The sequence below is a fragment of the Salvia hispanica genome, unplaced genomic scaffold, assembly GCF_023119035.1.
Source record: "Salvia hispanica cultivar TCC Black 2014 unplaced genomic scaffold, UniMelb_Shisp_WGS_1.0 HiC_scaffold_662, whole genome shotgun sequence".
In the NCBI taxonomy this organism is placed as follows: Eukaryota; Viridiplantae; Streptophyta; class Magnoliopsida; order Lamiales; family Lamiaceae; genus Salvia; species Salvia hispanica.
Genome location: NW_025952424.1, coordinates 1 through 54,651, shown reverse-complemented (window position 1 = coordinate 54,651; position 54,651 = coordinate 1). Strand labels below are relative to the sequence as shown.

General features: G+C 36.6%; 3 protein-coding genes and 1 pseudogene across 3 annotated transcripts; 2 read left to right on the top strand and 2 right to left on the bottom strand.

Annotated features, from left to right (window-relative positions):
- The first annotated feature begins 2,045 nt into the window (after positions 1 to 2,045).
- LOC125199764 lies at positions 2,046 to 3,623 on the top strand (annotated as a pseudogene).
- Positions 3,624 to 5,840: 2,217 nt separating this feature from the next.
- LOC125199763 lies at positions 5,841 to 7,981 on the bottom strand. The gene is made up of 2 exons (XM_048097665.1): positions 7,896 to 7,981; positions 5,841 to 6,671 (listed from the first exon to the last, which is right to left on the bottom strand). The coding sequence occupies exon 2, from the start codon at positions 6,648 to 6,650 to the stop codon at positions 5,841 to 5,843; it is 810 nt and encodes a 269-aa protein (XP_047953622.1). The 5' UTR covers positions 6,651 to 6,671; positions 7,896 to 7,981.
- Positions 7,982 to 27,276: 19,295 nt separating this feature from the next.
- Positions 27,277 to 51,194, top strand: LOC125199762 (mitochondrial import inner membrane translocase subunit TIM17-2-like). Its single transcript, XM_048097664.1, has 2 exons — positions 27,277 to 27,625; positions 50,517 to 51,194. Exons 1-2 carry the CDS (start codon positions 27,277 to 27,279, stop codon positions 51,191 to 51,193), a joined length of 1,026 nt encoding a protein of 341 aa, XP_047953621.1. The 3' UTR covers position 51,194.
- Positions 51,195 to 52,387: 1,193 nt separating this feature from the next.
- On the bottom strand, positions 52,388 to 53,530 carry LOC125199765 (ankyrin repeat-containing protein NPR4-like). Its single transcript, XM_048097666.1, has 2 exons — positions 53,210 to 53,530; positions 52,388 to 53,122 (listed from the first exon to the last, which is right to left on the bottom strand). Exons 1-2 carry the CDS (start codon positions 53,528 to 53,530, stop codon positions 52,388 to 52,390), a joined length of 1,056 nt encoding a protein of 351 aa, XP_047953623.1.
- Positions 53,531 to 54,651: the final 1,121 nt, after the last annotated feature.

Here is a 54,651-nt window from a genome sequence, read left to right as displayed (position 1 = left end):
ATATATTTATATAGATTATATAGATATAGATGAAGGGGCCCGGAATTTATCACTCGCTTAGTTTATTTTACCGACATGACTTATTTTTTCAATTTTTGGGGCGGTGTTGGAGGCAAATAAAGGAACGAACATGATAATTTTACGTTCGAATAAGGAAAAATTATTCACACGAGATTGCCCTCTGGATCCACCATTACGTGTACACACATCTATGAAGAGGAGGAGGGACCTTAGATCTCTATTTATTTCACTCTCGGTGCATAGATTGAGAAAGATAATAAAATAGAAAAGAGAATAAAATAAGAGAGATAATAAAGTAAATGAAGGAAAAGTGTTACTTTTCTAAATAGAGAAATGACTCTATTATTATAATTTCAAATAGAAAAATGATTCCACCACTATGGGCTGAAGGAATATATTTTTCTTTATTTTACTTTGTGAATTGTTAAAATTTATATTCAGCTCTTATTAAATTGATTATTTGTGTAAAAAATAATTATAGAAACTTGACCTAAAATGGGAGTTTGAGAGAAGAAGAGCATTAAAAATGTGTACGTTAATCTAATTATTAATAAAATTGAGTAAACGTCTTAAATAATACAACAATGACGAAATAAAATTGAAAAATTAATAATTTGCAAACTAAAAAGTAAAATTCACTCCATTATATAGAAAATTAAGGTCACATTTGAAATTTAAATTTAAATCCTTATACAACACTAGCTTGAGCAATAAGAAAGGCTCCTCGAAAAAGTATTATTTTTACATTATTTCCTTTCGAAGAATTATTATTTTTACTTTATTTCCTTTCGAAGAATTAAATGCGTATAAATCTTTTATTTCAATATTTCGGTATTCCCTAAAACAAGAAGCGGAAGACGAGACTTTTCCCCTAGCCCTGCTAGCAATTCGCATCCGCCGCCACCACCTCCTCCTCCCCAATCGCCGTCGATCTCCCTTCCGCTGCCTCATTTCTCGACACATCCTCCGGTGAGTCAGTGACCTTCTCTCAAATTTGTATGTTAGTCAAATTTTTGGATTTTCTGTAACACACAGAAAAAGGGTATGCGACAATTTCTGTCCTCGTTTTAATTTTTTGGGGATTTTCTTGTATGAATTAATTTTCTGATAAGATCTGGATACAATTTTGAATCACACAGCCTCTGATTTCGTTGTCATGTACGAATATGCAATCGTTTTTTGAACCTAAATGATTGGAGGAGTATGAGCTGAGATTATAAATCTTTGTTTTATTTTATCATATGTGTTTTGTGTTTCTGTTTCATGTCTATTTAGTCAATCATTTGATCGGTGACAAGAGAATCATAGAAATAGGGGTTGACTGAGTTGTGATTGAGGGATAATTAAGAGAGATGAAAGCTCACTGTGTGATTTTGGGATACTGATTGGAAGGAGGAGGCAGAATTTGTAATTATGAGTGCTTAGCAGAGCTCACAATCACATAGGAACCGTTTTGTTAGTCAATTCTTTAGAAAAGCTTTGTTGGAGGTTTCTTTTTAGCTAGTGAGTAGTGCATCCAGTTTTCTACCCTTCACAAGCAAATAAGTGAAATAATAATTATCGGATGGTGTTTCTAGAGTTGTTATGAACAGATATACTACTAGTATTTTGTTGTACATCATAAAATAACTTTCTGAAATTTGAATTTGGAATGTTACTTCTACTAAACCGAATTGTAATTTATTAATTGTATTGTATCTTTTTCGATTGTAACATGTCAGATTAGTGATTCTTTTTGGCAGTGCTTTCTAAATGTGGCCTTACATTTTTTGGCAGAATTTTTTTAAGAATTATATTCTCTGACAAGTTTGAATTTGTGCCCAGAATAGTGACATAGTTAACTCTGAATAAACATAACAGTTGTAATTTTAACACTACATTTTAGCATCCAAATTGATTTCAAATTCGTTTTGTTTATAGGGAGCTGATTGTGATCATTCCGAACACCTTTGAACAAGTGCGGAGAATAGTTAATTTGCCTATCTCCTACAAGATCCGTTGGGCTCACTTTACCAAATTTGACTCATGGGCCCCCCGGGAAAACATCTAGAGAACCTTGCCCAGACCTTCTTTGATGACGTAGGTGGAGCTTTTGGGATGGGTGCTGTTGGTGGTGGAGCTTTCCATTTCCTGAAAGGACTCTATAACTCCCCTAAAGGTGAGCGTTTATGGGGTACTCAAGCAGTCCGCATGAATGCCCCTCGTGTTGGTGGTAGTTTTGCCGTATGGGGTGGGCTTTTTCCACCTTCGACTGCACAATGGTCTACATGAGGCAGAAGAGGATCCTTGGAACTCGATCATAGCAGGTGCAGCAACTGGCGGCTTTCTGCAGATGCGTCAGGGAAGGGGGTGCTGCTTCACGATCTGCATTGTTTGGTGGTTTTTTACTTGCTTTGATCGAAGGAGCTGGGATAATGTTAAACAAAGTTATGAGTGCACAACAGAACTTCCCTCCGATGGAAGACCCTGTTCCGAATGTGGCTGGTATGCCTGGACACCCCATGGGGCAAATGCCTGGTCAACCTTCAGTAAATGTTGAGAGCATGGACGCAGGATCTTCTCCGTCACCATCACCTTCTTCATGGTTTGGAGGCCTTTTGGCGGAAAGGAGGAGACAACTTCTAGTGATGGAAGCAAGACAAAGGTTTTAGAGAGCTTTGATGCTCCAACTCCTCCATCATTCGAGTACAAATGAAGAGAGGACTATCTGGTTAGTGAGATATTACGTGTCATTTTACTTCAGCATCTATAATGTGGAATTGTTAATTGGTTGGTACTTGGCTTTGATCTTGCATTGTTCATTAATTATGAATTTATGATTGGCAGCTCAAATACTGAACTCATTGGACAAAGTAGTTTTTGGAAATTTAAGTTGCATAATCTGTTTTACTCTATTACATTATCATGTGGTGAAATCTTGTGCGTCTAAATGTCGTAGCAGTGTCTTATAATCATGACATCTTGATCAATTTTGAAAGTTGTAATTTTCAACTCCTCCCTTTAAATAACCCTTACCAAAGTAGATTCACTATGGCGAAATTGAGAAACTATGATGTCTTACATAATTTGTATTGTTATTGTAAGTATCAAATAAATATGATTGGCTTATTAATTTTAAAATAAGTACACTCCTGTATTTGAAACATCTCATATCACTGCAATCGTGAATCATGAGTCTCACACCCTCAAACCTTGTTACTAAATTGAAAGGGCCGAAATGATTTCAAAATGGCTGGGTTTAAAAAAGATAGCTTCAGGTGCAAAATTTGAAAAACCTTGTAACTTGGAAGATGACCTAATAGAAGAAAAAAACCCAAAAACACACATAACTTAATGTTTAGCTTAATAGCTCATTCATCATCTATACCTATGAATACTATTGTTTTTGGATCGGAACTCGTTTGAGCTGCAGTATGGTGCAGCTGAGTTCCAATTGTAATATAAGACTGTAGAACTATGAAGATGTCAATACTTTGTTCAAGTTTTTCTCGATGCACTGTTTTAAACATGGCAATCATGTACTATTCATAGTATGGTGCTATTGCGATATAGCTTGATCGTCTTGTATGATTTTGTAGGATTATCTGCTAATGGCAACCGGTTTCAACATTAGATATACTTGAGTTTAGATTGATGATAATAAAGCTCCTTCGCAGTTTTTTTTTGGTATTGACAGTCTATTGTTGCCCCTTCAGAGGCATTTATAGTTGGATTTAGAATGAGCCTTTTGTCTGAGGAACTTGACACTCTTTAATTCGTCTATTAGATTCTTGTAGTTGCATAGTTGCCTGAAAGTTTAAGACATGATTGGATCCTACTGCAGGGAAATTTAGGGCATGTTGCCCCCAAATTTTTTTCACAAAGTTTTGTTGTCTTAGTTTCCGGGTTTATTCTGCTATCTCATCCAAAAAAAAATTTGCACTTACATTTATAGTGGTATGATTTACATAAACTCAACACAATTATCACATGTTTAAAATGATTTTAACTCGAAAATGCAAAATTTATATTCGTCAAAATGTCTTGGCTCAAAGTATAATTTGATCCATGATCCTTAATCTCGCAATGAAATCAAAACCTAATAAAAAGTTAGTATCATCGATTGAAAAGAGTGCATGAAAAAGTAAATAAAAAGGAAAAGAAAAAAAAGATTGCAAAAGTAAAAAGTATTCCATATTAAGTTAAAACATGAAGGAATACTTTTATGCATGGCTACATCTTCTTCATGGTCTAACATTATCAAGTTAGATTAATTTGTTGTATTAATTAATTTAAAATGCACTAAATATATTTTTGTAAGATTTTTTGTATAATTTATTATTTTAAATATGCATATACACCTATTTGACTGTAAGAAAAATAAGTTTAATAAAACTTCTACCAACGCCTTGGCGATAGTGCTGTTCACGTCACTGAGAAGAACACCATTGCAGCCTTCTTTCACAAAATTGTATAGTCAGCTTGCATTATTATTTGTAGGAAGAAAATAAAGTAGAAATAATATTATTTATATATTAGATTACGTGTCAATTTTAGTGGGATAAATAAAAAAGGTCATGCCACTTTTAATGGGATAAATGGAGCATATAGAAGCCCAAAAGGAGTTATGCAGCATTAGAAATGAGGGCTATTATATGCCTGACATGGAACAAATAGAATACACACATTTACTGAAAAACTCGTGACCATCCAAAAAAAAAAAAAAATCCCTCCAAAGAAAACAGATAATGACCTTTTAGACTTTGCAAATATATATGGTCGCACACTCACTACCGCTCGAGGCGGATCCGAAATTTTGATTTGAGGTGCAATATTTACAAGGTTTAGAGCTTTAAAATTCACACTTTTATTAATTGTGAATATTTTATATAGATAGCTTGTGAATTGGAATATCTTATATACTCCTCCGTTTCTTCATAGTTGAATCATTTTTCCATTTCGGAAATTTCTTCATAGTTAAGTCATTTTTCCATTTCGGAAGTTTTTTCATAATTGAGTCATGGTAACTTTTTTCTTTTTCTTACTTTACTCTCTCTTACTTTATTCTCTCTACTTTATTTACTTTATACTTTATTCTCTCTATATTTTCCTTTCTCTTACTTTTTTATCTATATATTTAACACACCCAACATTCATTTCTAAAACTCGCTGAAAAGTTCTATAACTATGAAGAAATTGGGGAGTAGTTGTTAGTTGTAAATACCTAATATGAGTATAAATATAGAAATACAGAATAAATAAATTTTTTGAAAGAGAAAAAAATAATTGGACAAAATTACAATACTAGAAAAAAGAAAGAGGAAAAAATATAATGCAAAGATAAAATATTTGGAAGTGATAAATATTTAGAAGTTCTATATGAAATTAAAAGTTCTAAATTATTTGCTAAAGATTTGATTTTTAATAAATAAGCAGAAGTAACAAAAAGAAAAATAAACTTGCGTCTGCGAGATTCACACTTGAGTCTCTACCTTAAGTAAATTACCGACGACATCTGCACAACCACCACATTGATATCTTGTCTCAATATAGTAGGAGTCAATGTTTGGGTGGTACGCTGTTATAGACTTGAATCCCTTTGAGTGGATTCTAACTCCAAAGAAGAAGACGACGGAAATTTGAAGAACTTAACAATATAAATGAAATGAAAATATGCTTTTTCTTACTTGATGATAATAATGCAAAAGATGCCTACCCTATCTATAGAGAACAAAAACAGCAGTTTGCAACTAACTAGATAAATGGGAAATGTGAGCTAATGCAGATGGAAGTGGAGATAATGGAGAAGTGGCGACATGCTAATTAATCTAACAACAACACTAGATGAAGTCTTCTTTCAAGTAGTTGGGCCTTTGTAGATTACGGGCTGGGTGGAGACGTTGGGATTGAGCTTGGGCTTGGGCTGCTTCAGTATCACCCCCTTGTTCTACATTCCACTGCACTGGCTGGGACGATCGTACAATTAGCTTTTCAGTGAGGAAGATGAGTATATCCTCCAGCGTCTTTATTTGACGAAGAGTTGAATGGTTATCTCTCGTCCGGCATTCACTGATAGTATTATACACAAATATGAATCCTATGATGCTTAGTGACACAACCACCACAATGATAATAAGAACAACAAGTGATTGTGTGTCTGTATTCGGAGAGATGACCACTATGGAAGCTCCATAGCTGAGTGAAATAGATGCAAGTGATACCCACGTTGTGAATAAGGAGATGAGCATGAAAAAAATGCGTCCCGATGGCTGCCGGGTAGTGATGAGGAAGATTGTGATGATTGATGATACGAAGGCTGTGTTGTTAGCACGAATGAACTGTTTGTATAGTTTGGGATGAGTTGATGCCATCACCGCATCTCCAGCCTTGTGTGATGTCGTGTCTTCCTGCCACACCCCGCCTGGGGGGCTGACAGCAGCCTGGAACGCCATGGTTGCTATCAGGACCACCACCACCATTGTCGTGTCGATCAGGTCGGGGAAGACCTTTGATATTTTATTAATTGTTGATGGAATCTTAGGTTTTAGCATGTGTAAATCTTCATGAGTTATGGATGGATCACTCTCTGTCAAGATTTGCATCGCTGTTTTGCCCAAAGAATTCTGTGTCTGCAGCTCTATTTTATCCATCTCCACCAATTCTGCGACAAACTGAATTTTTGATAAAATTAATGCCTTCAATAGTTGATATACATCTATTCTTAGAATTAAACCATGGACGAATAAGAATATACTCCTTCCCATTCTAAGTGGAGCATTTATAATTCGACATAAGATTTTATGTAGTGTTAAGTGGAGAGTATTAAATAAGAGAGAGAGTTATGTTTCTTTATTCGAAATATGTCATTTAAAATGGAACACCCGAAAAAAAGAAAATGTGTCACTTAGAGTGGGACGGATGAAATATAATACATTTAGGCGATGATCGGTTTGTTAGACAAGATAATAGTGAGATACTCCCTCCGACCTAAGGTAGTTCGTCGTATTCCCTTTTTTGGGTTATCCCAAGGTAGTTAAGTCATTTCTTTTTTAAGCAAAAACTTTATCTATGTCTCATAGTACTTTTCTCTATCTTCATCTCTTTTACTCTAATTCACCTCTTATTTTACTCTCTTATTTCTTAAATTACGTGCTCAAAAGAAATGTCCCAACTACCTTGAGACATAGGGATTGCAATATAAGATAAATGAGTAGTGATAATTTGTAAACTGCATCTTTTTTATAAACTCAAAACGTGATCGGAACTGTTACATTTTAAGTTTTGATATAAACAGATGACAAATAACATTAACAAAATGTCAACACAAAGTCATCGAATCTTGAAATCTAACGATCCATATCATAGTTTTGAGTTTGTATGTTATATAGAGTGTCATTTGATTACATCCCTAATATAAACTAAAATGAGATTTATCTAGGATTAAACTTGGCATTATAGACACGGACCAAGATATATTACCACGGGCCAAACTACTGGAAAAAAAACTGAACAAGAGATAAAATTAGAATGCCCTTTAGTCCCAAGATAGTATAGCAGCCGAACGACCCTAAGGGATGTTCTTATCATGTGAATTATTTCTACTTAAAATTAATATATACTTCCGTTCACAAAAAAAGTCTCATTTTTTGATGGCTCATGTTTTAATGATAAATTAGTAAAGTAAGAGAGAAGGTGAGAAAAAGTAGGTAAAGTATGAGAGAGATGAGAAAAAGTAAGAAAGAGAAAGTGAAAAAGTAGATAATGTGGGAGAAAAAGTTTTTATTTTTGAAATGAGACTATTTTCGTTGACATCCCGAAATAACTAAATGAGACTAACTTTCGTAGATGGATGGAGTACTATAAAAGAAAAACAAGTACTCCATTAAGGTGGTTACCTTTAATTGTTTGCACCTAGCAGCCCGATGCAATATTGTGTCGCCATCATCATCCTTGGCACAAATAAGCTCCCCCAACCTCGTCAACAAAAGTTGAATGCTACCTCCTGGCCATGTTTAACGCACAAGTGCAGCACAGTCTGTCCGTGACGTACCCTTTCCAAAGCTGGAGAATAATCGCGCCGAAGCAGCTCTCTCAAGATTTCAACATTCCCATGGATGACTGCAATATGAACCGGGTTCATATCATGACAGTCTCGCCACCAGAGTGTCTCAGGGCCATTGATAACAATTTTGTGGCTAATGCGGCATTCCCTGCGCAGCTGCTATGTGAAGGGCTGTCGAATTTTGTGAGTCTAAATCTCGAGCTAGCTGTTCGTGGAATATCAACACCTCAACGATGCGTTCTTGCCCATGCATCGCTGCTATGTGAAGAACATTTCGTGAGTGTGCATATAAAACTTCACCAACAAGATTCGGATCTTGTTTCACCAATTCTTGCAATGTTGCTACATCTCCATTTTTTGCAGCATCATAGAGCTTGGTTTTTGTTGACCCGGGAACCATTTTTCAAACTCTATTAAGTAAATGGATTTTCACTTCTCACACATATACAAGTTTGTGAGATGTGGGCTCATATCTATGGATATTCACACAAAGCATTAATTTCTTTTAAATACAGCCAACTACTCTCTCTGGTTGTTGCCGGTCGATTTTGGTGGGCGAACTACAGTAGTATTGACCATTCTATACTGATAATTGTTAGCTTAATGGGTAGTGATAAGGGAAGAACCCTTATCAAGTGAAAAAGATAAAAAAGTCGCGGAGAAACCTTGCTCTATCGACAATCGAAAATTGTAAACGGAAAACTAAACAAAAGATAAAAGACAATAATTATGATTTCATTGATTCCTAAAGAGAATAACAATAGTCCTATTTATAATAGGGATTCTACTTAATGAGCAAGACAAAAGATATGAAAAAGATATGCAATTCCTAATAGCGTCTCCAATGGCGGACGTCGCGGTAGCGTCGCCGACGTCCGACCGGACGTCCGCCGTAGTGAAGAAGAAGGGCGCCACGCCCGTCCCCAACGCCCCGTCGGATGGGCTCGCCGTCACCCCACGTCCGATCGGACGTCCGCCATAGTGGCGAGGTGGGACGTCCGTTTTTTTTATATATATATATATATATTTTTAAAAAACTCTATAAATAGGGATCGTTGAACTTCATTTCATTCACACCTCTTGTGTTGATAAGTTTCTCTCTCTAAATCTACAAATTTCATTTCTACTACAATGGAGTACAATAGGAACTCCCCACCACAAGTGGAGGAGACACACCACGTTCCCACCGAACGGAGGAACGTTGCGGGAGATGAATCCCCAAATGGCGGGGATGAATCCCCGATGGCGAGGATGAATCCCGAATGCTGGGATGCGGGATGACTCCCCAAATGTTCTACAATATGTTCAATTGGATGAGTCGATGGGTGGGATGATGCCGAGGGCAAGGGATGGGCGGTATGCCGGCAAATATGGCGGGGGTGGGTGGGATGATGCCGGCGTCCGCCAAATATGGCGGGGTGGTGGGATGATGCCCGGGCGATGGGGATGGGCGGTACGCCACCAAATATGGCGGTGGGTGGGTCGATGCAACACGGGAGCCCGAGGACGCCTAGGGAATATGTCTATCGCCCATATATAGATTTGTTGGCCGATGATTCCCTTAGTACCGTTCCGGAGACTCAGACGTCGACATCGAGACTTTCTTTTGAGAAGCCGGGAGCGGAGTTGGGGCTATTGCCGATCCGTGAGACTCCCGATGAGGCGGAGCCCGCCAGGCGGGCGGAGCAGGCAAGGGCAAGGCCGGGGCGGGGTAGGGGCAAGGGCAAAGCCCGGAGCTCTTCCTCACACACGGGGCAGGAGGAGGAGGGTGAGGATGAACGGGAGAAGAGGATGATCCGGACCGTGTGGGAAAATGCCGCGCTTGCGAAGGCCCGGATCGATGTAGTAGAGGATCCCTATGTTGGGCCGAACCAGATGTTCGACCGATGTGGCTTCGCATTAGTGAGGCCTACCTCATATGCAAACCGTCGGGCGAAGCCTCGCACTTCCGAGCAATGCCGAAACATGGCTTCGGTTGAGGCCTAAGCTCGGCGTTTGCCGCCCTCTACCAAAACAACATGCGCATGGCAACTAGCGACATGTCTCGAGGATGATGTGAAGAAACGAGCTCTCGCACTCCCGACAAAGAATTGAAGTTCAAAGATTTTGACCAATGGGAGGCCTTTCTCGTGGTCGTGAATCGCAAAATTTTTGTGCGGGTGTCGACTGGCCGGGCGGACGAAGATCAACTCTTCGGTGAGTACAGAGGGCCGGTTCGCATGAGCTCCCGGCCGAGGAAGTGGCCCCACTACTACGATCGATCTCGCCGCGTCGTCGCCCGATAGGGCAAAGGCTGCGCGTGGATGGCGAGGGAAGCGGAGCCGGCGGGTCCTACGAGGTCGACCGGAGGCCCTCGAAGGGCGTATTAACGACCGTCTCGCCGCGCGCAGCTAACGAAGACCCGATGCGGGCATGAATAAGTGGTTTAGCATGCACGATCCCGTGTACAAAAGGATGTGCAAGGATGTGATCGATGCATGTCGGCGCGATTTAGGAATGCCACCCATTGATGATTATGGCGTCGAGATGGGGTGGGGACGCGGAGGCGGCGGCACGGCGAGGGACGAGGACGGGACGAGGACGAGGAGGAGTGAGGACGGCTGTATTTCGACTTTTTATGATTATGTAATTTTTAGGTATTATGTAATTTTATTTTTAAATTATGTAATTGTTTTTTAAATTATGTAATTTTTTTTTAATTATGTAATTTTTTTAATTATTATGTAATTTTTTTTTCGAAGAATGTAATTTTTTTAAGGAAATATTCGCTCTTCCCGTTCGTATTCTTGTCAAAATTTTAATTCCGTAAATTGAATAATTGTGAATTTAATATTATTCGAGAAGTCCTAGTTGGAAGTGCTAGTGAAACGGAAGTCCTAGTGATGACGTGACAAAAGTTTTTGTGGGAAGTCCTAGTGGAAGTCCTATTGGAAGGCGCCACCGGAGACGTTCTAAATATCTAACTAAATAGTGTAACTAAATAATAATGCAAGATATGAAAGAAAGATGAAATAATAATAATATTATGAACGTATCGGCAGTCACATGCGATCAACGTAGTGTTGACCATTCTATACTGATAATTATTAGCTTAATGGGTAATCACATACGATCTATAATAGTGTTGACCATTCTATACTAATAATTGTTAGCTTAATTAGTAAGTCACATGCGATCTACGTAGTGTTGACCATTCTATCCCTGATAATTGTTAGCTTAATAGGTAATCACATACGATCTACAATAGTGTTGACCATTCCATACTAATACTCTCTCCGTCCGTCATTAGGAGTCTCATTCCTTGGCGGCACAAGTTTTAAGAAATGTTAAGAAAAGTGGGTAAAAAACGTTAGTGGAATAGGGGTTCCACTTGTATATATTAGTTTTAAATGAAATGTAGTGAAATGAGTTAGGTGAAGGTGGGACCCTATTATCATTTATGGTAAAGGAACGGACTCCTATTCGCGACGGACTAAAATAGAAAAACGGGACTCCTATTCGCGGACGAAGGGAGTAATTGTTAGCTTAATTAGTAAGTCACATGCGATCTACAGTAGTGTTGACCATTCTATACTGATAATTGTTAGCTTAATGGTAGTCACATACGATCTACGCAGGTGTTGACAATTCTATACTAATAATTGTTAGCTTAATGGGTAAGTCACATGCGATTTACAGTAGTGTTGACCATTCTATACGATACTTCCTCCATCCATGAATAAAAGTCCCGTTTTTCCATTTTATCGTCCACGAATAAGAGTTCCGGTTCACTTTTACCACAAATGGTAATAGGTCTCACCTTCCCAAAAACATTCCACTCACATTTCATTTAAAACTAATATATACAAGTGGGATCCTATTAACTTTTTCCACCCACTTTTCTTAACATTTCTTAAACCCATTCCGCCCCTGAATGGGACTCCTAATAGCGGACGAAGGGAGTAATTGTTAACTTAATGGTTAGTCACATGCGATCTACTCCTCCGTCCACGAAAATTCGTCCCGGTTTGACCGGCACGAGTTTTAAGAAATGTAATGGAAAGTGAGTTGAAAAAGTTAGTAGATTGTGGGTCCCACTTTTATATATTAGTTTTATAATAAAATGTGAGTAGGGATGAGTTAGTGGAATATGGGGTCCACTACCAAAAATGGTAAAGTGAAATGGGACAAATTTTGGGGAGACGAAAATGAAAACCCGGGACAAATTTTCGTGGACGGAGGGAGTACAATAGTGTTGACGTTGACCATTCTATACTCATTTTTCTTAAGTCGTAGTATTCCTTTTCGGGATGTCATAACTCACTTGAGTCATTTAAAAAAATCAAAACATTTAATTACTCTTACTTTGATTTCCCCCCTAATTTACTTTGTCTATATTTCATACTCCTATTTTATTTTCTCTTACGGAGTATATTTTATTTTATATTCATTTAATCGATTTAAATTTTAACATAATTTCTTAATCTCCATGTCTAAAAGAAATTTCTAATTTAATCGAGACAGTAAAGAGTATTAAATATGTCGAGAATCCCTACAAACATGTTGGGTTCATACTATCCACTCTATTCATTGTCTTATTACAAATAATCTTTTCACATTCTCTTCCGAAAGATGACCGTTGGTAATGCTCTTAGAGCATCACTAACGCAGCGGGCGGACCACGCAGGTCCTTGCCGGCGTCTGCGCGTTAAACGTCGACATTTTCCGTGGGATGGTCCCAGTGACACAGTTGCGTCTCGGGGTCCGTCCCGTCCCGTTATGCGTGCCGGGCGCTGCCAAGTCCTCGGCCCGACATTGGAGGTGCTTCAGGGTGGGACGTAAGCCCCAATTTCTAATATTTTTTAGTTTGGAAGAGGAAGAAGAGGGGGAGGGAGAGGAAGAAGAGGGAGGAAGAGGAAGAAGAGAGAGAGGCGCGACGGAAGAGGGAGTTATTTTTTTTATGTTTTCATTTTTTTAATTTATACTAGTATAATTTATAATTATAATTACATGTTTGGAAATTTTTTATTTTCAAATTAAAAATGAATTTCTCGTATTATAATTGCTCTACGTTTTCAATTTTTACAAGTAAAATAGGTTGGAGTTGTGAATAGTGCAATTTAATAGTTGTGGCCAGGATGAGGCCCGCGGGTTAGAGGAGTTGTGGCTTGGGACTCAAATTTAGGGGAATGCCGACGTGGAGGGGACTTGGGGCCTGAATCCGGACCGGGTTGTGGATGCTCTAGACACTTTTTTTGTGTCCCGTGACTATTTGGCAAAAGTTAGAAGACGAAATGTTATGTCGGCCATAAAGACTATAACGTACCAAGGTATGTAATGCGAAACGTACGAGAATGAAGAACCGGTAAAAGAACTTAAAGAATTGAGAACTTGAGTATAAAACTCAATGTAAAAATATTAATCAAAAGTCATCTTTTAAGATCAACAATCGAGCCTTTATATAGGCAAGAAATCCTAAACTTATAGAAATAAAATAACTAAAAAGATAATAAGCAAAAATAGCTATAAGGAAAATAAGCAAAAGAAAAACCTAATTTAGTAGAAGAAAAAACAATTAATATTTTTCCATCAACTAATTTTACTAACTGGGAAATAAATAAAACTCAAAATATAATTTTTTTCCCTCCAAGTTTTGCTTCAGGGTATGTCAAATATATATCATGTGTTCGAAGATAAGAGAAGAGCATCCACAAAGCGGACCCCCAAGTGGCTCGTCCGCGTTGACTATATCGCGAGGACGAGGTCCCCCATGCTGGGACATCCATCGGCCCGCTTTTTGGACTTTGATGTCCGGGGTTTGACACCCCAATTTTTGATATATTTTTTAAAAAAACTCTATATATACTTCAAATTTCATTTCCCATTTTGATTAATGTTTTCTTTTTTTTCTCTCGATTTTCATTTGATCTGGTTCCAAAAAAAGGCTGTGGTAAAGGGCAGGGAGGGGGGGGTGTTATGACACAATGCGGCAATTAACGAAGAGTTTGGCCTAAGTCCAAGATAAATCGCTTGACTGGGGTGTCCTAATGCTTGTCCGCTATTTGCTAATGACGGACCCAAAATATAGCCCTTTAAAAAATTTAATATTAATATATAATATTTAAATAATAATTATTAAAATATTAAATAATTATTTTTATCATTTTTGTTATCCATATTGTTTTTGTTACAATCTGAATTTTTTTATAAAAATTGAAATAAATCAATTAATATGCTAATTAAAAATTTTTTTAAAATTTAAATATTTATAGGATCTACTAAAAAAATTATCTACACAAAATAAACAAGCACATAGATTAAATATATTAATTACAAGTAGTACTAGTTTTTTAATATAAAACTAAAGATAATGAAATAAAATCATAAATAAAGAAATATTCTTAGATTTCTAAATCAGCCCTCTCTTCTTCCTTCGGATTTCGCAACTAGTTTACTTTATGCTTTCAAATTCAAAATTCATTCATGGAGCTTCTCTCTACTACTACTATTTTTGAATTCATTCTTTTCCTTCCTATAATAACAATGGTTTCTCTATATTTCTCTACTCTGCTTCTCTCATTTATTCTCTTTTTTTTCGTAGAAGGAGTTGTCGACGTGGGTGGGGAGGCGGAGCTGCGGGTCGGCGGTAATTATAGAGCTTCCCAAGTAGTACTCACGGACCGACGGGGGGGTCGGCCGACCCACTGGTCTGTCGTTGTGTGCAGTGGCATGTCCTAGTGATATGGCAGATAGGGGATGTCTTAGTAACGTGGCACGGGAGTTTTTGGGATGTCCTTGGACTTGTTTCGGAATGTCCACGCTATTGTGGATGGTCCTAAAGGGACATCCTCTATTAAGATAAGCAAAAGTTAGGAGATGAAGTGTTATGTCACCAAAGACTATAATGTATTTCCTCCGTTCCCTTTATAGTTTAAATCATTTTTCCATTTCAAGTTACCTCATGTAGTCATTTCTATATATAAGTAACTTTTTCCTCTTTCTTACTTTACTCTCTATCTTTATTCTCTCTACTTTATTCACTTTTTACTTTATTCTCTTTTATTTTTTTTCTTTCTTACTTTTTTATTATTTACTTTCTTACAAATCGCCATTTAGAAAAAGTTCTTTGATTCATTAGAGAAAGTCTCTTTATAATCAATGCTATCTTTTCGAGTATAACCTTTAGCAACAAGTCTGGCTTTAAATTGTTTGACTAAATCATTTATGTCGAATTTGGTCTTGATGACCCATTTACACCCAATACACTTTTGTCTATTAGGTAATTCGATAAGGTCCTAAACTTTATTATAATCCATAGATTTTAACTCATCATGCATAAATCCATTTATTAGAATTATTACACTTAATGGCTAGTGAATATGAAACTCGGATCATTACGTATTCATATATCACATTCGGATTCTTGGAGATATGCCACATAGTCATTAGAAATAGCCACCTTCATTCTCATTCAAAAGCATTAATGGCACTTCGAGACGCTTCTTCCACACCCATGTTCAATGACTTTGGCATCATCATTAGCTTTCAAATGTTCCATATTGTTGAAGTATTCAACAATATTTGGCACACTTAATTATTAAGGAAATCAGTGGAAGAGGAAAATCTACCCTTATTTCACTAATGACCGCATTTCATGAGTGTTAACACCTGCATCGATCTCACACTCAAAGAATCATATATTTCTAGTTTTCATGATTCTCATGTTATCATTAGGACAATAAAACCCGTACCCTTTGGATTTTCTCCATAACCCATAAAATAACACTAACCGTCTAAAATCCAATATCTTTCTTGCGAATAGTATACTCTGATTTCCTACTGAACACTCCCTAAATATAAAGGTGCCGTAAATCGGGTTTTCTCGTCATTCAAAGTTCATAAGGAAGTCTTGGCAGGCCAACCTTACCGAAAACTCGGTTTAATACATAAATAGCGGTTCCAAGAGCATAAATTCACAACTTGGGTAAGGTAGAATTATCATACTTCTAACCATTTTCATGAGAGTTCGCTCTTTGGTTTCAACATCATTATTCTCATTGAGATAATGGTCATATAAGATATTGCCATGCACGCCATAAAGCTAGCATTTGGTAAGTCCACACAAGACTTGTAGATTTTAGGGTAATGACCATAAACCACCATCTCTATCTAGATCGGCTTCTTTCACCTTTCTACTTAATTGCCTTTCAACCTCAATCAAAATGTCTAACTGCGGTTCGAGATTTTTGCAATAAATAAATCCATAATGTTAAAAAACATCAATAAAGGTGATAAATTCTTTTTCTCTCTCCACCAAAAGTCACATCAAAAAGGTCCGCAATATCCTATGCATAAATTTTATGGAGTTTCATTGCTTGCATTTTTAGTAATGGGTTCTGTAGCCTTGTTTACATTTAATAATCCAATAAACTAATGCTTGTAAAGTCTAGAGTATTCGGAATGAATATTATCCTTATAAGCCTCTAATTTTTCACTAGAAATATGATCCAAAATTTTATGCCATAAGAATGATAAATTTGAATGAATATTATCCTTTAGAGACGCTTGCTGTGCAATGTGAGCATGAGATGCACCTATTCCATACTTCTTCATCTTATGCTCATCCTCTAATTAACACATTTCCTAATTCGCTAAGAGTCCACTAATTCCTTTTAAAGGAATCAATTTGGAATGGTCAATATTGAGGAGGTAAGGAAGTTAGGTCAATTGGACATGGAAATCCTCATCCACCTATACATCCTAATTTCACTAAGAGATGTTATTTATGTCCATCATATGCTCGACACACCGAGAACCATTATATCGATGCTCATCGATCCTTCATGCTTTCCTTCAATGAATTATATGCGGTTGTAACTTTGCATTATGCAAACATTCTTTGCATTGTCAAGAGACTTTATCTCAACGGTAGTCTCAGAAGAACTCAGAACTTAGTCCTTGCTAGATTTTTCCCAAGCATTATGGGAAGGCAATTTGCTAAACTAATGGATCATAAGAAGATCATCGGGCTTATCATTCAACAACAAGGTTAGGTCCAAGTCCATCACTCCAAGAGAACTCAAGTTTCTCTTTCTATTTAGAGAAGAGTTCCAATAAGCTGGGGAACGTTTGAGGAACATACTAGTAAAAAGATGTTTTACATTATGAAATAGAATTAAGAGATGAAACCAGATCAGAAGCTTTGAATAATAACACGAACATTAATTTGAAAACCCATGATTATAAGGCAATTATGAAAACCTTTGGTAGTCTTCATACAATAATAAAAATCATGCTTAATATCCATATCTTAGTTCAATAATCGAGTAATAATAAATGGCGTTACCCAAAGGCGGATCTAAAGGTGAGGCGGTCGCCCTCCATGAGACAATTTCCCCCTTATCTAGACGTACCTACCATGTCCGCCCGCTTGCCTCCGGCTGCCCCGAACAACTTAAAAGAATAGCCATGTCCGCACTAAATCCAGCTTAATACTATATATTCCGTCCCCTCCGCTGGATCCTCGGATCCGCCACCATACTGGGTAATCGACATCAATTTAAATTATTAACTCCACTAATGTTCTTATGCTCAAAGACTATTTCCTTTGGGAATCTAGAACTTTTATGACAACAAACTATTTAGATCATGAATACCACAAAGAAGCATGATGATTAATTGCACTAATAGATTTTTTGATGCTAACTTGATTATAAACCCTTCTTATTTTAATTCACTCGGTGATTGCAAAAATAAACATAATATAATCAAGAATGTATAGTGATTAATTGCTTTAGCAGATTTTTACTTAATTTGATTATAAAACTCTTTTATTTTAATTTCACTTTGATGATTGTAAAATAAAACATAATATAATAAAAGTTAATATATAGAGATTAATTGCTTAAACAAATTTTCGTATGAATTTGATCAAAGATTCCTCCTTATTTTGCCTCACTGATAGATTGCAAAATAAACATAATATAATCAATAAAGCTATGATATCAAAATATGAATCAATCATAATCATTCATTCCATATCATATAAACTCAATTCACGAGATAATTCAATTTAATAGCAATTCTCAAAAAATTACGTGCATATAACATAATTAATATAGCCAAATCAATTCTATATTCATAAACAAAATCAATTTGAAAATAATATATTTCAAATTTATGGCATTGTTAAATTTGACATAAAACCTAGTGTATAACAATCTCTCGAATTAAAAACACACACTTAGAAAACACACACTTAGCGTATAACAATCTCTTGAATTTATGACAGCAGATAACTATCATTTATATACTCTATATTATGCAAATATACTTCAAGTATAATCGCACAAAATAAACAACCTTTAATTGATAATACAATTCACAAACAAATTATGCGGACAAAATTACCAATTCATTCATCCTTCAGTTTCGATAGTAGTGCAGAAACACTATCCATAAAGACATTCAATCAGTACAAAATTGGTCATATGAACTCATTGAATTTGAGTACGTAATTCATGAATTGAATCGGCTAAACTTGAATTCACAATTCATTAAAATTCTTTGCCTAAAGAGATTCACGAAACCAAAGAAAAAATACAAGGATACATAATTCTCAAATTTAAAGTCATAATATGCTTAAAACATGTTTTAAAAACAGTCGATTCATTCACAGTAATTATCAAAAATAAATTGACAATCCATAGCGGAAGCGATTGAGGAAGCGAGGAGACGGACTTCCGGGACTTTCTTTACGTGTGGCGCAATCTAACTCCAAGGATTTGTTTATCTCTCTTTTCCCTAGTTTAGTAGAAATGCCTAATCGCGTGGATTCACGATCCCACACTCGTATTTGTGCTGCAGAGAGGACAAACCCTAATTATCAAACCCTAAAAAAGCCCTTCCATCAAAGAGGCTATTTAAAATAATTAATATATATTTTTCTTATTCATCAAGTATATAATTGATCACAATCAAATCTAATTAAATCATACTAATAATATGTGCACACATTTCCTTTGTTAATAGCAAGACTAGCGCAATCTAACTAAGACACATATATTAATGTTCATGATCAATTGAGATTTTTTTAAGGTAATTGAGAAATGAGATGTAATATCAGTCACTCACTTTTATCAAATGAGTGGTCCAGATTTTGCCACGCAAAAAAATATTTTTAAAATTAATTTATTATGAAAGTGGTTAAGAATTTCATAATAATTTGCCAATTCACCTCCCTTCCATCGCCTTCCCTCCCCAATCTCCAAAACCTCTCAAGCCCCGCCACCAATCGCCCCCGCCCAAATCCCTCCAGAGGCTTGACCTCAGCCGCAACTCCATCTCCAGCCCCTCCTGCACCTTAGCCCGTCTCCTCACCAGCCTCGATCTCGCCTACAACAACCCACCGGCCCAATCCCCGTCGGTGGTGAGTACGCAAGAAATGGCGCCACCGCTACGCCGTATCCGCTTTTTAGGTTCCTCTATCAAGGCTGCGCGGCCGCCGGAGTCTGATTTGGCGTCGTGAGCTCCCGAGGCTGGAGAAGGCTTCGATTATCTTGATCTCACCCCGACCTGATCAGATCGCCGTTGCCGGCGTGATTGAGATCAAGGGAGATTACCGGGCCAAGAAATTGGGGGGTTTGATGAGAGAGAAACTCGTATGGCCTGTGATTGAGGTGAAATTGTGAGGAAAAGAGGGCCGGAGTCGAATTCCCGATCGTCGCCGCCGGAGGATCGTATTACCCCAAGTATTGCCGGAATCCATGGCTAAATCAATTTCTAGAGAGAGAGGTGATTGAAGGTGTAATTGATGAATTGGTAAACTAGCATAAATTGATGCTGCAAAAGTTGAAAAAGGGGAAAGGATATAGAATCAAGACCGCACGTAAAAGGTTACATCGTTCCATCTCCTTCAGATCACTCAAAAATAAAATGATCACATTCACACACACATCTCCTCGCCATCTCCTCTCCGTCGACTGCCGCTCCAACCGGGCGTATCTGAATTTCGGTGAAGCCTATCGCCGCTCCACGGCGAGCTCCTGTGCTCGGCGGGCAGCGATGTGGTCGAATCGAGTCAGGCGGTTGGTGGCGGTTGATGTGGATCGACCTGGTCGCGGAGAAATATTAAACTGTGTTCATCTTCGCCTCGTGATCCTAATTGGGTAAAATAGATATATGTATTAAATTCTATTCTACTATTGTATTCTATTCTATTTACAATGTAACATACCTTTGTTTTAGCAGTCTCGATGCAATTATGGCTAATTAATAGTTGTTATTTTCACGCTGATTACAAATTGCTTATATAAGAACAATTAATATTTAATTTGTGAAATATATGGATTCAAATTTTTAATTCAATTGTATTGTCAGAATTTGTGAGTTGTGTAGATAAGATGTTTCACATATCGGCTTCAAAAAATATTATTATCGACATAAATTATACTATTAGTTGTTGATATGAAAATGTTTGTTGTTGAGTACAAAAACAATGTCAACTATATATATACAATGTCAATTATATGTAAAACGTTGTTATTGACATAATTTATACGTAAACGTTGTTGTTGACATTAATTATATAGGTCGTTGACATGAAAATGTTTATTCTTGACATGAATTATATAGCTCGTTGACATAATAACGTTTGTTGTTGACATAAATTTTATGAAAAATGTAGTTGACATAAATTATATGTAACATTGTTGTTGACATGAATTATATGTAAAAGCATGAGTTGTTGACATTCGATAATTTCGCTATTGTTATGTGAATTATAAGTGTTATTTTTTAGTTGTTGACATTTTAATGACGAGTTGTTGACATTCGATAATCTCGCTATTGATAAGTGAATTATAAGTGTTATTTGTTACTTGTTGACATTTTAATACGAGTTGTTGACATTCGATATTCCGGTATTGATATGTGAATTTTAAGTGTTTACTCCTCCGTCCGATTAGGAGTCGGTCACTTTTCGCACCTATTTTATAAAAATGATAAAAAATAGTTAAAGTGGAGAAATGGTAAAGTAAAAAAGAGAATAATGTTGAGAAGACTCTTGTCAACATTATTCTCTCTTAATTTACCATTTCTCCCTTTAACTATTTTTATTATTTTTATAAACGAATGCTTAGTACGATCAACGTGGACGCGAGTATTTGTTAGTTGTTGACATTTTAATACGAGTTGTTGACATTCGATATTCTGGTATTGATATGTGAATTGTAAGTGTTATTTTTAGTTGTTGACATTCGATATTCTCGGTATTGATATGTAAATTATAAGTGTTATTTATTAGTTGTTGACATTTTAGTACGAGTTGTTGACATTCGATATTCTCGATATTGATATATGAATTATAAGTGTTATTTTTTAGTTGTTGACATTTTAATACGAGTTGTTGACATTCGATATTCTCGGTATTGATATGTGAATTGTAAGTGTTATTTGTTAGTTGTTGGCATTTTAATACGAGTTGTTGACATTCGATATTCTCAATTGATATGTGAATTATAAGTGTTACTATTTTTTAGTTGTTGACATTTTAATAAGTGTTATTTTATTGAATGTTGAAGATTTGAAGAATTTGAAGCTAGAGTTTTAGAGAGGGTTTTAGAAAATGATTTCAAATACAATTTAATGAAAAGACAATTATACCCCGTGTTGACATAATGTGATAGCTGTTGACATTAAGTTAATCTTGTGAATTAGTGGCTGAGATTCCATCTCATTTCTCAATTATGCCCAAAAATCTCATTCTAACAAGCCCCTATATTAACATATATTCTCTTTGGAAAATATAACATGATTTTTTAATTAATTGATAAGTGACGATAATTAATTGATAGTCAGTTATTTGGGGTTTAAAATTGTTTTTATACCAAATATTATGTATTATAAAAAACCCAATTTATTTGGGACTTTTCCATGTCCTATTGGGGCCAAAAATTTACTTTCCCAGGGGAACATGTGGGACCTAATTTTTCGATTCTCCCACTTGTCACATTGACAAAGCCACAGTAAAATAAATTTTTTTAAAGGCCGTAATATTAAAAATTTTTAAAATCTTTAATAATTGGTAAAAAAAAAGTATTGTATTAGAAACTACTAATGTGGGTCATGGCGGGTGTATATCTTCATTCGACATAGTTCCCTTCCATATCCACATCACCAAAAACCCTTCCCTAATATAATCTATAAGTGACACAACGTCCATAATTTTTTTTTTTTTAAAAGACCTCCTGCATTAATCCCAAAAACACATATGCATATGAAATAATGAGTATATGTAGGAAAAGTAAAACAACTTTATTGAATTCAAAATACCCTAAAACAAAGTGTCGAACTAACATGGAAACATAAAGATTGGGCGCCACACCCAAGACCCATTATGTTAACTTATTCCATAAATGTCTTGGGTTTAGTCAATGGATCATCAACTAAAAGGGCGTTTGCTTATACATTTTATAGATATTCTTTGTTCCTGAATTTCCCATTTTTCCCGACAAGAAACTTTAATTCCATGTGTTTAGCTCCTTTGAATTTGTCATTCTTAGAAAAGATATGATTGCACTATTACCCTTACGGGTTTCCCAAGGACATGGATTTTGGGAGGACAATAGTCGAAATAAAATTTTGCAATCTTTTAATGCTTCAAAGCAAGCCATAAATTCAGCTTTAATGGATGTTGAATTAGAACTTTGCTTTACATTTTTTCCTGATGGGGCCCCCATCCAATATAAAAAATGTAACCAAAACTTGATTTTCTAAAGTCAACACATAAAACCAATCTGAATCAGTTATCCAATCACTTCTAATTGATCAATTTCCCTAAATGAAGCATATAATCTTTTCCCCTTTAAGTATCTCATTATCATTTTTTGAAACTCTCCAATTTAAATGTCGGGGTTACTTTGGTAACAACCTAGCATTTAAAGCGTAGCTAATTTCTGGGTAGTATAGACTTGAGCATACATAAAATTTTCCCCAATAGATGCATAAGAAAAAAACCCATCTTTTTTAGATTCTAATTCATTTTTTTTGGACATTTGATTCAAACTGAATTGGGTCCCCTTTATAAATTTGGGTTAACACTTGGAGAACATGCACCATGTCACATTTTAAAAAGATTGATCTATGTGGTTTTTAAAGACAACCCAAAGTCCACGGGATTGATCACAAAGATATTTCTATCCCTATGATATAGGATGTCCCCAATGCTTATTTTTTTATGTTGGAATTTTTAGGGGAAATAATTTTAGTGTCATATAAACCCAATGTCACTACAAAGAAACAATATTTTTCAACATACAAAACCAAAAATATGAATTGCCCCCCTTTTAAAACCCGAGGTTTTGCCCCGATAAACGGTGTTTTTTTTAAAACCCAAAAAGCGTAATAGTGTCATGGAATTTAAAATACCATTGTCAAAGCCTTTTTGGTCCATAAATTAATTTCTTAAGTTTGCGGACTAAATTTTCTGACTTTTCTTAATGAAGTCTTAGGTTGTTTCATGTGATTTTTAAAAATTCCTTTTAGAAAAGCGGGTTTTTCACACCCATTTGATGTATTTCCCAAGTGAAATAGGAAACAAGTGCCAAAATGATTCTAAGTGAGTCCTTCTTTGATATATTAGAAAAAATTCCTTTATAATCAATGTTATCTTTCAGTATAATTTTGGAAAATCGGTTTAAAATTTTTTAAAAACCATTTATGTAAATTTTGGGTTTGATACCCATTTACCCCCAAATACATTTGTGTCTATAGGATTGGCAAGGTCGACTTTATTATAATTCATAGATTTTAACTCTTCTATCGCCGGCCCATTTATTAGAATATTTTAACTTTGGTAGGTGTAAGCGGGAATCATTACGTATTCCCTTTTTATATTCGAATTTTTGGAGATACCCTAGTTCGGAAAAGGCACTTCTTTAGATGCTTCTTCCACACTCATGTTCAATGACTTTGGCATCATCATTTAAATTTGGGTTTGGGCCAAAAATTGTTTTCAGTTCAACAAATTTGGGGATCTTAATTTTTGAGGAAATGAGGGAAGAAGGTTATCCCCCATTTCATTAATAAAGCATTATGGGTGTTAAAAAATCCCATGATCTCACCATTCTCAAAAATCATATATTTTGGTTTCCCCAATTCTCATGCTATTATTGGACAATAAAAAATACCCTTTGGATTTTTTTCCGGGGAGCCCATAAAGTAACCACTAAGTTTAAAAACCAAATTTTTTTCCCTTCAAGAGTATACTCTAGTTTACCGGGCCCCAAAAAATGAAGGTTTTCCTTTGGGGGTTTTTTACCCCTCCAAAGTTAAAGAAGTCTTTGGTACAATTTCAAAACCCGGTTTTTAAAACATAAAAGCGTTTAAGAGCATAAATTCACAACGATATAGGTAAGGTAGAATTAACATACTTCAACCCTTTCCCTGAGAATTGGTTTGTTTTTCAGCAACATCATTTGGGGCGTCTTGGCATGCCATGCTTTTTTAAGTATTTGGCAAAAGGTCCATGTAATTGACTTATTTTTTGTAGTCCACCATAAAATTTTACCACCTCATCCCCATCAATAATTTTTACCTTTCTATTTAATTGCCTTTTAAACCCCGGGCTAAAAAGTTCAACCTGCCTAAGATTTATTTTTTTTTTGCAATAAATAAACCCAAAAAAAAATCTTAATAAAGGGGAAAAATATTTTTTTCCACCAAAAATCAGAATCAAAAAAATCCGCTAATTTCCCTTTATTTTTAATTTTAAGGGGTCCAAAATTTTGTGGTTTTAGAAGTGAAAATTTTTTTAATTTAATTTAAAACCACAAAACCGTAAGCTTTTAAAGTTGGGTTTTAATGAATATTATCCTTTTAAGGTTTTTTTGGTTCTTTCACTGAAAATTTGTCCAGTTCCTTTATGCCATAAGAATGAAAATTTTTAATGAATATTATCCTTTAGACGTTTTTTCGGGGTTTCAATGTGAGCATGAATGCCCCCCTTTCCCTACTTCTTCATCTTAAGCTCCTCCTAGACCAATATGTTTCCCAATTTTTTAAGAGTCCACTAATCTTTTTCGGTGAATCAATTTTTGGGGCGGTCCTATTGAGGAGGTAAGGGTTAAAGGGGAAATTTTACAAGGAAATCCTCATAATCCTAATTTCGGGGTTTGAAGAGTTTATTTATGCCCATCACATGCTCATACATAATTTCCCAAAAACAATTTTATTGCATGCTCATGAGATCCCTTTATAAGGGGTTTTTCCGGAGACTTATATGCGGTTTTGGGGAAACGATCCCCCAAAATTTGAAACATTCTTTTACAATGTCCGTTGGGAGACTTTATCTCCGAACATTATAATGAAATGTAAAAAATTAGTCCCCCTTTGATTTTTTTCCCAGGGATTATGGGCAAACAACCAATTTTCTTTGATCATAAGATAATTGGATTATCATTCAAAAATGTTAGGTTCCAAGTCCATTATTCCAAGAGTGAACTTAAGTTATTCAAAGAAGTTGGGTTTCCCTTAAGTTGGAGAAATTTGAGATAATTATTTAGTAGAAAAAAGATGTTTTACATGATAGGGGCAATTAAAAAAATCAATGCTCACATATAAAAACTTTGAATAATAACACAAACATTAATTTGAAAACCCTATCATGAAAATTATGAAAAAAATCCTTTGGGTAGTCTTCATACATAATAAAAATCATCTTTAAATATCCATATCTTAAAATTAAAAATTGGGGTAATAATAAATTGGTGTTACCTTTGGATAATAAAAACCAATTTAAATTATTAACTCCCTTACTTTTTTTTATTGTGTTAAAACTATTTCCTTTGGGAATCTAGACCTTTTATGACAAACAAACTATTTAGATAATGAATAGCCATAATGATACGATCCCATATCATATCTTTAGAAATCCCAATTATTTAGTTATATTTTGATTTACCGTATATTTTCTATATTTGTTTAGATATTTGTTTCTAGTATTCTAGTCATATAAATAGGAGATATTGTTTTCATTCATTCAATCAATTAATGAATTATTATTTCTCCTAAAGATAACGTGTGTTTTCCAATCCTAATTTGGATTCCCTCCGCCGATCCTAATTGACGCCGGAGTATTCTATCGCCGCCTATTATCGCGTCTCGACGGGAAGAACCCGCGCACAACTCGAAACTATTATTCCGCCGACCCCGTGCGAGAGCCGAAGCAATTTGGATCGTCGAGCGACAACCGCCGATTGCCGTTAAGGAGAAGGTCCTTAACAACTGGTGCTTTCATCATGATCTCACCCTCCCACCATCTCAAACCGAAGCTACACCGCTTCCTAACGGAAAATCAGCGACAACAGCTGGGTTGTCGAGTCTCGCTCGTCGCCAAGCCTAGCCGCCGGAAGGATTCCGCGCGCCGCGTCGAAGTTAGACCACCATCATGTCATATGACTACGTCAACTATTGTCGTCGTCAATACGACCTTCCTCAGCCGGCAGCTCATTCCATCTCTACCGCCGGTCCAACCACGGCGTACAACCAGCTGGGACCTTCCGACAGCCGCGATCCACATGGTTTTCCTCCCCATGATCAGCTGGTACCCAAGTACAGGCATGAATCCTACGGTCTGCCGCATCCTCACCGAATGGGGTCCGTTCAAACCGCCACCCAACCGCGGATCCTCCCTGAATCCAACCATTGCCAAGTTTCCACCTACGACCCACCGCGGTCGTGGCAACCTCTTGTTGGGAACCACCGCCGCCGTGCATCGCGAGGATGTTCGGATTATGATCAGCCCGTACGCAATTGATCGCGCCGTCCGTCACCGTATATTGACTCCATATAGGGCTGAATTCAGACCTACAGCGCGAGAATCCTATACACGATATCGTCGTGGCAACCTCAATATCAGCCTCGTTCAGCCACCAAAGTGGAGGACCCGATTAACGCAAAATTAGACCGCGTATTGGAAGCGTTGACAGGATGGAAACTTGGGTTGATGCCACAAATCGCCGGTTTAGCAAATTCCGATTCTCGCCATAGCCCGAGCCCGACCTTTGTCAGGTAAATGTTTCGCGCTGCTCCGAAAGATGGCATATCCTCCATCGAGAAATAATGAGGCTTCTTTGGGCCTTCACGTTTAGTCCCCAATGACTTAGTGGCTCCATCATGCCACCGCACCAAATCCGATCAAACCCTAGCGCCAGCCTTCGTATTGGGAACCACCTCTAATGGCAACCCTTGCTATAGACCAGATTCACCAACCCTACCAGCCACCACCGCAGCTGCAGCGAACAGATCGCCGCGCAGCAGCCGCGTCCAGCACCATCCTTGGAGCAGCTGCCCTTCTTCACTCTAGGACCTTCCCACCCTTGCAACCGCTACCGGAGATGGCTCCATTGTTGGTCTCTAAGGGTCATTCACAAGCCGTCCCGAATTCAACGAAGAAAGAGTGGCAAACGAGTCTTCACAATGCTGATGAATATGATTTGTTAAAAGTAGTGCCTTGCCTTCTTGATGTTGTGGTGGAAGAGGGCATTGTTGAAGACAAATTGAAAGAGAATGGACTAGGATCGAAAGGTTTGGTGGGAGTAAAGATGATGTAGATAGTGATATATTTAAGATGATCAAAATGGTCACTCGTGCGCGCATTCAATCCGGTATATGTGTCAGTTTCAGCGATCAAAAAATGAAGTTCTTGCTATGCAATGGCAAAACCGGATCCACGTGATAGCAAGAAGAAGCTTCCACATGAAGTAGTAATCAAGCGCTTGTTTGCCGCAGGGACCTTTCACATCGAGCTACACGGCCTCGCAACCCATGTTGGCTTCAATAATGCTCGAATTTAATGGGGATTTGAATGTCACCGATATTACAAGCTTGAATCCACGATTACCATCGATCGTCACCGATGCAAGGTTGATTCCTCCGCAAATAACAAGCCGTGTTTGATCATTCGAGACGTGTGGCAAAGCATTCCATTTTAGCGTTGAATTTGGATGTCCACATCAGCTCGCTTCGTTAATATTTTATGGAGGTGATGAAGGGAAACGTTCTACTAGGTGTGTGTTTGATCCAGAGGAGACGCTCGCAAGGCTTTGTAAAACTCTTATTTTATTTTCCAGGGAATAAAACAGATTATTTTTGTCATAATGCTGTTATGTTTTACATTTAATGGATGTTTATACATGTTTAAATGTATAAGTTAACTTAACAAGGTCCAAGTCTTTGTTTTAGTAGACCGATTGTATCAAATGGTGCGAGTTTTGTAACCCAATAATCTTGATATATTGGGTAGTGGTGATTAATATCTAGCGTGCTAGGATTGCTATTATAATGAATCGTGCGAGGAGAGTCTCGTTTTATAATGTCCTCAAGAGGAGCGTGAAACAAGGTTTTATTATTCGAACCTAGCTAGTTGGAGTTTGATTACTATATGAATAATAAATAACTTCATGCGAGTCCACTCTTGGAATTAATAAGAAGTTAATTAATTAAGTGCATAGCAGACATTAATTAATTAATGGACATTTTTATCTTAAGCGCGGAAATGAAAGATAAAACAGAACCGGATTACTTATAATTTCGGTTTTGGGATGGGGAGAGTTCAATATTATTTCGTAGTGGCTGCCGTAATATTCCAATTAAAGCTTATATTAAATTGTGGGTTCAATTTAATTAGTAAAAAGTAAATTGGATGAGCCCATATCCAAAACCTTCCATAGATCCTTGTCTGGCCCAAAAGGAACTTAATATAAATAGGAGAATAAAGGACAAAAATCATAAATTTTTACACCGAAATTGTGACATCCCGACCGAAACATGCATCATTTTACATATTGACACATTTTTATTTATTATTATTACATATTTATATTATTGCTTGCACAATAAATATTATATTTTGTGATTATATATACATATATATACTAAAATACTAAATAGTTAAGCTAAATGCATGAGTAATAATGTGTGCATGTAAATATATATATGTACGTACCAATAGTCATATTAAATTTCTTTATGTAATTGTTCTAATATTCTTTTACTATGACTTTTGTTTACACTTATTTGTATAGTGATTTCTCTTATTGCTATAATTGATTATGGCAAAGATATATGTAATATTCTTTTTTTTAACTTCAAAATTTGAATTCATTTAAAAAAAAATTGGGGCATGACGTGAAAAATTTTTATTAAAATACACGTATAGAATGTCATGAAAAAGTAGATAAGTGTAACCTTTTTGAATTAGTTTTTTTTATTTAATTACATGATCTAAAATAATAAGTTTATTTTATATATATGTATAGGAGAGGGCACGTGTAATTCCAGGGTTACTGCATGTCTTGTATCCAGGTGGATTAGTGAAACCATATACAAGTGGATTAATTAGTATGCTCACTTATATAGTGTAGAAAAAAAGAGAGGAGAAAATGGTGTAAATTAGAGAAAAGAAAAGGGAAGAACGGAAAAGCAGAAAATATATGGCATATTCGTGAAAAATTTGGAGGCAAATCAGGAGTTTGAGTAGTTTATCTATCGTTCGGGGTGTGTATAAATCACACTTTTAACTTTACATCTTATATGATTCATTGCTATGTGTTAAATTGGAGTGAATATTTGAATTATATGACGTGAGCTTGAAATGGTTATGTGTGGAGTATTTGAAAATTGATGTTGTGAATGATGTGGATATGTGATTTGTGCAATGAATATGTTTATCTTAAATTTTATGGCATTAGAATATCTTGAATCGTTGGATTAAAGAGGATATGGGGTTGTCTTGTTTTCTGGATCGATATCCTGATCCCAAAAAGCCCTTCGGGTCATATACAATGATAATGGACCTGGGGAAAAAAATATGCGAAAGGGGCCTTCGGGGAAAAGGTCAAATAAAAGAGGGCCTTCGTGGAAAGGTCAAAAAATTTAAAAAAAGGAAACAAACGGGTGGAAACAATGGAAACCCCGGGCCCGGATCCCGGGCTTGCTCATCCGGAATTTTAAAAAGGATCATAAAAGGCTTTGGCTTGAATTTTTTTTTTAAATTTGTTGGTTTTGTTGGTATTAGTTAAAGAATATGTTTGATTGTTGGCATGGGAATTAAAGGTAAGGTTTAAAACCGAGTTGTGGCTTATATAAACCACTAATATTTGGGGAATAAGATATAAAATTGATTCGTGGATTGATGTGAGTTACAGTTATTAAAAGGGGTCGGGGTTGACGCTTTTTAATGTTTTCTCTTCCTCATCATTTTTGCATGTAGATGATTGTATAGTATATAGACGGATGAGAGGGATCCCATTGCTTTTAAGAATGGTTTGAAATATGTACTTGATAAATGTTGGATTTTGAAATTATATAAGGGTTTTATGTACTTGAAGTTTGGTCATTTTTTAATATTTAAAATTTATTTATAATAAGTGAACGTAAAAGGGTTGAGGTGTGGAAATTTTGCCCCCCTCTAGGCGTAGGGAGCTCAAAAATTTTGCCCTTTTCCCAAAAATGATTTCTTTTTGCTTTTTTTAAAAGCCCAAAGTATTGGTGAGATCGGCCCCCCAACGTATGGAGTACGGTTCGAGAAACGAGAAGATTTGTGGTTTAGTATTCAAAGCCCCAGTGGGGTTTTTAGCCATCTTAAATTTTCTTTGGAGAATTAAATTGGTATTTTCCAAAAAAGAAAAACATGTTTTAGGTTTGGGGTATTCTTAAAGCATGATTAATTCAAGTTATAAGCATGATACGTGAAAAATTACGCGAATAGATTTTGTCTAAATAATATGCTAAATAGATCGATTATTATGTGATTTATTTGTGGATTAATAATTGTTAAATTATGTTAATAAACGAAAAACCACAGTTTGGGGTTCCATTAATTCCCGATAAAAACCCCGGGGAGATAGGGGCCCTTTAATTTACATCTAATAAAAAATTGTTTTCTTGCAAAAAAAAATTGCACTTTGATTGTGGTTAGCATTGCATGTCCCTCCCGATGATATGACCGACCTTGAGGATCTAATTCTCTAGTGCGTGGGTAAAAAGATCTCTTTGGCTAATGGACTTTGGTCCTACGGTGCTTTTGAGGCAACCTGGTTTTTTCTTGACTAATGAATTTTTTGTTCTTTGGTGTCTTGGATATACCTTGTGGGGGTACGTGAGGGAAAAATTCATGTTGACCAAGACTCCCTTGTCTCCCCAAAATGGGCCCAAGGTGGAGTATGTGAGATAAATGGACCCCATAGTTTCTTTGGGCTAAGAGAATTAAATCGTTGAAATTTATTTAATTCCGGGGCCGAATCTTTGGGGTAATGGCCCGATCCTTTATGTGGCCGGTTCTTTAGGAACAGCGTCCCTTTCGTGTGGGGCTCCCAAGGGTCACTCTTGGTAGTTGATTCAACTGTTTTCTCTCATAAACACCTCCAAAATTCTCTCTCTCTCTAAAACTACGATTTCTTCGCCCATCTTAATTTTTTTCCGGGGACTTCTTCCTCGATTACGTAATTTAAGAGTGTAAATCCATCAATGTGTTGATAGAGCGGGTTTGCCATTGATTGAAGGGAGGGTTCGAATATGGCGGTTGGGTGAAGAAACTCGGGCGATTCCCTTTTGTTTTGAGAAGATGCTGATCTCTGGGTTTGGTTGTGGGCATTATTTGTGTGACACTTTTGTGAGAGGTGGTCGGTTCCGTAGCACCCGGGAGACTCCCATGGTATGGGGCGTGATCGCTATTTTTAGCACTAAATAAACACCAAAATATCCCAAATATATACTTAGCAAGGGCGTCTGGGAAAATCGAACACGGGAAAGGCAAACAATGTCATCCCCTTTTTAAAAACTCAAATTTCTATCGGAAAATCAAGTAGGTTTTGAAAAACTTTTGAAAACTAAAAACAATAAAAAGCATATAACAACTAAAAAAGCAAATAAAACACGGAGATAATCGATAGAGATAAGGAATCCCAAGGATGTGCGTTCATAGTTATGGTTATACAAATTCCAACACAATACTCGCCCGGTTTTTACTTTGAAAGGACGAGTCACCTAGCTTATGCTAAAAGCGATAAAAAATTGATTACAAAATTAGGGTTTCCCAAACATAACACGTAACTCCAAAATTTTTAAAACCGCCCAAAAAATTTCCCCTCTCAATTAAATCCGTTTTAAAGGGGAAGGGTAGCGGGGTCAATCTAACTTTGCTAAAAACTTTTTCCGGTTATAAACAAAAATATATTAAATCATACGATTGTGTCACTTTTAAAACATCGGGATCGGGAACTTTTTTAAGGAAAAAAAACAAAATAAAAACAAACCCCGGGTATTAAATGAAAAAGAATTGTATAACCAAAGTCGTTACTAACACATCTAGGGAATTTATGAATTTAGTTGCACATGATGAAATAACTAAACACATAGATTAAAAAAAGAAGATAATTTGGTGTTGAGGGTTTTTTAAAATCAATTTCTTAAAATTAAAGAAAAATGGCCCAAAAAGGGGGGCATCACCACCTCATAATAGTGGGGAAAATATTGTGTTCTTCATGGCTAAAAAGAAGCCACAACTACACTACGTGTAAGGCGGTGGAAATATATGGTCCAATTTGAAGATTAGTGGTGGACTTAAAATTTTGGGCACGTAATATAGATGTTAAACTAGTTAGCTATATTATCAACTTTGTTTACCTATAAATAGGGCTTTTTTGTCATGGTATCAATCAAGAAAAAAGAATTGAGAGTGAAAGTTAGAGAAGAGCCGTAGCTCAAGTTAAAAAAAAGAAGAAATTTTGTTTTGCTGAAGCACATATTTTGGGTTTATGTGTATTTTGTAATCCCTTTTTCCCAAATTTTGGAAGAAGCATTGAATTTTGAAATGTGTCAATTATTGGGCAAATCGTTCTAACTAACCCAACTCCACCAGTTAAAAGGGCCCATATCTCCCATTTTTTCGATCATAGCGGAGGCGAAATCCCAATTTAATGTGTCAGGATGGTTGAGGTATTCCACCGTAATCCTGTCGGTCGATCCTTCTTTAGTAGAACACTATCCGATTCCAGCAGACCTCTCCCATTCTGCAGATTCCTAAAGTAATTTTTTCGAAGACGGTCGGTGTCACCTCATCCAACGGCGCCAGATTGTCGTCGCCACCGGTTTTTGGGGGGAGTTGCCCCCGCCGCATCGTCGCAAAGTTCGGGTCGATGTTCTGGCTGTTGTAGATCCCGGGCCCAACATCACGCATCGCGCTGCCCAATCGTGCGAGCGCCCGCAAAAATTTTAAAAAATTAAATGTTGAAATTTGAAAATATGAAAACCCCAGTTTTAGTACCTGACAAAAAACCCCTTTCCCTTTCGTTTAAGTTTTTTTTGCAAATTTGGAAATGAGGGTTGGGGAGGGGTCGCTGTCCCCAGGAAGGTCATTTTCAGCAAAAACCCCTGGTGGCGGCCGGGGAATCCCTCCTCCCTAGCTTCACAGTCCACGTCGGTCCTCCAAACTGCCACCCTTTCATCGGCGCCGCCACAGCCAGCCGTCCGCGCCCCCACACCACACCGGGGCATATCGCCTCCCTGCCTGCCGCGGCTTCCACCACCGCGAATCCTCTAACAAGAGTTGGCATTCTGCTCTGCAGTTCTTTTTCCGCTCTCATCTTCCAATAGGATTGATGCATCACACCCTAATTATTTACCAAAATATATATTAAAGGTTAATTAATCATAATCAATAAATTAATTATACGCAAGAATAATAGATGAAAACCCCGAACAAACAATCGTGGAAGTGGAGGCGGATAAGGAGGCGGCCATCCTGGGGTCGATGAGCCCGGGACCCATGATGGGGCACCGATTGTACTCAGTGCATAGGGGGATGTATCGTCGTAGAACGTCGAAGATAGTTTGTGCATTGGATGGCACGATCAAGAGTACTGTAGCAAGTGTTGCAAAAGAATAGTAATAATGGTTGGATGAAATCTTCATCGTGTTACGTTATGTGTATATGATGTTGAGTGTTACCAACAAGTTAGGAATGATGATTGAAGAGATTGTTAATTAGCTCAATTTATAGGGAAAATAATTTGAATGATGGAATTCCGTAAAATGAGTCTTATTCTTGCATGGCTGACTATTTTCTGGGACATTTCTTTTAGCACTGGATGTAGTATGGCAAGGTTTTATAAATTAGAAGATTAATAATAAAAGCATATACTATGAGATTTCAAATATATTGAACGTGGTCTCCACTCATTAAGTGTACCATGTCAATTAAAATATACAATTACAAGTTGACTTTCATTTTATTATACGAATTTACATCAAATGAAATGGATCTGGATACAGATATTTATTCTACTTCATTTGATTTCCTCCATAGAGTATTATTTTTATTATTTATTTTCATAAGTTGTCAGGGTTATATTTGATTTAGTTTATACGAATATAGAAAGAAAAGCTTACATCAAATGAAAAGGATCTGGATACAGATATTTATTCTACTTCATTTGATTTCCTCCATAGAGTATTATTTTTATTATTTATTTTATAAGTTGTCAGGGTTATATTTGATTTAGTTTATTAGGATTTGATTTAGTTTCTTATTTTAGTAGATCCTTTTGTACGATGCTTGCTATAAATTATAAATATGTGTGGAGTATTTAATTAGGACTAAAAAGAATGAAATCTAGAATATCTTTTGTATTATCTTAATTTTCATAAGTTGTTAAGATTATATTTGATTAATTTGTTAAGAATTAATTTCCTTATTTTAGGAGATCCTTTTGTACCACACATATTATATAATAAGGTTGTGATCAATTGCTAATTTGTCTCTTAATTGCTAACTACAACTAATTTAAGTTCATAAGATTTATAGAGATCCAGTACTCTACTAATTGCTATGTGTAATTTCCTTTTATTATTTATTTTAATTTAAATAAGATTAGAAGAATGACCAAATTTAGGATTTTGGATAAAATGTCAATATAGTATATAGAAAAATATTAACGTGATTCCTTGAATATGTAAACACAATTTTGCATTGACATTTTATATAATATTATATTGACATATTTTGGTACCTACATTTACATTTATCTGATACATAAAAATAGGAAAATTAAAAAAAAAATTAATTTTGACTACGGAACATATGCAAGTGAGATTTCGTTAGAATCCTTATAAAAGTATCCTTAATTTGATATATTTTGTGTAAAAAAATCATATAAATTGAGATAGTTATAATCCTTTAAAGTTTTGAGATATTTTTAAGAAGTTAGTTATAACTAACTATTTTGTTAATTTACATTAATACCCCTAATTGACATTTTTTTTGCATCATATTGATATTCGTGGATGAATGACCTTGTACCTTGATTTAGTGATCTAATGCCTATCATTTAGTTGTAGTTAGTAATTTAAGAAGGAGTTATGTCACGCCCCATTTTCTAAGGATAGAAAACACGGTGAATCGCGACTAGGGGAGGGTTAAAGCGGGAAGAAAGGGGAAAAAGACACAACTCGACCAAAGCTTGAAATAATAGTTATAGCTCGATTAAAATCGAGTATCTCAACAATCAACAACTCAAAAGAATATTATCTCAACAATACAAGAACTCAAAGAAAGACAATAACTCGGCGGAAGCATTTCGAGAGTAGAATATTATGTATGAAGACACAACATATTCGGACTTTGATAAACATTCTTCACTTTTATGCTCAACACCCGCCGTACTCGTCACACTCCTTTGCACATAGGAAAACAAATGCGGTGATGTACTTGATGTACTCGAGTGAACAAATGCCAAAACAATTTTATAAAACGGTTATGTCATGCCGCCATTGAGTGACCTCGCGATTTTAGTTTGAAAAGGCCAGGACACTAAAAATATTTACAAGCACAAACTTTCAACTCATCCTCAAATCCTTTTCCTCATCATTTCAAAACACAACCATTTTTCCTTGAGTTATTTAAGAAGCGCCATATCTGTTCTTTAGAGTGTCGTGTAAGGGGGCCACTTTCCACGACACGAAAACGGTCAACTCCATTCGATGACTCACGGTCCTCATCATGTACACTAGTTCAAGTAGGGGCCGCTCTTGCTAGGACGATCGATTAAACTCATAGTAGGGACTCGCTCCTACTAAGCAATCATCAACATCATCATCTCAACAACCTCAACCTCAACAACCTCAATAATCTCAACATCAACAACCTCAACAACATGTGAACCGAGATTATGGCCTCAAACTCGTTCACTAGACCGGCAGACCCAAAGACGGCTCACGATCCCCAATGGTGTACACTAGTTTGAGTAGGGACTCACTCCCTGTCGAGACCAGTCGATTTCAATAGGTCTAGTAGGGACCACTCCCTTGCTAAACAAACAAATAGGCATTTCTCAAAACAAAAACATAGCATGACATACCCTTTGAACTCCATTTTTCTCATAAAACGTATTTGAATCATTTTTTTTTATCAAGATCAGCATCACCTCAATCACATCAACAAGTCGAGCAATTCACAATATTACTCAATAAATCAACACATATATCACATAACATCACTTTCACTTTAAGCACATAAATCACATCACCATCGAATAAAATCAATAATAATTGTAATCTCATGTAATAAGAATTTCGTCACATAAAATGATGCTCGAATCGATATATTAAAACTAAAGCTCTTAAAAGTATTTAGTTCGAAAGCGCACCTCGTTCGTTTTAAGCCTTAACTTGTGCTCCATTCCATTCTCGAAAAGCGTCAGTGAAAGTCGCCCATTGATTTAGTGTACTCCGTCCCAATCTTCATTTAATTAAATTGGCCCATACCAAATACTCCAATCCATCTCCTTTTACGTGAACTTCACAAAATCAGAACTCTTCTAAGTCTTTCCACGCCATTATTTCTAACTCTTCTTCTCACCACTGCCTTCACTTCGCGGCCTTGCTGCTGTCCGATCTGCCGTCGTCACCAAGCAGTCGCGATCCGCCGTCGCCCACCGCCATGGTCACCCCGGAAACCATCGCCTCTCTGCCGCAAATGTCTCTGCCCGCTCGCTGTTCAGCAGCCTCGCCGCTGTCCGTCCTTCGATCAACACCCATCATCCTTGTCACCAAGAGACATGCTCGCTGTCCCGACTCCTCCTCCGTGGCTGTGCGTGGTCCAGCCCGGAGCCGACGCTGCTCCAGGCTGCTCCTTCATACTCCCACGTCACTTTCTCAAATCTGCCATCTCTATCCCCATCTATCTCTCGCACCCTCTCTGTCCTTCTCTCTCGGTGGCGCCTACCCTCCTTTCCATGGCGGTGCAGCGCCGCCGCTGCATTGCGCCTCCGTCGCCAGCGTCGCTGAACTGCTGCACACGGCTGCTATCCGTCGCTTCACATCCTCTCTCTTTTCCCTCTGCATCAAAAGCCACCGCAATGTCGTCTCGATTCCGAAACTTGTTGCAGATCGTGCCGCTGTGCAACCATGGTCGCTGCCGGGTCAGCAACAGCTGCTGCTGCTGCTCTTTCTCCACGGCGCCGCCACCCGCCTGGTCTCTCCGTCACCTCTACCTCCACACTCGCCTCTACTCTCTGCTCTCTCTTCACTGAATTTCGTTTATCTGCACTCCCTCCTCCTCTGATTTTTAGTTCTCGATTTGGTTGGATCGAAAATGGTTAATGTATAAAAAGCTGTTAAAATGGAAAACTAATCTAATCCATTGATTCTTGTCATCTAATGGTCTATATTTGTGCCACATGGAATTAATTTAAACATTAAAAGAAGGCGAAAAGGGTAGAAAAGTAAGTTGACATTTTGAGTAGTTATTCTCTTTGCATAATTCCGCCTACCATGATTTATTAGTTATTTTGCATTGATTTGTTTTCCTTTCTTAATTATAAATATTTTAGTTGATTATCCTATTGATTTTGCAGCATCTTTATACACAAATATTGTTTAAATTAAGAATATTTTCGTCATTAGCTTGATACCAACGCTTGTCTATAATTTCTTTTTTTATTGTTTTTTTTTTATGTACATGCTATAAAATGGGAAATATTAAAATTTGCGTAAAAGTAGTTTAATGTTTTCCGCGAAAATCCTACCATTGGGGTTTAGCAACCCTTTGGGCTTGGCCCATACAACAACATTCACCAAGGGTGGGGAGATAAACCCTTTTCCTCTAGGGTTTAGTAATCCATGGGGCTAGGGCATATTACCAACGTTGTCTAAATTTCTTTTTTTTTGTTTATTTTTGAAGAAACGTGTAAAAATTTAAACGCATGTACATTAAATGTCACTTTTCGTACATTAATTACTGTATGCAATCCAAAACACACATAAAAAAAATGAAATTCAATGCATGTGGTGGTACTATACCCTAGCCCCATGGATTGCTAAACCCTAATGGAATGATTCAAACTCCCCATCCTTGATGATGGTTTCGTTTTGTGAGAGGGTACTACATCCTAGCCCCATAGATTGTTAAGCCCAAAGGGTATGGATTCAACTCCCGCCAAACATTAAATCCTTACACAGGTACATCATTTAGTATTATGCATGTACATTAAAGGCCAATTTTCGTACATTATTTACTGAAAATAGAGCATAAAAAAATAATGTACAACATCAGACTGAAATAATGTACGAATTTGATTCAATAATGTAACAAAATTCGTACACATCTACCTACATGATGTATCATGAGAAGATGCCCAAAAATCAGAAGCCCATTATGTACTAATCTACGTGGATGATGTAACTGAACGGATGTTCTTAATTCATGTTAAATATGGCATGTATAGTGTAGCAATAGTTCAAACAATGATGTAGCATCAATTTAGAGCACAATAGACCTCTTAATCAGACACAAATCCTCAAGAATGATATCAAATAATGTACATAAAAAATCAAATTATGGTTACAGAAGTTTAGAATAAACTTAAATTTGAAGAAAATTTAAGTTTTAGGGCTTTACCTTTCACGCCATCATCGAAGCTCTAGAGAATTGACAAATTCTCCGTCGTCTGAACTGATTCTTTCGTCTACACCGTGAGAAACACGTCGTGATGGGGACCGATTCGCCGTCAACTGCAAATTCAGAAACTCGTCGAGAAGAGGAAAGAAGGTGGAGTGAGGCGGTGGTTAGGGTTCCTTATGAAAAACGATGAATGAGGGAGAAGAGAAGGTGGAAGTAATGGTGAGAGAGAGAGAGAGTGGGAGGGAATTGTATCAATTATGGAATTAAATCCCATAAATCTCGTACATGCATTTATGAATAGGAACCGCCTCATTATTTGATTACTAAATTGCCCTTTAACGTAGTAAAACACTAACATAATGTACCGACTAACCATTAATCTAAGCCATCCGATTAATCTATCCAATGGATTATATTAGTACTATGTTTTACACTAAGGGGTCAAAAGGAGGGTAATGCACCCCTAGGGATGTATTCATATATATATATATATATATATATGTAGAAAACTGGTTTCAAGGAATCATGGGGTGATAGAAACCGATCAGAAACGGATTTTGTGGAACTGAAATTTGTTGGATGAAAAGTGGCGTTGAATTGGGTATATTAATGAAGAAAAATAAAGGTGATTTGCGCTTGCAACAAATTCCTCTCTACGTAAGGAAAATAATTTGGTTAGAAATAAAAATAATTGTTTAAGCCCAAATATATAACTCATCCTCTCAACAAAAGAAACAAATGCGAAAAATTTTCAGGTCCGCAAACAACGTTCTTCCAAGAATAAATAAAAAGGTAGAAAAAAAGTCAGGGCGTTACAATTTACCATTATAACACTCCTTATATAATATGTGGAGTATTTAATTATGATTTAAAAGAATAAAGAAGAATTAAAATATTAATCTCCTTTTCTCTCAACGATTTTTCCCAACGGTTAATCTTAATAGAGAATAAAATTAATATTTTAATTTTCATTCTTCTTAATCATAAAAAATTACTCCATATAAATATAAATATGTTGTACAAAATGATCTCCTAAAAAATAAGGAAACTTAATCAAATCCTAACAAAGTAATTTAAATATAATCCTAACAACTTGTGGAAAAGAAAAACACAAAAGATATTCTAGATTCATGTTGGAAATTAGATGAGGTACAATAAATATTTGTATCAAGATCAGGAGAATCCCATGCTGTGTGGAATAACACAACAACGAATGATATGCATCAAACGACAAAGTTTTACATCAGTATCTTTCGCTATTCACAGCAACATCTTACTTCATGCAATTTTGTATTTTTATTTTATCTTTTTTCCTTTCCTTCCTTCACTCAGTACATTTACATAGCATATCTTTTACTTCATCTTTTTTCTGTTGCTTATTACCATCAACTCTTTGCTTATTCCACCAAATTTACTTTCTTTAATAGAAGGTAATTTAGAAAATCGAACTTCAAAAATAATACTCCCTCTGTCCCAAGATAAGCTAAGCTTTTTCCTTTAGGCACGAAATTTACGGGATTGATATTTAAATAGTTAACGTAGAAAGAGCAAAGTATGAAAGAAAAAAGTAAAGAGGTAAAATGGGAATAAAAAAATGGATAAAATAAGAGGGATGATTTTTTTGCTTAAAGAATTATGACTTGCTAATCTGGAGAAGATGAAGGGAGTAATACCCAATTAACTGTTGTCATTATAGTAGTATATCCTAAATAGAAAATACAATTGAAGCACACATGTGGTGTCAAATTTTTTTTTAGAGTGAACTAAACTAATAGTCCCCGATCTTGTCAAAAAATGCACCAATAGCCCCAAAAATATTTTTATATCATTTTTGGTACGATAAGACTAAAGTAACCATAGGCACCACTAGTGTGAATATTTAAAGTTCTGAGGCATTTAGGACCTTTCTACTCTCCTTTTAATTTTTTTCATTTTTTCTTCCATCATTTATAAACTCAATTATACTTTCATTTAAATAATATTTGATGCTTTATGATTTAAAAAATTTAAATAAGAAACCAAATATTTTAATTTTTTTTTTATTTTTAAAATTAAATATTATTTATTATACAGCTTAATTTGCATGTTTGCGAAGAAAAAATTATATTCAATAGTAATATTTTTAATAAAAATATTAAAGTGAATTATAGAAAATTCTTTGTGACTTTTACTTAAAAATTGTATATAAATTTTTTAAATTTTAGAAGAAAAAATATTATAGTGAATTATAGAAATATTTATTTAAAATTTTTTCTTAAATATTTAAATGTTACTATACTTAAGTGAAAAATATTTTTAAATATAATAATTAAAATTTAAGTGAATTATATCTAACGTAAATTAAGCGAACTCTTGATAATTAGTTTTTACTAAAATATTAAAGTGAACTATAATATTTTTTTCATTATAAAGGTTAATCTATACGTTATTCAAGTAATTATTTAAAAAAATTTTAAGTGAATTAATTCAAAAGAAAATATTTTTTCTTGTAAAAGTTGCTTTTATGTATGTCCAAAATAATTGCATGATTAAAGAGGTACCAAAACTATATTTTTCAGATGTCGAAAATGCCCTGGCATTTAGGAGATTTTCGAATGCAGAGGGGTATAATAGGCAGAGGTACCAAAAATGTATTTTTTAGGAACCAAATAGGCTATAAATTTTTTTAAGGACTATTAATGCATTTTGATAAGTTTAGGGACTATCAGTGTAATGGTCTTTTTTTTATCATGAGGTGTTGCTATTAGACGTGTCTCCATCCATTAAAAGAATATAAGATATAATTGCATAAAAATACAGATTAACAATTATTCTCAATTAAATACGTATTTAATTTTTCTTTAAAAAATTAAATTTCTTAAATGCCTCAATAAAATTTGATAAATTAGTTTTTCTTTAAGAAAATAAATTTAGTGAAAGAAGTTCATAAGACTACCTCCAACTATACACCATACCCAAACTCTTTTTTGAGATTTTTAATGAAACAATAGTAAATTTAGAGTAAACACCAAATAAGAGTAGCTACTGCAAAAAAAATTGAGATATTGTATATCATTCTTATTATTATTTTGAGATGTTTAAAACTGGCCATCTTTTGATCTTGGACTCCTCCGTAGTATTCCTTTTTGGGATGTCCAAACTAAATTGAGTCATTTTCTTTTAACAAAAAATAAAACATCAAATCACTATTACTTTATTCCACTATCTACTTTAACTCTCTTTATCTTTCCTACTTTATCCGTCTCTTACTTTTCAACACAATTTCTTAATTTTAGTGCCCAAAAGTTTCATTCATTTAGTTGGGACGGTTAGAATAGTATTAATGTAATTAGCCTGCCATATTTTTACATATAACTTTTTTTTTATTTTGCAAACACTTTTTTATTGAAAAATATTTAAATACTAGGATTAGCAAGCTATTGTGAGACAATCATGGCGAGTTCTCGTGACTTCGCCTGGGAGAGCATCGGACGAGACTACTGAAATATAAGATTTTGGGGCTGATTTGGAATGAGGGGATGACCCCCACCATCTCGATCTTCGTTTGGAGGTTATTGTATGGTAGGCTGCCGTGGATGAGAAGTTGCAAAGATCGGGTATTGAGTTAGCATCTAGGTGTCGTGTTGTCGGTTCCTTCTTTGAGTCTTTTAGTCATGTCTTTCTTTCGAGTCGTCGGCGATCTCTCGGTGGGAGTATTTCGATGCCTGGTTCCCTTCCTCGCACACACCGATCCACACGCACACCGATATTGCACTTAGACTAGGTCACTCGGCGGATGTCCTCTTTCTCTAGGGCTCCGCAAGGCATATTAGTTTTATTGTTCCTTGTTTGATTGATTGGTTTCTTTGACGGAAGGAACGGCCGCAAGCACCGTGGTCGTCCCTTTCCATCATACTCATATCATTTGACAGTTACTCATCACGTGCATACGTTCGTACGGCCGGCAAGATCACTCGATACACTGGAGGGGTTGCTCGATGTCGGTGGATTTCATGCCCTCTTCTCCAAGACAACGTGTTCGTGTGTCCTATGGCATCCACCCGATGCCCCTCTGGGTGAAGCTGAATACAGATGGTGTCTTCTCTCGCGACATTGGAGGCGGGAGAGGGAGGACTTGTTCTTGGACGATGGAGGTCTTTTGCGGGCCTTCGTGTTCCAGGATGAATCGTCAAGCTTTGAGGTGGAGCTTATGGCTCTTATTTGATAAATAAAATAAATTTTGTTTCTTTTGCAAGTAGTAATTAATAAATGTAAAAGTAGTGTAATATTTCTTAGATATAAAGTATATTTAATATAAAATATATTAATAAGAAAATTTTGTTTAACTATTTAATTTGTAGAAATTATTCCTAAATATTATGGGATTAATATGTAAATTAAATAAGTACGGAGGTATAATTGAAAAAGTATAGATATGGAATTTTTTTGGATTTGAGTTTGGTGTAAATGACTGGAGTATAATTACTTTTTGGTTGATCTAAACTCAAAATGAGTTTGAGTTTGGTGTAAATGGTTGATACGGCATAAGACAACAACAATAGTAGTAGTAAAAGTTGAAAAAAATGTTCCATAATAAAAAGAAAAAAGAGGGAAAGTAAGGAATTAATAATAATAGTTTTATTATTAGTGAAAGAAACTAATGTAAAACTATGTCCTTTGTGGCACATCATGAAGGGACGCGGCAGAAGCGTGCGTGTTTAATGCACAACAAATAAATCAGATAATCGGGATCCACTATACATGGGGACAATGTCTATCGTCCCTATAGGATTTATTGTGCAGCATTCGGTCGTCCATACTACCGGAGACTCGTACTTACCCGGGAGACTCGGCCGAACTCCGAGCTGTTCTCTTTTGATGATTTGGGGATATCTCCGCGGACGTCACCAGCCATGTGCAGCCAAGAGCGCCACCGGCGGGACGCGAAGGGAGGGGAAGAGTAAGGCCACTAGCTCGGCAGTGACCGATGGTGGGGGGGGAGGATGAATGCGGCAGGAGAAAGAGGACCGTCCGAGCATTCGGGAGTGTGTGCGCGGCAAAGGCATGGATCGGTAGTCGAGGATCCATACGTCTCGTCCAACCAGGTCATCGACGATCGTGGTACCGCATTGCCAAAGCTACCTCGAATGGAAACCGGCCGACGGAAGGCTTCCATCGTGCGAGTAGTGCCGGAAAGCAGTGGGAGCGGCTGAAGAAGCAACTCAGCCGATTTGCCGTCCTCTACCAAAAGAACCTTCGGTCGGCAACCGGCGATGACCTCCAAAGATGTGAAGCTTTTGTCTCACGCCATACCGACGCGAGAAGGGGTTCGGGAGTTCATATATTAAGAGGTTTATCTTGAGGTGGAGAATTCCCCAAGTTTATGGAGGGTGTTGAAACTCGGTGGCCAAAGCGACGAAGATCAACGCATCTGGCGGGTACGGAAGAAGTGCCGGTTCCCACGAACTCCCGGCCGAGGCGAGTTCCGACACTCAATCGTCTTCCGCCGCCATCGCCCGATTGGGCAAAAGACCGTGCAACGGATGGCTAGGGGGAAATTCCATGCCTTTTCAAGAGGTCCACTCGGAAGCTCCTTCACAATCACTCCGAGCGAAGATCCTCGTAACCGGAATGACGCAGCTCATGATCGAAACAACGGAGAAGTGGCATGCAGCGACGGATCCCATGTACACGCGGATGTTGAAGGATGAGATCGACACAATGAGGAGAAATCTGAGGCTGCCACCCCGCCCGATGTTTACACCACCGGGCGGAGGACGAGACTAATGACGGGGAATGAGACGAGGGGCATTTGTCGAAGCTTGGGGTAGTTTTTTTCTTTGTTGGTTATGTTTTTTTTTAATAATTATGTACTTTTTTTAAAAATAAAGTAGTTGCATTTTCTCCGTAATTGTGCCAAAATTTTAATACGTATATTGTTTATTAATTCTGTAAATTGTTTAATTTGGTGAATTTGTGAATTTTTTTAATTGTAGGAAGTCCGCGGAAGGCTATGGGATGTCTCGCCATTGTGCAAAGGGGAAGTCCTTATGACGGGCAAAGGCTATGGGAGGTCCTTATGATCGCTGGTAGAGTGTTTTTTGGGAAGTCCGTCGGGAAGGCCATGGGAAGTCCATCTCCACGGAATGCTCTTAATATAAAATAAAAGAAATGACAAATAGGAGATGTGTGACTACGGATCAAAGAATATGAGTTAGTTAGAATAGCTCAACAAAAAACAAATATTCTTATGTCGGGAAGTAAAACCAAGGAAAACAATAACACACCAATAGTTCATAAATTTTGGAAAACTTCTTTGTAAATAACATTAATAGTGGAATCAACAACCAAGGAAAACAACAACACAACCTTATATGTCTCTCATACTTTATTCATCTCTCTTACTTTATTCATCTCTCATACTTTTAAACATCAACAACCTTTCATCTCTCTTACTATATTCATCTCTCCTACTTTTAAACACTCAACAACTTTCTCTCTCCATTTTTAAACACTTTAAAATTAGCATGCATAAAATCCCATGTCATCCCAAGAAGGAGTCATCTTCCTTGGGACAAGGAGTATATGGAATAAGTTTAACTTTTAAAACAACAATGGTCTGTTATTAGACTTATAAGTTTTGTAAGTAATAGAATTAAATAAATCGTCTCTTTCAGATGCTCTCATCAGACATGATTCCATTGAAACTCAGTTTTTTTTTGTTATTTTTTTTTCCATGAAAAAAATCCGAATCACTCTTTTTTAAAATGTAAATTGTCGAAGACGTATCAAACTTGTACTCTGCTACCAAATTTTGTTTGCAATGTTTTGCCCAAAGGACAAAAGAAGTCAAGAAAAGCACATTTACTAAAAAAAAAACTCATAGACCCCAAATCAAATAAAGCCTGTGGCCCCACTCTCTTTTTGGCCCGTCGGAAGACTAAAAATCCCCCGCCACGGGGATTTAGGTCCCCGCGGTAAAAATAATTCAAAATATACTACTTTTCCCAAAATTTAAAAAATTACGATTAAATTATCGAATTAAATTTACGAGACATATAGGGGAAAATTCTTTAAATTTTTTTTTTAAAAAAAAAAAGTACATTAACTAAAAATAAAAAAAATTACATAATAAAAAAACCGGGCTTCCACACGAGCCCCCAAACCCCACTCTACTCCTCACTAATTTTTTAAAAAAAAAATACTTTAAAAAAATGTTAGTATGACATTTTTTCTTTTTAGGTCTTAATTTTGAAATTGGGCTAGTTGTTGTTGTCCATCGCTAGATGTTGCTCTTGTACGAAATTTAGAGATAGAGAAAATCGCGTTTATATAGTTTTTAAAAAATTTTTTAAAAAAAAAAAAAAAAAAATTAAAAAAAAAGCCCCGGCCATCGTTGGCCGATCCCCCCACGCCACAATGGCGGCCAGCACCACGCCATCGCCCCCCCGGGAAATTTTGGCCGACCGGCCACCCCAATGGTTGGGCTAGCCGCCGGCTAGCGGCCAATTTGGGCTAGCCGGCATTGGAGATGCTCTCATGAAAAATAAATTAGACACACAAAAGTTAAAAAATGAGGAAAGATCTGAATATTGTTTGAAGTTTCATTTGCACTTTCCCGAAATTTCTAAAATAGCAGCGATGTATGGGCAAGAAAACATCTTTGGGGGGTGCGGGAGATCCCACCGGCAGCTAGCCCCGGGATTTAGACTCACAAAATTCGACACCACTTCACATTGCAGCAGAACAAGGGAGTGTTGAAGTAGCCTCAAATTGTTGTTTATGGCCCACGAGACACTCTGGTGGCGAGACTGTCATGGTCTGAACCCGGTTCATATTGCAGCCATCCATGGGCATGTCAAGATTTTGGAGGAGCTGCTTCAAAGCTACTTATCTCCTGTTTTGGAGAGGGTGCATCGCAGAGAGACCGGTTGCACTTGTGCATCAAACACGGTCAACTAAAAATTTTGAAGGTTTTGGTGAAAACGGGGGGGGGCTTTTGTGTGCAAAGGATGATGGGCGAGACAATCTTGCATTTGGCGGTGAGGTGCAAACAACTTGGGGTTTAACCATCTAATAACTTTTTATTTTATTTATTTATTTCTTTTTTAAGTGTTACTCTATTTGTTTATGAAAAAAAAGTTTGGAATGAATGGTGGTATAAATTTTTATGCAAAATTACTGAAATAAAGAAGGAAAATGACTAAAGTTTTGTAAGTGAAAAATAAGCCCAGCCTAATTAAGAGAAAAACTGAGCACAAGTGAATTTTAAAATTTAAATTTTTTAGTAGTTTGACCAAAATAGGAAAGAAAAAACAAGACTACTTCTTATAGACGAAAAATTTTTTAAAGGGAGCAATAATTCACAAAATAAGAACTCCCGTCTTATAGTGTCTTATATTGCACCACTGCAACTGAGGGTTTTTTTATTTTGGTACTGCATAATTTAAAAAAAAAAATAGTACAGTACTGTATAAATATCTATTGAGTTACGAAAATAAAACAAATAAGTTAAAAGATATCAAAATCTCATGCTCCCTTCCCGTTCTCATTTTTATTTTTTTTGGGAAATTTCAAGTTATTTTTAGTCATTTTTGCAAAAAATAATTTTTTTTAATTCTATTCTTTCTTCATCTCTTTTATTCTATTCTCTCTTACTTTTTTTACAATCCATTTAACACACCATTCTTAAACTCCGTACCCAAAAGAAATGCCTCTATTAACAAAGGCGAAGGGGGGTGTCAAGAGAATAAAGTAAAAAAATTACATGTGCTGATTTTTGGGTTTTAAAAAAAGTAACACTGTATTAAAATCTCAGACAATCAAATACTTGGTGGGGGGTTCAAAAAAAAAGAAGCAGACACGGAATTCCTTGGGCAAAACAGCACTGCAAATCTTGACCGAGAGCCCACACACAAGTAGTAGCTATTCAGAAGCGGTATTACTTTTGAAGATTTCGCCAACCCAAAAAATTTCCAAGGTGTTCCCTGACCTGAACGACATGACAATGGTGGTGGTCGGGCCCGATAACCGCAATGGCATTCCAGGCCCCATTAATCCCCCCCGGCGGGGTGTGGCAGGAAAAAACGACAACACACAAGGCCCCGGGGGCCGGGGAGGACATCTTTCCCTCCCAAATTATACAAACAGTTTGTTCGTGCTAACAACAGGCCCAAACCCCTTTTATCAATCATAACAATCTTCCTCGTCACAACCGACAGCCATCCGGATGCATTCCCTTTTTCCCGCTCATCTCCTTGTTTTCAATGTGGGTATCGCCGCATCTATTTCACTCAGCTATGGAGCCCTTTTAAAGGTCGTCTCTCCCAATTTGGAAACACAATCACTTGTTGTTCTTTTATCATAGTGGTGGTTGTGTCACTAGGCATCATGTTATTCATATGTGTGTACAATATCATCTGGGAACGGTACTTACACCGGGTGATGGGGCACCATACTACTATCAACCGATTGAAGGAATCGACCAAAAATTTTCCCCCCGAGTTGCCCTCGGGACGACCGGGCAAGAATTCTTCCCTCCTCAAACCCCCTGACCACATACCTTTGCAAAATCTAGAAGACTTGTGGTGCGAGAAAGGAACAAAAGAAGAATAAGCGCAAAGATGGAGTGAAATAAAAAGGTGCTGCATGGGTGCATGCAACACGTGAATCTTTGAACTGATATCACCATACGCGCATGTGGCGGGGTCCGAGTTAGTTAGGTCGTTGAGTTGTTATTTTCCGCATGAGAAGCTATATAAGCTGATCACTATTGTATTTTGGGGTTTATGTGAATGAATTAATGCAATTTTCTTCCCCCTCCTTCCCCTCTCTTCTCCCCTCTAGCAATTCGTTACGTATTGGGGAATTTGGGCACTGTTGGAATTTTGGGGGCGACATTTTCCGCCAACTTGTTATGTGTATTTTTTCGCACAGTTCACCAACATGTTGGTTATCTCTTCTCATCCAAATGCATACTAAATCTTCAATTTACAGTTACTCCACATTTTTTATTTGTCGTATATTTAATGGGCATGAATGTGTTTAAGTACACATTTGTTTCCTTCTATCGGCACTGCTCGCGCAAGCAAGGTTAAGGTTCGGTATCCGTGGTATTAATTGATATACGAAGATATGAATTCACGAAATTTATACAGTCGCATGCCACAAGCAAAATCTATGAATATAAAAATATATAGTACAAATAAGCAAAAATCTAATGTATTAGATTCTAAAAAGGCCATTGATTCAAATTTTTACTACCAGGATTGGAGAAAATTAAATCATCAAGAAAACAAAGTACTAATTGAATCCGAATACTCTGACGAAAGTAGCTCAGTGGATTGTGAGAATGCCTCTTGACAAGATGACATACGAGTGAGTAGTCGTCTTTCTTTATTTAATACTCTCTCCGTCCCTTAAATATGGACAACTGATATGACACTAGAATTGAGATAAAATTGATAAAGGAAAATAGTAGTTAAAATAATGTTAGTGGATAGTGAGACCCACATTATTAGTACTCCGTTCGTCCCAAGATAAATGAAGCAATTCTTTTGGGTATGAGATTTAAGGAATTGACATTTGAAGAGTTAAAAGCAGAGAGAGTAAAGTATGGGAGAAAAAAAATAGAATAGTAAAGAGAGCATAAAGTAGATAAAGAATAAAGAAAGAGATGTTTTTTTGCTAAAAAGAGAAATAACTCATTTATAGTGGGACATCCCCGAAAAGGAATACACGACTCACTTATCTTGGGACGGAGGAGTAGTGTTTAATGCTGGTATAAGTTGTAAATAAGTTGTTATATAAGGGTAATAAATTGGGAAAACTTTTTAAAAACGAAATATATTATTGTGGGACTAAAAAGAATAGAAAGCTCAATGTGTGATTTTGGGATACTGTTTGGAAGGAGGAGGCAGAATTTGTAATTATGAGTAGCACAGTCAGGCAAAGTGGTTTAGCAGAGCTCATAATCACATGGGAACCGTTTAGTTTGTCAAATCTTCACAAAAGCTTTGTTAGAAGTTTCTTTTGTTTGTCAATACTTTCCACCCCCCTTCACAAGCAAATAAGTAAAATAATAGCATAATTTCAGATGGTGTAAAATAGAGTTGTTATGAACTGATGATAATTGATAGTACATCATAAAATAACTTTCTAAAATTTGATTTTGGAATGTTACTTCTACTAAACCAAATTGTAATCTATTCATGGTATTGTATTTGTTCTGATTATCACATGTATCAAATTAGTGATGCCTTTTTGGCAGTGCTTGCTCAATTCTGCCTTACATTTTTGGCAGAAAGTAATTTAAGAAGTATATTTTGACAAATTTGAATGTGTGTCCAGAATAATGACATAGTTAATTCAGCATCCAAATTGATTTCAAATCAATTTCTCTAATTCTTCTGTTGTTTATAAGGGAGCCGATTGTGATCATCCGAATACCTTGGAACAAGTTCAGACAATAGTTAATTTGCCTACCTTTGATCTCCTACAAGATCCGTTGGCTCACTTCCTACCAACTTTGACTCACAGGCACCCCGGAAACATCTAGAGAACCTTGCCCAGACCGTATCGTTGATGACGTAGGTGGAGCTTTTGGGATGGGTGCTGTTGGTGGTGGAGCTTTCCATTTCTTGAAAGGACTCTATAACTCACCTAAAGGTGAGCGTTTGATTGGGGGTACTCAAGCAGTCCGCATGAATGCTCCTCGTGTTGGTGGTAGTTTTGCAGTATGGGGTGGGCTCTTTTCTACCTTCGACTGCACAATGGTCTACATGAGGCAGAAAGAGGATCCTTGGAACTCGATCATAGCAGGTGCAGCAACTGGCGGTTTTCTGCAGATGCGTCAGGGAATGGGTGCTGCTTCACGGTCAGCATTGTTTGGTGGTGTTTTACTTACTTTGATCGAAGGAGCTGGGATAATGTTAAACAAAGTTATGAGTGCACAACAGAACTTCCCTCCGATGGAAGACCCTGTTCCGAATATGGCTGGTATGCCTGGACACCCCATGGGGCAAATGCCTGGTCAACCTTCAGTAAATGTTGAGAGAATGGACGCAGGATCTTCTTCTTCGTCGCCATCATCATCTTCTTCATGGTTTGGAGGCCTTTTTGGCGGAAAGGAGGAGACAACTTCTAGTGATGGAAGCAAGACAAAGGTCTTAGAGAGCTTTGATGCTCCAACTCCTCCATCATTCGAGTACAAATGAAGAGAGGACCATCTGGTTAGTGAGATATTACGTGTCATTTTACTTTAGCATCTATAGTGTGAAATTGTTAATTGGTTGGTACTTGGCTCTGATCTTGCATTGTTGCATTAATTATGAATTTATGATTGGCATCTCAAATACTGAACTTGTAGACAAAGTAGTTTTTAAGTTTTTGTTGACACTGTTTTAAACATGGCAATTATGTACTCCCTCCGTCCCGCTTAAGATGACAGCTTAAGATGACAAATTTTACTTTTTAGTTTGTCCCAACTAAGATGACACATTTCCTTTTTTAGTAACTTTCTCTCTCCAATTAATACACTCAACCACTTTTTCTCACTCCTATTAAAATATCCATCTATCTTCATCTCTCTACTTTAATACCTACACCTACCTTCTCTCTCTCCAATTAAACACTTTAACCAATAACTCCTAAAATCCCGTGCCGGCTAAGCAATGTGTCATCTTAACCGGGACGGAGGGAGTACTATTCATAGTATGGTGCTATTGCGATATATCTTGATTGTCTTTTATGATTTTGTAGGACTATCTGCTGATGGCAACCAGGTTTCAACATTGAGATATACGCGAGTTTGGAGATTGGTGATAATAAAAGCTCCTCCCCAGTTTTTTGTTGGTATTGACTATTGTTGCCTCTTCATAGGCGTTTTATAGTATGGATTTAGAATGAGCCTTTCGTCTAAGGAACTCGACACTCTTTGCTTCGTGAATTAGATTCTTGTAGTTGCCATAGTTGCCTGAAAGTTTTAAGACATGATTGTGATCCTACTGCAGGGAAATTTAGGGCATGTTGCCCCAATTTTGTTAAGAGATTATCGTTGTCTTAGTTTCCTGATTTATTCTGCCGACTAATCCACAAAAAACTTTGCACTTTCCTTTATAGTAGTATATGAAGTATATGATTTACATAGCTCAAGACAATTATCATATGTTTACAGTGATTTTAGCTCGAACGTTAATGCAAAATATATATTCGTCAAAATGTTTCTTGGCTCTAAGTTTAATTTGATCCATGATCCGTATTCACGCAATGATATCAAAACCTAATAACTATATTCATATTTTTAGTTTTACAACACACACGAAGTTATCATCGAGTAAAAGAGTAAGAATGAAAAAGTAATTAAGTTTAAATCTTAATAAAAGGATAGGTAGTATAGTATATCAACATAATTAACTGATAATTCCCCAATCTAATTCTACAGAATCGTCCGAGCTTCGAACAACACGCCCAACTTGGGAGAGGACTCTATTGGTCGATGTCTCTAATATTCCGACAGCTGGATTGCTTGTCCGATGCAAGTGCCATTCCCTTATAATATTATACAAAAATATGAATCCGATGACGCCTAACGACACAACAACTACTATGGTTATAACAGGAACAAGTGACTGTGTTTCTGCGTTGGGAGAGACAACCGTTATAGAAGCTCCATAGCTGAGTGCAATAGATGCGAGTGACACCCACATTGCAAACAAGGAGATGAGCAAGAAAAGAATGCGTCCAGATGGTTGTCGGGTTGTGATGAGGAAGATTGTGATGATTGATGAAACGAAGGCTGTGTTGTTAGCATGAACAAACTGTTTGTATAGTTTGGGATGAGTATATGCCATCACTGCATCGCCAGCCTTGTGTGATGTCGTGTCTTCCTGCCACACTCCCCCTGGAGGGCTGATGGCGGCCTGGAATGCCATGGTCGCTATCAGGCCCACCACCACCATTGTCGTGTCGGTCAGGTTGGGGAATACCTTTGATATTTTATTAGTTGACGGAATCTTCAATAGTTTTTTCATTTCTGAATAGTATATTCTGTGTGGGCTCTCGTTCAAGATTTGCAGTGCTGTTTTTCCCAACAAGTTTCGTGCCTGCTTCTCGATTTTCGTGTGTTCCACCAAGTATCGAACGGTCTGAGACATTAAGGGATGGTTTTATTCAATGATTATTGCAATTTGGAATTCAAATGAAAGCACCAATTGTTATAGAGCTGGTGTTACCTCGAGTTGATTGAATCTAACAGCCAAATGCAAAATTGTGTCGCCATCGTCATCCTTTGCCCACACAAGCTCTCCCAACTTGCCCACCAAAAACTTCAAGCAATCCAACTGATTGTGTTTAATGCATAAGTGCAGCAATGTATCTCCACGATGCACCCTCTCCATGGAAGAAGGTGAGTTAATTTGAAGAAACTCCTCCAAGATATTGACATGTCCATTGATGGCAGCGATATGAACCGGGTTCATATCGCGACAGTCTCGCCACCAGCATGTCTCAGGAGCCATTAGAAACAAGTTTGTGGCTACAAAATCATCTCCCATTGGCAGCTGCAATGTGAAGTGGTGTCGAATTTTGCGAGTCTAAATCTCGAGCTAGCTGTCCGTGGGATCTCAACACCTCAACGATGCTTTCGTGTCCATGCATCGCTGCTACGTGTAGAAGATTTCGTGAACATGCAAATGAAACTTCACCAACAAGATTCGGATTCTTGTTCAGCCATTCTTGCAGTATTGTTGCATCTCAATGTCCTACAACAGCATCATAGAGTTTCTTTTTTGCTGCCTTTCCAATCATTCTTTCCAACTCTATTAAGTTTGTGAGATGTCGACTCATATATATGGATATTCAAACACACTAGACAAGTCTTTTTTTACATTATTTGCTTTTTATGACTGCCAACTATTCATGTTGTCATCGGCCTGTTTTGGTACAATCATTATTAACATAGGATTAACAATGATAACCCAATTTACATTGATTTCATCACTCCAATAATCTCGTTGTGATTGAGTCAATATGCAACAAAAAAGGACAGGACATCTTCCACACAAGACATTAAAACTACCTAACATATACTCCCTCCGTTCATGAAAAGTTGTCCAGTTTTACTATTTTGGTCCATTCATAAAAGTTGTCTATTTTGATTTTTTTTCTTCTATTTTTGGTAAATGAACCCCACTTTCAACTGACTCTTTACACTCACATTCTATTATAAAACTAATATATAAATGTGGGATCTTCGTTCCAATAACTTTTTCAACTCACTTTTTTTAAAACTCGTGCTGAGTCAAACTTGGACAATATTTCATGGACGGAGGGAGTATTTTTTAATATGCATGCTTTATAAGATAGCATTTTCTTTGCTAACATAGCATGCACTCTTAGTTCAACAAGTATATTACTCTCCAGTATTTGTAACATCTCATATTATGGCAATCGCGAGACCCACATCCTCAAACACGTGTTACTAACTGTAAAATTTGGTTAAAAATGATGGCTTTAGGTGAAAAAAGTGAAAATGCCTATCAACTTAGGAAAATGACAACTTAATTAGAAGAAATAAACCAAACACACTCATAATTGACTGTTTAGATTAATAATAGCTCATTTATCTATTATAGAGAACACTTGAAAGCACATTTACTAAATAAATTATACTACA

Coding starts and splice junctions, on each gene's coding strand:
- LOC125199765 (XM_048097666.1), bottom strand. CDS start 53,530: ATGGGAGATGATTTTGTAGCCACAAACTTGTTTCTAATGGCTCCTGAG. Junction 53,123..53,209: donor TTAGATTCAATCAACTCGAG/GTAACACCAGCT, acceptor TTAATGTCTCAG/ACCGTTCGATACTTGGTGGA.
- LOC125199762 (XM_048097664.1), top strand. CDS start 27,277: ATGGCAACCCTTGCTATAGACCAGATTCACCAACCCTACCAGCCACCA. Junction 27,626..50,516: donor GAATGGACTAGGATCGAAAG/GTTTGGTGGGAG, acceptor TTTGACTCACAG/GCACCCCGGAAACATCTAGA.
- LOC125199763 (XM_048097665.1), bottom strand. CDS start 6,650: ATGGATAAAATAGAGCTGCAGACACAGAATTCTTTGGGCAAAACAGCG.